At 42.6% G+C, this 72089-nt stretch overlaps 1 protein-coding gene across 1 annotated transcript; it reads left to right on the top strand.

Moving 5' to 3' along the window:
* The first annotated feature begins 28568 nt into the window (after positions 1–28568).
* On the top strand, positions 28569–39875 carry ASHR2 (ASH1-related protein 2). Its single transcript, XM_086490682.1, has 2 exons — positions 28569–29325; positions 38836–39875. Exons 1-2 carry the CDS (start codon positions 28634–28636, stop codon positions 39341–39343), a joined length of 1200 nt encoding a protein of 399 aa, XP_086346808.1. The 5' UTR covers positions 28569–28633; the 3' UTR covers positions 39344–39875.
* The last annotated feature ends 32214 nt before the right edge of the window (positions 39876–72089 follow it).

The raw sequence follows: 72089 nt of genomic DNA, 5'->3' as shown, positions 1-72089 counted from the left end.
TCTCGACACATGACTGTGTGATCACACAGCCTTAAGCACCTCCATCAATGTAGGCCTCTCCCATGCCCACACCTTTGCGTCAAGTATTCACCACAAGACAAATGTTGGGTAACTCTCCCACAGCCAACACTCTGACTTGTCCATGCTTCAGCTCTTTCTCTGGATTCACTAATGACTTCCACTACCTCTTAAGTTTGGGCACCATATTCATCCACTGTCCAAAAGTACAATCTACTTTCCTCCCAATCAGGTCTTCCTTTAAACTGTAAGTTGCTTGGCCTTCTCCCAAAGGTAAATCTTCTACTTCAAACAGTCTATGAGCTCTTCTCTTCTGCTTGGCTTTTGCATCTTCACCCTCTTTCTCTTTCCCTTTCTTTTTGTTGGGACCTGGAGCGGCATAGCCTTCCCTCTCTCTTTTGCCTACGGGCAGCATATTTGCTTCTTTCTTTTCAACCCGCACAATACCCACATGATCACCAAAGGTTGAGGCCTGATTTTCCTATTCACTCCCTTGATCTCCCCGTATATCCAATGCATAACCATTAGCCTTGTTAGGAATTTTCTGGGGAAGTGGAAACATATCACCTCCCATCCTTGTTGGCTTTGAACAATAAGTGTTGATATGACCAAGTTCACCAGAATTATAACAGGTAGGGATGAACCTCCTCTGTGGCTCAAAGACACCTTGTCCACGACCCGCATTTGCATTAGGCTAAGCTTCACATGCCTAGGCCATTCCTCAACCACGACCGCGACCACAACCACCTCCTCCTCCAAGAACACTGAGTCGCAATTCCTGCATTATGGTCATCATGTCTTGCATATTTCGTTGTAACTGTTCAGTATTAGCAACCCTTTGAGAAAGTTGGACTCCAGTCTCTGCCTGATTTTTCTCCTTTTGGCTATCATTACTTTGCACAGGGACCGCTTTCCCATACTCATTAAGTCTTTGAGCCTTCCATTCTTTGTCCTAGTCGATAGTGACTGCTTCCTTGAAGGTGGCAGGCCTTTTCAACTCAACTTGAACTTCAGACTTTCTTTTAATTTTTCCACACAACGGTCCTTCTTTAACATGGATAGAGAGATTTTGTTTACCAAAGCTTGGGCCCATTCATCCAATAAACGCGTGAACTGCATGACACTTTGATTAATCTTTTGAGTGTACCCAAAAATTTCATGCCAAACTTCATCAGGTACTTCAATGGATCTGCATTGTGCCAAGAAAGCTTGCTTCACCCCTGGAGTTTGTGCCTACACTAACTCTTCATAATTGTGTAACCAAACTTTTGCCTCATCTTGTAAACTATATTGCAGCACCGCAACAATATAGCTTGGTCTAGTATATTTTGCAATAAGCAATTGACTTCCAATTTTTCAATAAAAGTCTGTGTATTTTTTTTAGACAATCCATGAAACTGTAAAAACTCATCCGCCATGTTTGATTGCCACAAAAACACTTATATGTGTGACGTCAAAATCTCAAGGGATGTCGATGGATTGCTCCAGTACCTAATCCACCTCACACTGGGTAACTCGGCCCCCGGTACTTGGCTTCACAAAACATCAACAAAACATCAAGACCCTCCAAAGGTTGCAATCCAATTATACGACCGCCTCAAGTGTTGTCCACAATTTGGCTACACTACAGTTTTTGGTAATCGTTCTTGGCTGATTCGCAAGAACAACCTTGTCATGATGAAAGGTCATAAAAATGGATCCCTGTACTCTATCTTTGTTTTGAGTGTTGACGAAGACTCTATCTATGTTGCCGAGCTGCCGTCTATTGAGTTGTGGCATAGTCGGCTAGGGCATATTAACCAAAAGGAAATGAAAACACTTTAGCGTTTTGGCTACTTACCTGTGTTAGATTACACGGACTTTCCATTGTGTGAGCATTGTCTATACGGCAAACAAACTAGGTTGACATCTCTGCCATTAAACAAGAAACTAGGCACCCCTAGACTTAGTGCACAGTGATTTGTGTGGTCCAAATGCCACATAAAACTCTAGGGGAGGTAAACTACTTTCTCACGTTCATAGATGATTCTACAAAAAAGGTGTGGGTGTATCTCCTTAAGCGTAAGGAGGAGGTCTTTTCTACGTTCCAAAAATTCCTCGCCATGGTTGAGAACCAATCAAGAAAAAATCTCAAAGCTTTTTTCACGGACAATGGTGGAGAATACATCTCCAAGGAGTTCAAGGATTTTTGCAATCGAAGAGGTATTCGTCGGCAGTTTATTGCTCCATACACACCTGCACAAAATGGGATAGCTGAAAGAATGAATCGCACGATTCAAGAGCGAGTTATCTCTATGATGTCTATGGTGAAGATTACTCCAGAGTTTTGAGAGAATGTTGTTCTAACAGCAGTGCACATCATCAACAGGTCACCTAGTTCTCCTTTGAATTCAAAATTCCAGAGGAATTATGGACTGGGAAAACACCAAGCTATGAGCATTTACGTGTATTTGGATGTGAGGCATATGCACATGTGTCCAATGAACTTCATCGCAAGCTAGATCCCAGGTCACACAAATGCATTTTTATCGTCTATAGTACAAATGGAGAGATGGGCTATCGTCTCTGGCACCTAGAATCCAACAAAGTCATTCGTAGCTCAACGTGATTTTGAATGAATCAAAAATACACAACAATCCCATTAAAGAAGTTGAGTACAGACGCGTTCGTTTTGAGGATGTATCCTATGAACCAACTCAATTTAGTAGTGTTGCACCTAATCCTCAAGTGCAAGATACTACTATTGCTCTGGAGATAGGAGAGTCCAATAGTCATGCACTGAGATGCTCTGTAAGAGTATCACGTGCGCCCAAGTGGTTTGAGTCGGGTGTACACCACATTTTGGTCACTGACAGTGGAGAGCCAACCTGCTACAAAGAAGCTATACAAATGGACGATAGTGTTAAGTGGGAGTAGGCTATGCAATCAGAATACAATTTGATTGTGGCTAATGAGACATGGGATTTGGTTGAATTACCACACCAAAAAAAGGATTTACCTTGCATGTGGGTATACAAGAAAAAGTATACCGCGGAAGATCTCGAGCCTAGATACAAGGCTCATCTAGTTTCCAAGGATTTCAAGCAGCAAAAAGGTGTGGATTTCAATGAGATTTTCTCTCCATTAGTCAAGATGACTACACTTCACACTGTGGTTGGCTTGGTTGCTATCCAAGACATGGAACTTGTTCAAATGGACGTGAACATAGCATTTCTCCACGAAAATCTAGATGAAGATGTCTACATGAAACAACCAGAGGGCTTCGTATGTGAAACCCAAAATCCAACCACGGTAGAATTGATTTGTAGACTTAAAAAGACACTCTATGGCCTCAAGCAAGGTTCATGGTAGTGATATCAAAAATTCGACAAATTCATGTAGTGTCAGGTTACGCAAGAAGTCAAGAGGATCATTGCTTATACACAATGAGGTTGAATGATGGTTTTTTAATCATCTTGATTTTGTATGTAGATGATATGCTTATTGCAGGCAAATCAATTGATGAGATCAATCAGTTGAAAAAGATGCTAAGCACTCAATTTTCCATGAAAGATTTGGGAAATACCGATCACTTTCTTGGTATGCAAATCAAGAGAGACAGGCAACTTGGAATTCTTGAATTATCTCAAGAAAAGTACATCCACAAAGTCTTGCAACGTTCTAGTATGCAGGGGGGGGAGTCACTGAGTACCCCAATGCAAGCATACTCCAAACTTAGCAAGGAAGATTCTCCCAAGGCAGTTTTGCTGAGAAAGAGAAAATTTCAAAAGTGTCATATTCTTCTGCAATTGGCATTTTAATGTACGCTATGGTACCGACAAGACCAAACATTGCACATGCAATGGGAGTGGTTAGTAGGTACATGGCAAACCTTGGCAAGAAGCATTAGGAAGCAATGAAGAAAATCCTCAGATATTTGAAGGGTACAACTAGCAAGTGTTTACGCTTAGAAAACATTGATGCATCTATTGTAGGTTACACGGATGCGGATAATGCAGGTTGCATGGATCATAGAAGATCCACATCTTGCTATGTATTCATGTGTGCATGAGCAACTATCTCTTGGAGATCATGTCTCCAAGATTGCACGTCTTCATCTACCACTAAGGCAGAATATGTTGCTACGTCTGACGCAAGCAAGGAAGCCATATGGTTAGCTCCTCTAGTGGGAGATTTGGGAATTTACAAGGTTCCAGTACTGCATTGTGATAGTCAGAGTGCCATTTGTTTGGCAAAGAATCCGGTGTTTCACTCAAAGTCAAAACACATAGAGGTAGATACCATGTCATACGAGATGCATTGGCTGGTAAGCGTATCGAGCTTGTCAAGGTTCACACTGACAACAACCCCGCAGATGCTCCCATGAAGAGCCTAGCCTCGAAGCAATTTACACATTGCATAGAACTTATGGGTGTAGGATGAATCCTAGGTGATGCTTCATCAACTTTGTATAGACTAACTATACTGATGCCACTATTGACCACCATGATCTTCAAGTGGGAGGTTGTTTGGATGTAGGCCAGGTGGACGTGGGAAACCACCCTTACTCATATTTCTTTCCCTGGTCAATATAGGGAGAGAAAGTGAGAGTTGACTTACTCTCTCACTTTCCTCTCTACTAACCCAAAACAGACTTTGCTTCTCCTTCTTCCCCAATTCCCCCTTACACACTCTCCCTTGCTAGTGCACCTATGCAAACACGCATCCGCACGCTAACGCGCACTCCACATTGATGAGTTGATGAAGGCTCATTGTGGCCTAGCTTCTACTGAGGAGGTAGGATTGTAAGTCCAAAAGCAGATAGTCAAGGCTGCACCAGTGTGCTTCAAGATCTTGCACCGCCCCTTGCTCCCCAAACGCCGGCTTCCCTAGAGATGCATCGACGCTCACCGTCACCTTGGACCACACCCACTAGGGCAGGGCCTACTTCTTTTGGGGCGTCAACATTGCAACAAAGGCGCAGATGACCTCCATGGTGTCAATGAAGAGCAGGATGAAGGAGGAGCCTCGGGGGGTATAGGCAAAGCACGGGACGAGAGCACGATGGGGGAGTGTGATAGTGAAGGAGGCGGCAGCCAGCTTGAGCCGAGTGAAGAGTCGAGGAGTCGAAGGTTGTTTCTGCTATTGCAGGATGCAAGAAGTGGGAAGAGAGAGAGAGAGAGAGAGAGAGAGAGAGAGAGAGAGAGAGAGAGAGAGAGTCTGATGGGGTGTGTTACAGCACGAGAGGGAGAGCCGACGGCTTGGAAAGAGAAAGAGAAAGAGAGAAAGAGAGAGAGAGCGAGAGAGCACGTGCAAGCGCACCTCCTAGAGTGGAGTGCTACGTCAGCATGGTGAGAGGAGAAGTGAGGGAGGAGAATAATGACATAGACGTTGGGTGCAATCTCCCCCGTGCAAGAGTGAGCATTTTCCTCTTGCACGTATTTTATTTATAGATTCTTCAATGCTCAAAATGAATACACATTGGCCGGCCGGCACAAATGACCATAGCTCGTAATGAGCACTTGAGTAATAAATGTACATGTCCCTTATCCATTACAGAGCAGACAGCGGCAGTGAGCGTGGGGGAGGGAGAAGAAGGTCACATCGCGCCATATGGTGCTCAGACGAGCACGTTCATGAAGCAAGAAACACTCAGGAGCCTGTTGCGTAGCGATTTTGTCCTAGTGCCGACGGCTTTGGTGCAACTCCACCATCGACATGCCACATCAGCAGTGGCCGTTCTCATGCCATATCAATGACGGCGGTGCCATTGCTAAAAAGAAGAGGGGGCCTATTTTAATGGGGAGAGATTTTTCATGAGAAAAAAATATATAGAAGAGGAGCATAGCGTACAAGAAGAAGAGGAAACGAAGGGCTCTCTCTCTCTCTCTCTCTCTCTCTCTCTCTCTCTCTCTCTCTCTCTCTCAACCTCGGTGAGAAGGAAGGGATAGGCACGAAGGAGAGGAGGCTCAACGGCATGAAGGAGAGGAGGCTTGAGGGCATGAAAAAAGGAGGCTCAAAGGAAGGGAGGAATTGAAGCCTGTAGGTTAACAAGGGATAGCAGAGGAGAAGTCTCTCTCTTTTCCTCTAAGACATTCAAGCGGCTCATGTACCGTATTGGCAAGAGTTCAAGAAGGCACTGTAAGAGGAATATTTTCTCAAAGATTCTTAGAGGGTAGCTAGGCAAAGCTTCACAAAGTGGGTGCGGGTGCAAAAGAAGAACAAAAACTTGTATGCACGAGAACTATTATGGGAATTTGAGAAGAAATTTGACCAGGTATCCTTGGCAGAGTAGCGTTTGATGAAGGATCAGAAGTAGCATTCGATGAAGGATCAGAAACAACCTCCACACAAAGGTTGGGATCAATGCATGTGGTGCGATAGTGAAGACCATAGATATGTTAAGGAGTGTGATGAGTTTGATGAAGCTCACAAAAGGAATGTGGTTTTTTGGAAGGATAAGAAGATTCACCTCAGGGCAACAGGTGAGATGCTCCGCTTGAACTTTGGTAGGGGCGGCATGAAAAAGCTACTAGAAGAAATACAACATAATGTTGCTCTTGTGGAAGCAGCTACATATGGGCTACAGGTTTACGCCAGAAAGGGAGATAATGATGGTGCAGGTGCAAAGGGCCAACAGTGGCCTTATGCTTTGAAGACAGCAGAAGAGCTAAGGTAACTTATGGGAAACTATGACAAGTAGGGAATTCTATTCGAGAAACCACATGGTGGACTGATCCAGTGGATTCCCTCTCTAAAAATGTGCATTTATTGCTAAGTCTCAAGCTAATGAGGCTATGGTCGAAGAAAAGAGGAAAAGGGATGAAGGAGTTGCAGGGACATCAAAAAGGGCAACGAGATCCAGCAATAAGAAAGAGGAAGGGTGTTCTCCTAAGCCCGTTCCCGAAGTGGTTATGGAGGAGGCACCAAAGGACAAAAAGCAAGGTAAGCCAAGGGGACCCTCGTATAAGCTTAAATTTGATATTGAATTGGCTAAAGATCTGAAGAAAGTTTTTGAAGAGCGTATCCTGAATAGTCAAGTGGAGCTCACATTGGGTGATATCTGGGAATTTCCAAGCGCGAGTTCCATGAGGAGATCATCGATATTATCAAGAGGAAGCGGCATATACCAAATGAGCAGGAGCCAAAATCAGTTAAGAGCCAGATGATTCGACACATTGAAGTGATTTTGGATGATTGTGAAGAAGAATTTGAATAGCTTGAAGATGAAGAGTCGATGTCTGTGGTGGTTTCAAACCCAATTGTACCCATGGTAAGAAATGTGGATTTCAATGATGAGGAAGATAGTGAAATTATACCCATGAGTCATTTTTCAAGGACTCATTGGGCAAGAGCAACGACTAAAACTGTGGTAAATCTTGGCAACATTGAAGAACTGGTCTGAGCACTTATAGACAATGGTTCAAAAATCAATCTTCTGGCAAAAATATTTCACCAGAAGGGGAACCGGCCTATTGATGTGTGCCATGGTTGGCGGATATGCGATGCCAACATGCTTCTAGGTGATCCTTATGGTGCATGTGCAAATGTCAAGGTAAATATTGGGGATGTTTGTGATGAGCAAAATTTCTTTATACAAGAACATTCCTCCTACTTACTGATTTTGGGACAATGCTACATTATGACTGTGCGAATGGAAACCAAGGAGCTAGAGGATGGCTCGGTTTATGCCAGGGTCTAGAGCCGAGATGGTAAGAAATTGATTCAATTCTTGATTGTATGTGTTGATCATGCCAGGGACAAGGACAATTTACATGTTCGTCCAATGCCAAAGATACGCAAAGAGTTCAAAGAACACAGGTTTGCAGAAGATTTTCTCGGGGTGCCACTATAAAGTGGGACTATGGTACAAGTGAGGAGAAGTTCTCGCAAAGAAAAACCTTCTCTTCAAGATTTTTGGGATTGACATCTGAGGGTTCAGTATCTTACAAGAAATTTAATGATTTACCTAAGTGGGAGAAACAATATGTTTCAAGTATTCAAAGTGAATTGCAGGGATGTGATATGCTTGAACCAGATGATGTGATTTCAAGGATTTTCGAAGAGATTTCTTATATTGACACTATGTCAGAGCTTGAGGATATCAGGCAATACAGGTTACAAAGTGGAACTGAAGTTGTTAAAGTGCACTCAATGGACATGTATGAAGAGCTAGACATATACGAGGCACTTATGCATAATGAGGATGACTTGGGTAAAGCAGTTGAAGCACACATAGAGACGAAGGACAAGACTATTGCAAAGAAAGTGAGACCAGTGGCTACACCTCTACTAGAAGAAAGCAATGGAGTGATCAAAGAAGCTTCTCAACAACCTATGCTTAGGAATCCAGAGAACATTGGGCGTAAATTCACTAAGGAGACATTGCAGCAAGATAGTTTTGTCAATGAAGAGGAATAAGGTGCTTTCAAGATATGCTCGAAAAACACGGTAAACCTTAGTCCAGCTAAAGTTGAAGCTATCCAAAAGATGAAGGAAACATGCTCTTCAGTTATTGAAGTTCGTCGATTTTTGGGTGCATGTGTATTCTACCTTATTTGGTTGCCACATTTTTCTCATGTTGCAGAGGTGCTTTATCAATTGCTAAGGAAAGGGAAGAGGTTTGTTTGGGAAGAAGTTCACACGAAGGCTATCAGGAAGCTAAAGCAAATGCTTCTCAAGGCTCCTACCTTGAGGAAGGTTGATTAAAAATACGGAAGGCCGGTAATCTTAACAGTTGACACTAGCTCAACATGTATTGGGTGGGCTATAGGTCAAGATGATGCAAAAGGACACAGGTATACAGTTTGATCTGGAGCAAAGGTGCTCAATGCTTATCAATGAGGTTACCCACAAGTTAAGAGAAAACTTTAGGGTGTTGCTACTGCTCTAAGGTATGATAAAGAATATTTTATTGGAGCTTCAGTCGTGGTAGAGACAGATTTCTTACCCCACTGATAGGGATGATTGCAAATTGCTCTACTTTGAACATTGCCATGCTACAATGGATAGCCTATATTAAGTCTCTTAACCCTGAATTTTGTCATATTTCAGGTAGAGATAATCATGTTACAGATATGTTATCAAGGGCTAGGTTTGAAGATGAAGAAGATATGCTTACCATGAGTGATGATGTTGGCTTGAAGTTCTATACATCTTCTTATCTACATGAGAATTGCGATAACATTGCTCATGTTTTTGAAGTATTTTTTGAAGAATTCTACGAGGAAGAGTGGCTTTTGATTGGCCGCTACCTAAGCACTCTAACCAGGCAAGAAGGATGGACTGACCAAGAATATAAAAGGATCAAGAAGAAGGCCTACGGCTATTTTTTGAAGGATGTGCATCTATGGAAGCAGCCAAAGCATTTAGGAGGGGTAAAGCAATGGATTGTTTGTGACGAAGCGACTCAACAACAGGTTATAAAAGAGTTTCATGAGAGCTTATGGGCTGGACACAGAGGAGTGTGGGCAACCTTTGTCAAGATCAAGGGCCGATACTGGTGGCAATGTATGATTAAAGATGTGGCTCAATTTGTGGAGACATGCTTAGTATGTCAACACTATTCTAACGTGCAACATAGAGATGGATTGCATCCCACCTATCCACTGGCTATGCACTACAAGTGGGTGGTGGACATGATTACAATGCCAGCAGGTGTTTGGCAAATGAGATACATTGTTCTTGCTAGAGAAGATCTTACTAATCAGGTTTAAGGAAGAGCTTTGCGTACCAAAGCTACCAGTTCAGTATGCAGGTTCTTGCTTGAAGATGGGATTTCCAGGTTTGGATGTTTTGGCAAAATTACTACTGATAGAGGAGAGCTGGATGCAGATAAAGTTCGTGATTTTGTTTCTCGCTTGGGCATTAAATTGGCTCTTACTACAACATACAATCCAGAGGGTAATGGAAAAAATGAAAGAGGACATCCACCTATTGTTAAAGCTTTAGCAAAGGCATGCCAAGGACATATTGGTGATCGGCCTAAAATCTTACCATTTGCTTTGTGGACTGATCGTACTACACACAACTAGTTCTATTACAGGTTTTATGCCGTTTGAGTTTATGTATGGTCAAAAACCCATTATGTCGATAGAGGAGGCCGTTATGTCTTGGACTATAATGCCATGGGAAGAGTGTATGTCTACAAAAGATTTTCTTGCTTTACGCATTTGCCAATTTAAGAGATGTCGAGAAGATATAGAGCAGGCTAAAGTGAAGCTCAAGGAAGCAAGGTTGAAGAATAAAGCAACATTTGATGGAAAGCATAGACTACAATCTCATCCTATCAAAGATGGTGATTGGGTACTTGTTTATGACAGTAGCCTGGAGAACCATTATACTGCTATGTGAAACATGGTTAAACAATGGTTTGGACCATATGTGGTGCTTCATGCTGATGATAATGTGACATATAAGTTATGTGAGCTTGATGGCATTATGCTCAAGGTGCCTATTGCAGGAAAAAGGGTTAACTTGTTCAAGAAGAGAGAAGGTGAGATTGATCTTGAACATCTTAGTTCAGATCAACTTCCAGAAGACAATGATATGTATGCATCGAACGATGTGTCTGATGATGCTTTTGATAATGCTAATTAAGTGAAGATCGGTGGGCATAGATCGGAGACTCTGCAATTTTAGAGGGGGTGGATGTCATGTAGCTCCGCTTCCATGATGGAAAAAATAGCAACGGGATGCATATAAAGTTTATTTGAAGCCTATAGGATTATCTAGCAGTAATAAGGGCTTGATAACAAGCAGGTTAAATGCTAAATGTATGTCAAATGTGGCTTTAAAGGGCCAAAAGTTGTCTTGATAATGCTACAAAAGAGTATGATTGAAGTGATCACAGATAAGAGTTTGTAGACTAAACTTGCAGTACTCGAGGTGCTCTATGGGCGTGTCTTTACGGCTAGTCAATTGGAGCTACGGAGAGGAAGTTATAGCAGTTTCAAGTTTGAGCAGTTTGCAAATGTGTATCGAATTAGGAATCTACAGATGAGGGATCAGGGATGAAGTGAATGAATGGTCCTGAGGTCCTCGTCTTGTGGAGCACGTCCGTCTTTTCAGATTGGCAATCATAGCTCTGGTTTCCAAGATAGTGTCCGTTTAGGTTTCATCAGGGGTCAGTTATGTACCAGATTGGTTGCCTCGGTTAATGTTCCATCTGAAGGTTTTACAGCATCAACAGGGTTTGTATGCAAACTATATAATGTGTGAAGGCCATAGGAATTGATGGCTTGTCAATCGGAGCTTGGAACAGCAAGATATTAAAGTTTAAGTTGGTGGCAGTTGTCGATAGTGAGATACCATGTGAAATATTTCCAGCTTTGGCAGAATTGGATTGTGCATCCACAACAGAGTCCAAGTGAGGTGGAGTTCTTATGAGTCGAAGCTGATAAGTTGAGCTTCTGATGTGGTTTGTCATACTAGAAATCTAAGAAACATGGAGCAAACTGCAAAACAAGGAAGTTATGGGTTGTTTCAACCAAATGTGAAGGGAAGGCCTTTCGTCAAATTCAATCACCTATACTTGAATCTTGGGGCATGTGGCACTATTAAAGGCTCTAAAATGGGTACCAAAATTCACAATTATGTTCTCAGTCTTTAGCTACTGCAAATGAATGTCGTGTGAGGCAATGCCTTGGTAAGTGTGTAAGCCAAATAAGGTGAGCATGGCTGCCCAAAGGGGTGGCTGCCCATAAAAATAATGGCCATGGCCGCCTCTTGGGAAGTGGCCGCCCCAACAAAGGGGTTTATTGTGTAAAAGGAAAAAGAAAAGGGAGCATGGCGGGCAGACAGCGGCAGTGAACGTGGGGGAGGGAGAAGAAGGTCAGATTGGGCCGTATGGTACTCGGACAAGCATGACCATGAAGCGAGAAACGATCAAGAGCCCTGTTGCACAATGATTCATCCCAGTGCCGACGGATTTGGCGCAACTCCACCACGGACATGCCATGTCAGCAGTGGTCGTTCCCATGCCACGTCAATGACGGCGGTGCCATTGCTAAAAAGAAGAGGGGGGCTATTTTAAGGGGGAGAGATTTTGCATGAGGGAAAAAAAATATAGAAGAGGAGCTTAGCGTACAGGAAGAAGGAAACGAAGGGCTTTCCTCTCTTTCTCTCTCTCTTGACCGCGGTGAGCAAGAAGGGAAGGGCACGAAGGAGAGGAGGCTCGAGGGCATGAAGGAGCGGAGACTTGAGGGCATGAAGAAAGGAGGCAGGAAGGGAGGAATTGAAGCCCGTAGGTTAACAAGGGATAGCAGAGGAGAAGTCTCTCTTTTTTCCTCTCTCTCTCTCTCTCTCTCTCTCTCTCTCTCTCTCTCTCTCTCTCTCTCTCTCTCTCTCTCTCTCTCTCTCCATATCTTGGATTTTCATGGCAAAATTCAAAGGCTACATATGAGATCTTGAAGCCAACGTGGTGGTGAAGCGTGACAAAGAAACTTTGCCGCCATCTTTAACACCATCACGGGGAAGGATGAGACTAAGAGAAGAGCTTAAAAAGTTCTCGATTGCAAAGAACACAAGAGATTTGAAAACTTAAGGACAATTGAAGTGAGAAAGGCAGCAAGCAAGGAGGTATTTTTGCAGACAAAGGAGGCTTAGGCAAAGCTTCGCCGTTGATTTCTTCTTCGACATCTTCAAAAGCATTACGAGCATCGACGAATGCTCAAACTAAGTGCAGACTAAATTAATTTGTCCTAGCTTTTTTAAAGGGAGCTTAAACTCCTTAACCTCAATTAATTGAGTTTACGGTGCTCTTAACAGCACTCCTTGACAAACGTGTGTAGGTTCTTGATTGTGTTAGTAAAATCAATTGGTTTCATGTTTCGTTTGCATTTCTCATCAACAATTACTCTATTGTGCAGTGTGACACACACTTTCTCTCTCTCTTTTCCCACAGCTAGCAGCCCAGTGCTGACCCGGCTCGCCTTTTGAACCCAATGCCATTTGGAAGTTCTTTGAGAAGAACTATGAGCATACCGACCTTGTTTACCAAGTTCCCCTGATCAAGAAATTGGTAAACACCACTATGCATGAGGGTCAATAATCATCCAAGTTTTTAGAAACTTGGTAGACACTTATAGACAAAGTACTCATATCAGGGCTAGCCATCCCTAAAGAGCTGCAGTCTATGCTCTTGTTGGCCTCCCTTCCCGCATCATGGAGAGCCTTCATCGCTACACAATCCATGGCAAAAAATCTACAGCTACAAAATCTAGTAGCAAAGATTCAACAAGAAGAAACCCTTTGCGACCACACCAACGGCTCACAAAAGTCCACGGTGTTATTCACTATGGCTAAATCTCACAAACCTCACCCTAGCAAGAAGTACAACCACTCTGACCCTCCTCGTCAACACCACAACCATGGCAAGAAGCATCAACTAAGCCCCAAGCAATGGTCATATTGCCAAGGATTGTCGGCAACCCTGAAATCAATGTAATTTTCGCTCTTCTGCTGCATATTATCATTTTTATCCCTCTTACCCTCAAGGAAGACTAGGCCCCTTTTGTCCTCACCTTCTTCTCATGGCCAAGCTCATTATGATGCTATCTCTCCATTTGATACCATTCTTATCCTATGCAATTATATGCCACTACTATCCATACTTCATCCTCTAATCTCTCACTACTTGACACTGGTGCCACCCACCATATGACCTATCAATTTCCTTGGCTTTAAAATTTAACCTATCTCGATACTCCTCTAGAAGTTTGTCTCGGGGATAACAAAATTCAACTAGCTGAAGCCTATGGTGATGCCACCATCAATGTACCCAATGGATTGTGCACTGCTATTCCTAAAGTTTATTATGTACCTGGCCTAAAGAAAAATCTTATTTCTGTTAGCGAGCTCACCTCTTCATGTATCACCATTAAATTCACAAAAAATGGTTGCAACATACTAGCTCGAGATGCGAATGGCTAGCATATCAATCTTTAAGTACCTCAGGTTGGGCAACTCTACCCTCTAGGTGATTCATCTACTGCACATGCTCTTGCATCTTCTGCACCATGATAACACCCTCAAATGGCACTATAGACTAGGACACATTTCTAAGCATGTTTTACATTAGCCCAACACCGCCAGCTTGCGCTTGGTTTTTTGTCCAAGCACCTCACTCCCATTACCCTTTGTGAAGGATGCATTTTTTCCAAATCACATCATGCACCTTTTTCCACATCAAACCATCAATACTATGAATAAACTCACATGACCTCCCATTGGACCTCTAGCAAAATCATTTCAATTACCCTTGCTTAGTAAGCTCTTTCTATGTAATATTAGATGGTTAACTTGTGTGATGACTAGCCTTCACAACTCTCATTATCCTCTGCACTTTGTATTAACAAGCTTCATACATGAGCAATGCTATTTTCCTCTACTGATTTGAACTTTATTCCAGCACACTAGTTGAGACATTGTATATTGTTATGGCAAGCATCTTATCGGTTAGACTGAATGGGAATGGCAAAATTTCTACACATGTTAGAGCTCCTATGCCTAAAGAGGGTAGGACTCTCCGCTCCACACCTTGTTATGGAGACTTATGGTTATTGACATGTGAGGAGATCCATATCCCGAGCAAACAAAACCGAGCGAAACATTTTTTCGAGCAAATCTAGTCAAAAACTTGATACACAATGCGTACTTACCTAATCTATCTAAGCTAATAAAATGCAATGTCCATGGTATAAGTCACCCCCTTTTGAACTAAACCAATTGTACTGCCATTAAAAAAGTGCAACCCATTTGGCACCAATATTACTTCGCTTTACTAGCTTTGCTCACAGTAAATCACACATGATTTCGTCTTTTAGGCATCTTTTTCTTCGCAATAGTATACTACTGCTAGAGAAGTCTAAATACACTCTAGCATTTGACAAAAAATAATACATACATCTTTTCCATTGTCTACATTCAACATACCCTTACTTGGGGTATGCACTAGTCTGGCTCTCTAGTGAGACTCGTTCAATGTCTTTCTTCTTCGAAAATAAGGAAAATCTAAAACCACTCCCTAAACCAAATCACTACCACAAGCTACATACTTTATCCAAGCATGTCCATCAAAACTTTACTCCATTCAATACATAGTTGACTAGTTTTCTTTTTGAGGAGGAAACACGTAAGCAATGTAGCCATCTTACATAGTTGTCTTTTCCAAAATGTCTACAACCTTTTACACAAAAAATAGGGCAACATATAGATTAATCTGCAATGGAAGAGCATCAATGATTTTAGGAACACTTTTGGTGCTCACAAGGTCTGGTTGTATACTTCCATCTTCAAAAATGATTGGTGATATCTTGGAACCAACCAAAGATGTAGCTTGATTCTCAGTGGCCTCAACCTTGTAGTACTATGACACCTCGTGATCTAGCAAATAAAACAACTTATTTGCTTCATTGCAGGCACGTTCAAGCTTTAGCTGCTCCTTAAGCAATGCTAGTGGCTACAATGCAAAATTTAAATCTTCCATTTTAGAATAATTATCTTTGAGAGGTTACACTTTGATTGTTTGATATTTGACCGCCAAACATAAGCAACAACCTTTTCCCATGTGCAAGACCGATGATGGTAATATGCCAAGCTAGTCGTTCCCATGACCTTCTTGCAAAGAAAATAATATAATAGTAAAGTTTGTGGGTGACCTTCTTGCATAGAAAAAAATGTAAGTATACAAGGTTGATCTTTTTACTAGAAGATTAGAATCTTTCGTGAAATTCAAAATAACAATTAAGTTTGTGCCTAGTAACCCTATTGCATACCAATTTGAGGTAACCCTAGCACGGACCTTTTTTGGGGACAACATTTTGAGATAATGTGAATCGTCAACTTTAGGGAAATTTTTGTTGACGGTTTGCCTCTAGACTCCTTGAGCAGCTACAGAAGGTCTGAGTCTAGCTTGGACAGTCCTTGTGAATTGCATCTGATGTCACCCTCAACGCTATCCTCTTAACTCTTGAGTGGTGCGCGGCTATAGTTTCGGCCCTCTTTGTGGCCCTTGTTTATTTTGTTTTCTAAAAGTAAGAGCCTCTTCCAAAAACTTAATAAAGCTCTAGTATTGCACCTACAATGCAGTGTTCGAGAGAAATCATTTTCCCAAACATAAAAAATTTCATTCCTTGAATTTGCCAAGAGAAGATTTTAAAACAATGGGTTATTTTTTTTCTTTTTTACACTACTTTTCTCTATTTTGAGGCGAATTTTTTAATTTTCCCCTTGCAATTTTTGAAATTGAAAACCTCACGAGTAGTTTGGTTCAACGATTTTCTGGGGCTTCATTAAGAGGAATCACTTTTCATTCCACTCCAATTCTAAAGAAAACTTAGTCTTCAAGAGTTAAATGCAAAGGCCGATGGCGGTAAGGGGGACATATTTGTGTGTGTGAACTCTCTTTTTCTCTCCCTTTCTTGGCTCCCATGCAGCCAGAGAAAGGAGTCATGGACACCATGCGTTCGAGGTTGTGTCTGCAATATTACGAGGGGGGCAGGAGTATCACCAGACCCACCAGATACAACGGGGCATGGGCGGGGGGATGTGAGGTGCAGGGATTTTCTCCAAGGATCAATGCATGCGAGTGTGGTTTACTACAAAAGCACATAAAATACAGACGAGGGTAGAATGGCGTTCTCTGTGTGCGTGGTAAAAGGGGAGGAAGAGCATGTTATGATTTTGCTTCAAGAGATGCCTCTGCCAATACTCGCAGGAGGCGCGCTCTATGTGCATCGCGGTGGAGAGATACACACACACACACACACACACACACACACACACACACACACACACACACACAGACGATGTTAAGCTGAGACACATTTTTTGTGAGTGCTGCTTCAAAGGCTCGTTTACACAAATGCTTCCCAAAGCAAAATTCTCAAGAGAGGCCTTTGATCACTTGACGACGATGAGAAACTCCTTACTTGCATTATGTAGCATGGCCCTGGTAGTTGGACCTTTGGATCACGACTCCATTGACTGCATCAGTTGCACCTCGCTCTCGATCGTGCCCTTGGTACTGGCCTCATTTAATGAGTGGTACGTGACTAGCTATAGTTTCAGGATTATGACGCCATTGACCTCATCAATTGCAGCTTTCTCCTGGTTAGATGCCCTCAATGCTAGCCCCTAATTGAGTGGTGCACAACTAAACTTTTGTGGCCAAGAACATGTTGCCATAATTCACCGTAGTTGCTCAGTCACACATCGCCCCTCTTCCTTCTCTACCAAAGTTGGGACACTCCATGAAACTGTCCTAGGATCATGACACCATTGACGGCCACAGCTGCACCTCTCTCTCGGTTACACTCAGTCACGCTTCATCATCCCCTCTTCCTCCTCTACCAAGCTTGGGACACTCTATGAAACTGTCCCGCACAGGCACGGGATAGTTTCATGGAGTGTCCCAAGCTTGGTAGAGGAGGAAGAGGTGATAAAAGATGTGCTACTTATAATTTAGGTTTGGCCATGGACATTGTGTGTTGCTGTCTTCATCGTGCATGAGATCTCAGTGCGCCCCTCACATGAGAATCATTCATAGCTACAGAGCATGCCCTCTTGACCTTAGACCCGCGTTTTGTCCTTGGGCTTTAATTAGAGTAACTGCTTGCTCTTGCTTCATTTCCCCTTCCCCCTCTACCAAGCATGGGGCAATCCATGAAACTCTCCCGCGCCGGTGCAGGATAGTTTTCATAGATTGTCCCATGCTTGGTAGAGGAGGATAGTTTTCATAGATTGTTCCATGCTTGGTAGAGGAGGAAGTGTGGACAAATTGAATTGTTGATTTGAGCTTTGCCATGGACATTGTACCACTACTGCCATCATTGTACTGTAGTATACATTAGATCCAAGGAACCCATTATAGTTATCATTCACAGCAGGGCACCATGCCCCCTTCACCTAAATCTGTTATTTTTTTTTCGTGGCTTCAATCGGATCTAGAATGGTATCATTTTCAAGCTCCAATTTGGAAGCACATCAATGAAAATATTATCGTTATCCAGTTGTGTCGGCATTGTTGCCATTTTGACGGCCAAGGTCACATTCCCAAAAGCATGCTACACCAGTGCAGTGTCCTTTGGAGCAACAAACAAGGTATTGTTGTTCCCTTGTCCTTTCCTTGTCTACATTGGGGCTTCGTTGTAGGTTCCCTATCCCCTACAATGTTTTTAGGTTATACATTAGCTTGTATGTATGAAGTCCCTCCTCTAGTGGTGATTCTAGAAGATGTAGTCAGAGTGCATCAATTCCATTGCCATTGTGTAGTGATCAGGTTAGCGCGATCATTGAGATAGAGTTTCATGACAAGAGTGACATTCAAGATATGGGTTTAGGGTCTCTGTAAAAAATAGAGGGTCTCTGTAAAAAATAGACCAGAAGGAAGCTACATTTGAAGCCTGAATGGAGATAAAATGAGATGATGCCACAAAGGCATTAAAGATTTCTCGGTTGACACGTCTTCAATGATTGAAGCTATGAGTTTAGAGCTTAAAGTTAAGTTTCTTTATATTGTAAGACTTTAAATTTGTTTATGGTTTTTTTTTAGCACAAATACATGTCCTTTGGTTACCCCTCACTTGAGAATGGGTTTGTTAGTTGTACAAATATTTGTGTGACCGATCATGAAGATTATCTGCATGCTTTACTAGAGGCAGATTAAAAACTCATTGACAAGCTTTGAAAAAGAGGGACAAAATGATGAGAGCCATGCCATCTTCTTACTAGGAGATATCTCTCTTGCCTATTATTTTATGTAAGTGGTCCTTGCCAATAAGGACATATTTTGGTTAAGAATTTATGTATGTTTTGGCTAGATGTAGATTGATGGCAGTTTTATGATTTGTTCAATTCTTTATGCTAAAGTTCCTAGAAAAGATTAATCTCGTAGCTTTTTATGAAGCAAAGATAGAGAATATGATTCTATGGTTATCTTTGTTGAAGGCTTTTGATTTTTGTGTTATTGATCTCCTTAAGAATTTATATCAGCAAATGTTGGGTAAAGGAGGGATGGCAGATGTGTTCCATGGGCGGTAGAGTTGGTTTTCTTATATCTGTGTTTTGGAGATGTCTTGCATTCTACTCCGTCACACCTGGTATGGAATGTATGCATTAAGCTCCCCCCCCCCCCCCCCCCCGGGCGGGTCTTGCTCGGTTTTTCCATTAGCTCAGTAAATTTTTCTCGGTGTATGGTAAGACTCTTGACATGTGTATTAGAGTGCATACGCCTAGTGAAGCACTCTCCGCTTTGCAATAATGTTATGGAAAATTATGGATGTCGATACATGTCTACTAGAGTGCCTACGTCTAGTACGACAAGACTCTCCGTGATTACATTATATGTGGAATTGGCCCACCACATTTGGTATGGATTGATATGAACGAATATAATGAATTGGTATGGCAAGGTGGAAGGTTAACAGATGGTGCTCTATTTGGAACAACATTTCTGACCAATGTTGCACTCCGCACCTATGCACATTTACTTCATTTTATACAGTCCCATCACACCATACACACGTTACACATTTTTCCACTTTTACATTACTTCCTATTAATCTTTGTTACTCTTTTGGTTTTTAGTTACTCATTGTGCTATGCAGGCGTGTACCTAGCGTCTTGTACCTCGCACTCGGCTCCACCACTTCTGTATCTCACAACTGAGGGCAGTTGCTTTTTCAACCCCATAGTATGTTATGGATAAGGGATATATATGTACATTTACTACTTAAGTGCTCAATATGAGCAATGGTCATTTGTGCCGACCGGCCAATGTGTATTCATTTTGAGCATTGAAGAATCTATAAATAAAATATGTGCAAGAGGGAAATGCTCACTCTTGCATGGGGGGAGATTGCACCCAAGCGTCTGTGTCATTCTTCTCCTCCCTCACTTCTCCTCTCATCGTGCCGACGTAACACTCCACTCTAGGAGGTGCACCTGCACGTTCTCTCTCTCTCTCTCTCTCTCTCTCGTTCTCTATCTTCTCTGTTCGGATGCAATCTCGATTGTGTCATGTGATTTGCCAAGTATGTAGATTTGTTTGTTTATGGCAAGATGATGGCTACATGCATAGACTGTCAGAAGATACTCATGGATACAATAATATTGTCTTTCTATCCTTGCTAGACCTTGATGGTTTACTTTAGAAGGTTACAATAAAACAATTTGTATCTTATTTGGGAACGATATCCCACTTCGGATCACTGTGGTGTACAATTCATTATGCAAGGCTTGATAGAGTATTAATAAGGCACTTATCCTTGGCAAAAATCCCAAGCTATCTATACAATAGTACAAACCGATTATTCTTAGATTATTACAAGCTCAATTAAAACTTGTCGCTACCAACTAGAGCACTCTAATATTCTCTCTATTAGAGTGAGCATTTTTGTGAGATTACTTTGAGAATATGGAGGGTGAACTTAATTGATGGTATCAACATAAACATAGTATGTAATTAACTTGGCATGAGCAATAATTTTGCAAGAGAGAGAGTATTGAAGAACATGACAATAGATGAGGACCGGATTACTTGGAGCCGGTCCCCCCTCCAAAATCCGTTTGTATTATAGATTCTCCCATCAAGAGAGACTTTGTTACAATACAATCTTTGTGTTCCTTGTGACCTTGGTGTGTAAGACTAGGGGAACTAGTGCCTTGGAGTCCACCTCCCAACCTCCCACTATATAGCATGGCTCTTAGACCTTTGCCCTAGTTGGACTCCCTTTCCACACTGCCGGCCTTGCCCTTGTTTGTCCTGACATTACTCCCCCCTTAAAGAAGAGTTTTCGTCCTCGAAAACAAAAGTGGGAAACTTCTTCTTAAGAACACTAATGTTTTCCCAAGCAGCGCCTTCCTTAGGTCTATCTTTCCACTTGATTAAGGCTTATTGATGTACATGATGACGCGTACGTAAATCATGATAGTCAAGAATGCGTTCAGGTTCATGCAGTAAGGTAGGAGGTTCAATGAAATCAACCAAAATCCGTTGGTCAATGACATTGTCGTCCCCATGTAACCGCTTACGTAAATGGCTTGCATGAAACACCGGATGAATACAAGAATGTGTAGGTAGCAATAATTTGTAGGCACGATCACCTACTCGCTTGAGTATTTTGAAAGGCCCATAATATCGTGGAGATAATTTAGGTGTTGGCCCAGTTTTCAGACTTTTTGAATGTTCTGGCACACGTTAAAATACTTCCTCCACTTTCTCAAAGGTAACTTGCTGACGTTTCTCATCAGCGTACTTCTTATACCAATCCTGCGCTTGTTGGACATTCTGACGAGCCAGTTTCAGCATATCTATGTAGTCTTGGAGAAAATCCTTAACCTACTGGAGTTTTTCGGTTGCCAACCCCACCATAACAGGTGACCTAGGTTGAAAACCATACATGAGCATGAAAGGACTAAATCCAGTTGTGACATGCTTAGCACTATTGTAGGTAAACTCGAGAATAGGTAAATATTCTTCCCAATTTGATTGTTTCTTGCTAACATATGCTCTTAGCATATCCTCTGGCACTTGGTTAACTTGTTCAGTCTGACCATCTGTTTCTGGATGATTGGTTGTACTGAGGTTTAGTTGTGTACCCAATCGTTTGAACACAACCCTCCAAAAATGACTGTTAAACTTGGGATCACGATCACTGACAATGTTACTTAGCAAACCATACAACTTGTATAGGTTCTCCACAAATAAATTGGCTAGTTCTGGAGTCTTAATCGTTGATTTGGTTGGAATAAACTTACATAGTTTAGTCAACCGGTCTACGACCACCCATATCGAGTCATGACCTCGTATAGTGGTTGGTAAACCCACAATAAAATCCATAGAGATACTTTCCCATTTACCATTGGGAATCTCCAAAGGATGTAAGAGTCCTCCTGCTTTCAAGCGCTCTGCTTTGTTAACTTGACATTTTTGGCAATGCAAGACATAAGCTTGAACAAAGCCATGTAAACCTTGCCAATAAAACTGTCGTCGTACGAGAGCATAAGTCTTTCTAATACCCGGGTGCCTTGCACTTGGACTATCATGACATTCATAAAGAATTTGGCACCGAATGTATGTGTCCGTCGGTACACAAACTCTCCCCTTATGGAATAGGTACCCATTGTCGATGGTGAAATGCTTCCGTCGTTGTAGTTCATCACTCGATAGAGGAGAACTATGTGTGGAGGTTAACGCGACACTAACATCATTGGAGTGAGAAGGATCCGTCATTTGTACATGGCTCCACACTTTGGAATATGCGTCATCATGCTCATATTTGCCCTTTAAAGAATCCAAAAATTCACCTACGAAGTTCCGTGAACAACAGAGAATTGATCTCTGGCATACAACTTGAAGCGTCAGCCACCACATTGTATCGTCCTTTACGATACCGGAGCTTGGCGTCATATTCCTGAAGGATCTCAGCCCACCTAGCTTTCCAACCCTTCAAATCCGTTTGTTGTGTAAACCATTGGATGCTTTCATGGTCAAACACAATCTCAAACTGAGCATCATACAAATAATGTCGCCATGTTTTTAAGGCAGACACTATTTCATAGAGTTAGCGTTCATAAGTAGAGTAGTTCTGCTGTGTTGCATCCAGCTTCTTGCTTTCAAATGCAATTGGCTGCCCGTCTTGTAACAGGATTGCTCCAATAGGACGATCACTGGCATCCGTTTCCAAAACGAATGGTTTCAAAGGATCTACAATAGCTAGTATTGGAGCTGTAGGTAATGCATCCTTGAGCATATCGAAACTATGCTGTTGAGCAGGTCCCCACTGAAAAGCTTTGCCTTTGCCTTTCAGTTGGCCCGTCATGGGAACAATAATATTAGCATAGTTTTTAACGAACCTTCAGTAAAAACTTGCAAATTATAAAAAAATATGTAACTCTTCTAGATTTTTAGGAGAAGGCCACTGCCGGATTGTATCCACTTTGGATTGATCCATATGTAGCCCATTAGCTGAAATAACATGCCCAAGATAGTGAATTTCTTCTTTCAAAAAATCTCACTTAGATTCCTTGGCATATAATTGATTTGTTCATAACAATTCGAACACCTCCCTCAGATGTTGTAAGTGTTCTTCTTTAGAAGCACTGTAGACTAGAATGTCATCGAGAAAAACGATGACAAATTTTCCCAAATACGGCTTCAAGACACTATCCATAAGTGTCATGCATGTTGCGGGCGCATTGGTTAACCCAAAGGGCATATCCAAAAACTCGTAGTGTCCAAACCTTGTTCGGAATGCAGTTTCGGGTATATCAGCAAGTCGAATACGGACTTGGTGATAACCTGACCGCAAGTCTATTTTTGTAAAAATACGAGCATGAGTGAGTTTGTCGAACAACTCATCCACGCGTGGCAATGGGTGCTTGTTCTTAACAGTAACCGCATTTAAGCCACGGTAGTCTATGCACATGCGTATACTGTCGTCTTTTTTCTTCACTAATCCGAATGCCGAATTCCAAGCCGGGAAAGTGACCACCAAGCAATCAAAAACACAGTGAATAACTTGCAGCAAAAAATACACTTGAAAGTACCGAGTAATTGGGAGTGCTGACAACGTCATCAGATGCCGACGTCAAAGTGGTGAAATTAAGTTGCGATCGAAGGACGGTGTGAAAAACTTGTTGTTCAATTCGAAATCCAAATACTTGTCGTTCAATTTTCAAGCTTGAAATTCAATCAGCTCGTAGCCGTTCGTGGCTTGAAGCTCGAAAACCAGCCGTAGTCCTAGCCGATGGTGGTGTGAAGGTCGAAATCCACACTCTTGTTCGCGGCTTGAAGGTCCTCACCACGCGAGCCAAGGGGCGTATGAGGGCCAAGAAGCCTAGGAGGGCAAGAGGGTTGGCCAAGTGTATATGGGCAATCCCTAAGTGGTCGAAAAAAAAATAAATTGACGGGCTGCTGCTGCAGGCTTTTGACGACAGCACGAGGGAGAAGAAGCTCCGAAGGTGGGCTATGGCGGGGGCTGTTGAGGCCGAGCCAAGCACGAAAAAGCTCTAGCTTGTGCAGGCGCTCCCAACGAGCCCGGCGTGGTCCCGTTTTCTCCTGCTCAAAAAAGCTCCCCCCCCCCGCCCCAAGTTGGGGTGCCTACATGCGTCTGAGTTCGGCTCCCCTTTTTCTAAGCTCGTGCAAGGCTTTGTGTGGCTCAAAAGCACCACGCCTGTCTTTTCCCAAAAATAGGAAACTTGGCTCTTGATACCAATGTAAGACTAGGGGAACTAGTGCCTTGGAGTTCACCTCCCAACCTCCCACTATATAGCATGGCTCCTAGCCCTTTGCCCTAGTTGGACTCCCTTTCCACACTGCCTAGCTCGGCCTTGCCCTTGTCTAGTCCGGCCTTGCCCTTGTCAATCCTGACATGGTGATGCTATGAAGATGGAAAGCTTCATGCATCATGAGCTTAACATAAACTTTGCAAAAAGCATTAACTATTCGGTCCAAGCCTCAGTCCCAAGGCCTCAAACACCTTCGAAGGTGGAGAGAGCTAGCGGAGAATGAGGGTAGGAAAGAGAAAGAAGAAACATTCCATAGGAGAAAGAAATAGTTCCTCACTTATCATCACTCTTCTTGATTAGCATAGCATAATAGCATAGTAATGAAGATGAAGAAGATGGCAAGCTTAAGCATTGAAGCATGGCTCTTGGTTGGATTTGCATTCTATAGCCAAGAGTGTTGGCGTAGGCTCTCCACTTCTCAACAAGCTTGGAGAAGGAGATGGAGCTCTTGCATTTTGCAGTCCACACAATGAGATAATATGTGTGTGTGTGTGGGAGATTATACCCCCCCTCTCATGCTTGGTCACACCTCTCTCTCTCTCTCTCTTATATTATTTTATTAGTTTCTTTGGATATGGTCCTCTTTTTTTTCTTTGAGCGAAAGAACTTAATTATTTATTTTTATGTATCTAAATTCTCATTGGACCCCTTTAAAACCTATCCAATAGCATTCAAACACATCATGAGGGCTACATGTGGAGGATCATTTGAACATATCTCTTTTATGCTTATTAAGTCATTTGGTTGAATTGAATACTTCAAGGACGTATTCAATCAAGCATGACAAGTTCATGTCTCTTGAGAGTTATCTTTGAATTGAATACTTCAAGAACTTTAATCATTTAAGCATGTGAGAAACACCTCAAAATTTTGGGTAAAGTTCCCACTAAAACTTAGCATTCCAACAAGCACCTCATGCTTGGGTAGGATTCCCACCTCAAGGTCAGCCCTAGCTTGCGTAAGGTCAAAGGACTTTTGAAGACTAACTTTTGGAGGTCCTTAATGAAGCTAACCCTACGGTCTTTAAGCTCCATTAGGTAGCATTGCTCTTTGACATACCATCTCTCATTTGGACCCCTTTACCATTGGCCCCGTGTTGAGATAGATTCGTAAGCACATGTCTATATTCTAACCCTTGTTCCCATTTATTATCCCACATTAAATGATCAGTTTAATATGAGAAAATCATTTGGGTTGGTTAGATATTAGATTTTATGACAAGGTATGTAATGAAAATGAAAAATGATTTATTTACTGCAGGTGATAGATGGGAAAAACTAAGGGTTATGCGAAAGGATAGCATATTTATGGACATTTTCATTATTTAAGTGCTCTTTATGAGATATGGCCATTTATGCGTGGCCGGCCAGTATGTATTCACTTTGAGCATGCAAAAATTCTATAAATAAATACATGCAAGAGGAAATTGCTCACTCTTGCATGGGGGGAGATTGCACCCAGTGCTCGTGTCTATTCTTCTCTCCTCTCCTCTCTTCTCTCTCGCCGTGTAGGTGTAGCACTTCTCTCTAGGAGGTGCATTTGTACATGCGCTTTTTACTCTCTCTCGCTCTCTGTCTCTCTCTGATCACGAGTAGTTTTGATTATGTGCTATGGGATTCACCAGGTATGCAGTTATGTTAGTTTTATGGCATGTGCTATGTTTTTTTCCATGTTTTGCAGGCACACCTCGTCCTCCGTCTGAAGCAATTACACCTCCGAGTTCAATATATATACCACTGTTCTAAAGCTCCAATATGTGCACGTGGGTTTTACCTTGCTGCTATGTGGCATCACCAAGCCACGCCTCCCCATTGAACCCCCTTAAACCCACATGAAAAACACAAAAATATATTTGTTTTTGCCATAAATGTCTGCTCTGGACTCCAAATTGAGTGCCGGAAGTCCTGATCGGACCTCGACCTTGTCAAGCATCATCAAAGCACCAAATTTCCACAAATTGAGCAAAACCTCATCATTCTTCCAATCTCACCTACATCCAAAGGTTTGTCGAAACTCAAAAATTCCTCATAACTGGTTTTGATGAGAGTTCAAAAACATTCGATACAATCACGACAACCAAGCCCATGCATCTAACATTGTTTTTGACATAGAACTCATTTGATTCACCATTTGCGACCAAACCTGGCAAAATAGAGCAAAGGGAATTTGACGATCAAATTTTCTCACCATGCCCCGCAAAACGATACTCCAACTTTTTAAAGAGAGCCAACTAAACTTGGAAGGCCCTTCAAAATTGTATCTACGGCACCATACCCTCTTCATCATATGAGTAGAACCATTGCAACCCACTAAGCATGCGGGATTTTGGACAGCTATGAGCATGCAAGTACCGGACTCCAAAGTGTACATCGGTATTTATAAGAAAGGAGGGGGGGGGGGGGGGGGGGGAACATTAGGTTTATTTGCCGCAGGGTGGGATGGATGCGATCAACGATCCTCATGAAAGGGGGGAGCATAGCGAGATCATGGCCGCCGCCTTGTAAAAACTAATCTCGGGATGTCGTACCCCCTTATGGCTTGGATTGGAACCCTCGTGGGTGATGTAGGAGGCAAACTCCCTAACCATTACGTCCATGCACGTTTCTTGCAATGAATACAAGGCCACAAAACAAAATTTTGGGATTAAAACTAATCTTGGGATGAAAACTAATCTTGAGTAATTTTTTTAAAGATTGACATACGTGGTGCCCCCCCTTTGATGCGCACCACTGATCCCATCCACCTCCACCCCATGGTAGATAAACCTGAGGGGGAGAGAACTTGTGGAATTTTTTGACAGTGCAATCCCTCCTATAGTTAGAACTAGTACGGCCAATCGTCTTCGGCGGCCTCTCTCTCTCTCTCTCTCTCTCTCTCTCTCTCTCTCTCTTTATCGTGCACATGGTAGATTAATATGAGGGGGAGAGAACTTGCCGAATTTTTTGACAATGCAATCCCTCCTAGAGTTAGAACTAGTACGGCCAACCGCCTTCGGTTGACGCACGTGGTGCCCCCCCTTTGATGCGCACCACTGATGCCATCCACCTCCACCCCGTGGTAGATAAACCTAAGGGGGAGAGAACTTGTGGAATTTTTTGACAGTGCAATCCCTCCTATAGTTAGAACTAGTACAGCCAACCGCCTTCGGCAGCCTCTCTCTCTCTCTCTCTCTCTCTCTCTCTCTCTCTCTATCGTGCTCATGGTAGATTAATATGAGGGGGAGAGAACTTGCAGAATTTTTTGACAATGAAATCCCTCCTAGAGTTAGAACTAGTACGGCCGGTTGCCTTCGACGGCCTCTCTCTATCTCTTTCTCTCTCCCTCTTTATCATGCGCAGAGGAGCTTCTCTCATTTTTGGACTTTAGCCTTCATCTCACAGTTTTTGACACGTGTAAAGGGTACCCCTCTGCCGTTATAGAATACTAGTATGATTGGCGGCCTTCGACGGCCTCTCTCTCTTTCTCTCTCCCTCTTTATTGTGTGCACATGGGCTTCATTCAATTTTGGAGTTTAGTCTTCGTGTTGTAGATTTCGACAATTGTAAAGGGTTCCCCGTTCCTCCATATTATGTTAGATTAGATAGAGTATGGGGTACCAGCTGGATAAAATTCAAAAAATGCATTGTTAACACCCTCTGAATTGGAGGTTTAGTCGTAGGCTGAGAGTGAGAGGGGAGGGAGCCAAGGCACGTGGAGGGTGAGGCTTTTTTCCCAATTTGGGTCTCTCTCTCTCTCTCTCTCTCTCTCTCTCTCTCTCTCTCTCTCTCTCTCTCAGGCTCGCGTCTTTCTTGCCTCTACCCTTGCCGTCCCTCCTCTCAGGGTTCCTCCCCTCCCGCGCCAGCCTTGGACCATCGATCTGCACTGCTTCTCGAGGCCTTCATGAGAGAGAGAGGCCTGCAATACCAAACGTAGAGAGAGAGAGAGAGAGAGAGAGAGAGAGAGAGAGAGAGAGAGAGAGAGAGAGAGAGAGAGAGAGAGAGAGAGAGAGAGAGAGAGAGAGAGAGCTGCTGCCCGCGCAGGTAGGAGGGATGGGGCACACACAGGAGGAGGGATGGAAACCTCGATGTGATGGTCGCGGTGTTTGAGAATGGGCAGTGCAGGTCGCGAGCAACAGCAAGGAGAGGGGAGAGGAGGCGAATGCGAAAGGGGGGAGTAGAGGGAATCTTAGTAACTTATGAATATTATTTCCTTTCTCCCAGTAGTAGATGTTAGATTAAACATATAATGTATAATATATATATTATATATACATACATATAATATAGATGGGGTCTCTAATTTCGAAATTAAAATCTGAACACTGCATTTGGCAGCTGGTGCAGCATGGTCTGAGGAGGTCTGGAAGATGGCGGGGGCAAACAGTTTCCTGCTGAAACAGACCCAGTTGCCAACGCGAGGGCGCGCTCTTGTCGCCTCACAATCCTTAGAAGCAGGCCAAGTTCTCTTACAAGAGGCTCCACTGCTTGCCTACTTGGATGCCCATACCGCATCGGCGAACACCGTTTGCTTCCACTGCACGCGGCCTGACCTTAACCCCAACCCTAACGGAAATGGGTCTTGGTCCTTTTGCACTACTTGCCAGGTAGCTGCCTTCTGTAGTCCACAATGTGCTGCCGCTGCATCGACCTCTACACATACCCCCTTTGTATGCAGGGCTCTCTCCCTGCTCGTACTGTGCACACTTGACTTCGACTCACAGACACAGGCTCGGTATTTGATTGCAGCTTACAATCTTGCTGTTGTATCGCCGCATTGCTTCGAGCAGCTCCTTTCTCTTGAAGGAGAGGGTTCTGTAAATGACAAGATTCACCTAGTACATACATTTTTATCGGAGGCCATTAGATCTTGGCAGCTTGAATGCCAAGAGCTCCCTTCATGGTCTGTGGAATTTGTGGCCTCTCTCATAGCAAAGGATCAGAGAAATGGTTTTGGTTTGAGTACTTTTGTGCCTGATACCCGTCTTCGAAAGATCCGTGCATATGCAATCTATGCCCAAGCTTCCTTCTTTAATCATGACTGCCTTCCAAATGCTTGCAGGTCAGCTACTTCAAACTTGTAGAGCTGTACATTGATTTTTTCCTGTGAATTATGTATGTTTTGTAGGTATGCAGCTGGCACATTTTGTGCTATGTAAATTGTGTAGGTATAGAAAAGTGGGTATTACTTCTTATTGCACAAATAATGACAACATGGAAGGTAGTAGCTGAGGCTCAAGAGACAAAGGTACCTCTCTGTAAACTTCATGTGAATGGTCACCTTCTGCTCGACTATGCTTTGCTTCAACTGCCAAGTAACTCCTTGAATGAGATCCTCTTGGAGTTGTGTGAATCACCCCTATGCTGCGAAGATGGAGATGTATAGAGTAATATGGGGTCGTCTATGAGGTTGATTTGGCCTTATCTATAAGCTGATGGGAGATAATCCATGACAGATAGGGCTGAAAATTGCAAGTTATGAGGGGAATCCATTGTGGTTCGGGATGGCCAAGCGAAGGATGGAAGACAACTTATTATTATGCTGTAAAATAAGCAAGCCGATGGGATAGGAGAAGTCGTTGCCTAGGTGCTGCTAGACCCTCTGCACCCCTCTGGACTCTGCCGGGAGTGTATGAGCACGCTGAAAATTGCTGGACAGCAGCGTTTTCATCACCTCGCAGTTGCCTTTTTGGGTGGACAGTAGCCTCTTGGCTTGTGTTGTTTTACAGAGGATGAAGCTACCTCCTGCCAGGACACATCTAGTGGTGGTCCATGCGGTCTCTTTGTGACTGCTGGTGTAACAGACTTGGACACTCCAAGTCGAGAATCTACCGCGACAGCACAAATAAACACTTCAAAACAGTTCACAGTTGATTCGACACTGGCCCGGCGGAGTTCCGTGCCTAGAGATATTGGCCCCAAAGATTGGCGCCCCTTTCGGTATTTCTTTTTATATTAATCTGCAACTCAAAGTACAAGCGAGCCTTCGGGTCTCACTCTTATACTTTGTGTCCAGATGCTCTGCAGAGTGGGAGCCTAAAGACTCTTAAATAAGTTTTACAAGGGATGCTAAAAGCAAAGCCCAAAAGCTTCAAAAGCTATCCATAAAAAATTGCCCTTAAAAATAAAGCAAAGAGCTTCTATCTCTCTCTTTCTAACTTGCGTAAAATAAAGCAAAGGACATTGCGTAGAATAAAAAGCAGCCAACATTTGTGTCGTACAATTCTGTCGTCAGCCTGTCCGTACGTTGTTGCCACGTCAGCTTTGCCAGCGCGTTCTGCGGCGGAATTCTCGGAACGGCAACGTCACTGCCTGTCAGCGCCAGCATTTTCGCCAGCATCATTGTGATTGTTGTGTGTGTAGTGGCAGCCACGTCACCAATTTGTGACATACCCCCCTCTTGAAAGCATTGTAATCGCCCTCGATTAAGTGCCACGTGACACATTCAACCCTATGTGTTCGTGGACAAGCTAAAGCATGACAAGGGTTCAGTTCAGTCAAGTTAGTTTAGAATAGGAAGTGATCTGGCACTTTTGTGAGTCTGTTCGCAGACCGTGCATGACCAGTCACTTAGATTAGATGCATATTCTCCGGTTGCACACAGCATGATCATCAGCATTCCCATTAGAATTCATCAGAATCCATTAGGGAAATTTTCCAGTGCATGTCGTGGTATTTAGTCAATACTATGCATGATGGAGCTGATGGTTATTTTATCTTGTGGGTGACTACCATGGGTCTATACCTTGCACTTTCCTTCAAGGGTGAATCTGGGCTTATCCTAGATTCATCTAGGTATATATATTTCACTTTGCCCCAAGCTCGGCAAAGTTTTGTACTCTTGTCCATCGTGTTGGGATCGGTACCCATGTAATCTGGAACGAGTTTTCATCTTGCCTTTTCTTCCACGTTCCTCAGCTGCTCTCAAACTCTCAGGCCTCTCGTCGTCCTTGTCATTTTGTCCTTTCTGTGCCTTTTTAGGGCACTTCACGGAGATATGTCCAGTTTCCCCGCATCCAAAGCACTTCCCTTCCCTGATGTAGCAAGCTCTCTCCTGTAGAGTGAGTTTGGGTCGTGCATCTTTCTTTTCTGGGTTGCTCTTCGTCTTTCTACTTTCATTTGTCGAAGTCTGTTTGGCTCTTTGCGTCATGATCTCATCGGTGGGATAGGTCAAACTGCCAGAGTGAATGGCAAAACCCCGTTTCGCATGACTCATCAACTCCTGAATGGAAGCTGACTTTTGTTCCAAGCAGTGATCTCGGATCTCTGTAGGAAGACCCAAGGTAAACCGCTCAATTTGTTCCTTGAACGAGATCTTCTTAAATGAAGAGGCGGGTAGAAAAGAGCTCTAGAATCTCTCGCAAATAAGCGTCCACTGTATCCTTCTTGGTCATTTGAAGATGGTTCCAAGCAGTTCGTATATCGCGTTCATACTCTCGAGTCAGCCAAGAAGAAATAAAAAGCCTCTTGAATTTCAGCCATTTAATTGGCGCAATCTTGTTTATTAGAAGCGTGTACCACCAAGTTCGAGCATTCCCCTTAAAATAAGAGGCAGCTCTCCGACTCTGAGAGTGCTCTGAGTAACGCCCTCACGCGAAAGATGTCAAACTGCTGTACAAAAGACAAAGCCTTCGAAGCATCTATATAACCAGAAATAGTGTCAAATTTAATTGACTATCCACCTTCCTTAAACTCTCAGACTTTCTTGCTCTCGTCTTCCAGAAAGTCATACTGGTTGGCTTTGTAAAAATTCTTCTTCTTTGCATAAAAGTTGCTGTCATCAGAGTCCGAACTGTCTGTAGACGAGTCCTCTGTAGAACTGTCTATCACGGGACGAGATTTAGACTTCTTTGCCTTTTTCTTACCCTTTCCGAAGCGTTGCTTTTTGCTTCGCTTTTTTCCTTTTGTGTCTTCTTCGCTCGAGTCAAATGAGCTAGAAGAACTGTCAAAAGAAGAAGAAGAAGAAGAACTGGGTACTCATTCAAATCGAACACGCTTTTTGTGTTTCTTTGCCTTTTCAAATGTAGATTGACGACCCAAATAACCCGGTAAGTTAGTGCCTTTCTTCTGCTTTTTGTTGTGCTTTTTGGCTTTGTTCTGCACGTCAAAAAGCTAAGCAATTCGTGCATCAACCACCTCTTCTAATTCTTTCTCTGTATACTTCTTGGGAGTAGGAGGTTTCTTGATAGCGGGTTTTCGGGGTGGTTTTGTGGTCTTCTGCCACTGTGTGTGCACCTCCTCGAAAGAAGTCTTGCTCATATATTTTGCCAATTTCGGGTCCTTGGCAAAATTGAGCATCATCTTTGTTGCATCGCCGTTCAATTGTCGACGCTCCATCTCTTGACGCTCCGCCTGAGTAGGCCAAGGCGAGCCATACTCGTGTGAATCTTCGTTGTGATCCCTTCCCGCATCTCCGGATGTAGAGGGAGTCGACTGATCTTTGCCTGAAGCCATAAGTGCCGCGGAAAAAAAAAAAAGATCAGATTTCCCGTAGAAGAGAAATCGGCCGTGCTTTGATACCACTGTAACAGACTTGGACACTTCAACTCGAGAATCTACCGCGACAGCACAAATAAACACTTCAAAACAGTTCACAGTTGATTCAACACTGGCCCGACGGAGTTCCGTGCCTAGAGATATTGGCCCCAAAGACTGGTGCCCCTTTCGGCATTTCTTTTTATATTAATCTGCAACTCAAAGTACAAGCGAGCCTTCGGGTCTCACTCTCAGACTTTGCGTCCAGATGCTCTGCAGAGTGGGAGCCCAGAGACTCTTAAATAAGTTTTACAAGGGATGCTAAAAGCAAAGCCCAAAAGCTGTCCATAAAAAACTGCCCTTAAAAATAAAGCAAAGAGCTTCTTTCTCTCTCTCTCTAACTTGCGTAAAATAAAGCAAAGGACATTGCGTAGAATAAAAAACAGTCAGCATTTGTGTCATACAATTCTGCCCCGTCAGCCTGTCCGTACGCTGCTGCCATGTCATCTCTGCCAGTGCGTTCTGCGGCGGAATTTCCGAACCAGCAACGTCATTGCTTGCTAGCGCCAGCATTTCCATCAGCATCACTGGGACTGTTGTGTGTGTCTACTGGGCAGCCACGTCACCAGTTTGTGACAGCTGGGGTACACGGTATCTTCGACATTGGCTTGAGCCTTGATCATCTACGGGTGTACGATCCTTCGGAGATCCATTCATTCCAGCCATCATTCGGCGGTTGCGCACTCCAGAGGGGGTGGTGACTTGTGGTTTGCTATGGACACTACTATGCACTCATCAGAGAAGTTCACAAGAGATATGGCCATGCTCATGGCATATGGGATTCCGACATTCCGAGAGAGGACACCAGCATCTTGGGTGGACAGACACTTACCACTCGACCTCGACACGTCAGATCACTTGCTTACACAGGAGCATCTACATGGACTTACGGAGAGGATCTTGAATCTCTTCTTGGGCAGGTTCATTGCTTGGATCTACGGACTGGAGTGGGACTTCAGTGCTTTAGACTCTCTTGGAGAGTTTACCCATAAGATGCGGGAGATCAGGCATCATTACGTGACTACATCCGGAGTCACCCGGAGCTTGGCTTGGATGGCAGTGCAGTTGTTCTTCTACACTCCTGATCATTTGGATTGCTATCTTCAGAGTTGCTTACACTCACCCTCGGTAACCTTACAGCAGACTTATCACCCGACTTGGGCAGTATGTCACTCCCGGCTCATTCACATTGAGAGCCACACCGAGTTGTTGTTTGGTGGTGTCGTTGGTGCACATTTTTTTTTGGTTCACACCGGAGGATTGGAGGCAGGAGATACAGGCAAGACGGCGCAGACAGATTGGTCTGGCCTTTCCTCTTCTCAAAGGATATTCACAGTGCAGATTGCTCAGTCTGGCCTCCTTACTTCTACAGGATGATTACGGTGCAAATTGCTTGGTCTGACCACACCATCTCGCAGAGGCCCTTCACAGCGCAGACTGTTGAGTCTGGCTTTCTCCTCATCTTGGATTACCCTACCTACTGACAGGACACCATCCGGTGGTGGTGCGTGGTGGTGGTGCGTGCGGTCTCTCGATGACTGTTGGATTCATCTAGGTATATATATACCCTACCTACTGACAGGACACCATCCGGTGGTGGTGCGTGGTGGTGGTGCGTGCGGTCTCTCAATGACTGCTGCTGCAGCCTACGGTAGCTTCTACAGTGCAGATTGTTTAGTCTGGCTTTCCTTGATTCGGAGGAGTTTATGGTGCAAATTGCTACATCTGTTCTATCTGGAGTTTTACGCAGCTTAGCCACCTGGCCACATTGGATTACAGGTTCATGCATTGACATGCTTCTAGTCATTCTCATGACGGTCCCTGGGCTTCCCCCATTTTCTCCGGACGGTTTTGACTACAGCCACCACTGATCCTATTGGGCAGGATACTTGCAGGTCCATTGGCACTTCTTTTACGACAAGGAGTTGTTTTCACACTCAGTTCGGGACCTTCATGCAGTAACTTCACACTGCATTAGCGGAGTACAACAGTTTGCTACACTCATAGTGACATAAAAACCCGTTTCAGCCCTCTGAAACCCTGAAACAGCGAAACGGCCGAAACGTTTCGGTGAAACGTGCGAAACGAGTTGATTTTTTCTTTTTTGCCCCCTTTTGACTAGTTAACCTCAAACCACCCGTTTGGGGATTTTTTAAGCTATGCACAAAGGCCGCCTCAAAAAATCTATCGATTTTTTGACCCTCACGCACATCGAATAATCTCTCTCCTTCTCTCTCTCTCTCTCTCTCTCTCTCTCTCTCTCTCTCTCTTTGAACCTTACACGTCAGCATGGCCCCCTTGTTGCAGCTGGCTGCCGACTTACCTTGTTCACTCGTGACTCAAGTCTCACATCTAGATTTTGGTATTTCATGTCTTTACAGATGAATTTGTATGTATATTCAATGTATAATTATACGAACATACATATAAAACGAAACCTGTGTTTCGCTTTCTTTGAGCTCCGAAACGAAACGTTTCAGAAACCTCGAAACCCTGAAACGCACGATACCCCAAAACGTTTCATGTCACACTGGCTACACTGCTCGTGACGACACTTTACCATGGAGATCTGTTGGAGGTTGGGACACCCCAGATTGCTGCAGACATCTTCATCCTTTGCCTCACATCTTCGGCTTCATGCAGTTTGTTCAACATCCGGTGCTGAGAGGAGGTGTTAGACTTACACCACTCTGCTGCTTCACAGGTTTAGGGCATACTTGTATGGCTAGTATGTCTCCGGGTTGGCCACCCATAGTCTAGGTTGTACATGGTCCGGTTGCTCGAGTTTGGGGCTGGCTGCCCACCTTTGTTCGGGCGCCCTCATATATTTCCATATACCATTTTCTTGTTGGGTCGTGGGGGATTTTTTCAGGCTTTGCCCTAGCCCCGCTTTCCTTGATTCGGAGGAGTTTATGGCGCAGATTGCTACATCTGGCCTATCTGGAGTTTTACACAGCTTAGCCACCTGGCCACATCGGGTTACAGGTTCATGCATTGACATGCTTCCAGTCATTCTCATGACGGTTCCTGGGCTTCCCCATTTTCTCCGGACGGTTTGACTACAGCCACCACAGATCGTATTGGGCAGGACACTTGTAGGTCCATTGGCACTTCTTTTACGATAAGGAGTTGTTTTCACACTTAATTCGGGACCTTCACACAGTAACTTCACACTGCATTAGCGGAATACAACAGTTTGCTACACTGCTCATGACGACACTTTACCATGGAGACCTCTTGGAGGTTGGGACACCCTAGACTGCTGCAGACATTGCATCAGACATCTTCATCCTTTGCCTCACATCTTCGGCTTCATGTAGTTTGTTCAACATCCGATGCTGAGAGGGGGTGTTAGACTTACACCACTCTGCTGCTTCATAGGTCTAGGGCATACTTATACTGCTAGTATGTCTCCAGGCTCGCCACCCATAGTCTAGGTTGTACATGGTCCGGCCGCCCGAGTTTGGGGCTGGCTGCCCACCTTTGTCTGGGCGCCCTCATATATTTCCATATATCATTTTCTTGTTGGGTCGTGGGGGATTTTTCCAGGCTTTGCCCTACCTCCCCACTTTCCTTGATTCGGAGGAGTTTATGGTGCAGATTGCTACATCTGGCCTATCTGGAGTTTTACACAGCCTAGCCACCTGGCCACATTGGGTTACAGGTTCATGCATTGACATGCTTCCAGTCATGAGAAGTCATTCTCATGACGGTTCCTGGGCTTCCCCATTTTCTCCGGACTGTTTGACTACAGCCACCACAGATCCTATTGGGCAGGACACTTGCAGGTCCGTTGGCACTTCTTTTACGACAAGGAGTTGTTTTCACACTCAGTTCGCCTTCATGCAGTAACTTCACACTGCATTAGCGGAGTACAATGTTTGCTACACTGCTCGTGACGACACTTTACCATGGAGATCTCTCAGAGGTTGGGACACCCCAGACTGCTGGAGACATCGCAGCAGACATCTTCATCCTTTGCCTCACATCTTCGGCTTCATGCAGTTTGTTCAGAATCTGGTGCTGAGAGGGGGTGTTAGACTTACACCACTCTGCTGCTTCGTAGGTCTAGGGCATACTTGTACAGCTAGTATGTCTCCGGGCTGGCCACCCATACTCTAGGTTGTACATGGTCCGGCCGCCTGAGTTTGGGGCTGGCTGCCCACCTTTGTCCAGGCACCCTCATATATTTCCATATATCATTTTCTTGTTGGGTCGTGGGGGCTTTTCCAAGCTTTGCCCTACCTCCCCTTGGGCATCTATTTATGGGGTAGGGGGTGCCCACTTCCACACACTATCTGGTTATTGTGTATTGGGTCTTTTGCTCATGGTAGTCATGGGGGGACTGATCACCCCCTCTTCCACCATACCTCTCTCTCTCTCTCTCTCTCTCTCTCTCTCTCTCTCGCACTCTCACACAGCTGGCTGATCTCTGGCCTATGTCAAGGTACCAGCCTATGTCCTGGGTATCTGTCTGCTTGGCCTGCTCAGTAGATCTCCTGTGAGGACAGGCCTTCACTAAGTGGCCCATCTGTCTGCAAATGAAGCATTGGTTCGAGAGACCCAAATACTCCACACTTTGTCTGATCCAACCGCCACTCGCCCAAGGCAACAGTATCACCTTCGAGAGGGAGTGTGTGTCTTGAACAAGAACCCGCACAGTAGGCAAACTTGCGGCCTTGGCCACAACTGAAGGTACAGTGCGCGGTGCCTCCAGGACCGTGGATGGTAATGGGACAGCGCACAGGCGAACAGCATGCAGGCTGGGCAGCGCACAGCGCGAGGGAGGAGGGGGGGAGGAGAGTGATGGCGAGGGGGGGGACAGGTACAGGGCGAAGGGGAAGCGTGCGCAGGGCTAGCGGGAGCAGCAGTGAGCTCTTTGTCTTTAATTCTTGGTTGTATTTGTCCCTTCCACATTATATACTTGCTCAACTTGGAGTCTGTATGAGAGGCCTTGGAATTTTGGATGCTTGTATGATTAACCATGGAGTTTTGCAACAGTTTTAGAGACTACAGGAGTTTTGTCCAAGGATGGAACACCATCTGAGATGTTCCATAAAGTTCTCAAAATAAGTTTTAACTTAGATTCAAGCCCATTGCACATCCAAGTAAGAGACATTGAATTAGGGGTGTTGCTTCAACTTGCTGGAGAGGTCATGGCCTATGTGAAACTTGAAAATAATCGGCAACCTATAATAAGAGGATTAAAAAGCGGCATCCAAAAATACAAGATTTTGACACACGCTGTTGAACTATTTTTCCAAGGTCGCAGCTCACACGTGCACATGAGAAGAGAGCACACTCTATTAAATATTTCAACCTTGATGTCTCTAGTCAATTATACTCCTTCAAGTAAAGTTGCACATCTATTACAAGAATACCGTTACCGTACGGCATGTAAAGGCTCACACAGGGCAATCCTACTACCTAGACTTTATATTGATGATTCAGAGGAGACGAAAGCTCGTCCACTGTTTTATGGGAGATATCTTGCTCTTAACCCAATGCATGCTATGCTACAGCCAGTCTGTGGTATAGATAGCGCTAGATGCTGTTCTTGGTTGTATTGACCTTTGTAACTTGCGTAACTTATGAAGGCTCATCTCATCATGTGCGTGTCGTATGAGATTCGGGTGGGCTGGTTACTGGTCAACGCTGGTCATCTCACGCCCCACGATCTTGAACTCACCTCCTCTCCCTAGCAAGCCATGTGCTCTAACCACTAGGCCCATTGCGATCATCGAAATACATGGTAAATTTGGGTAACCTGATCGGATGGCTCACGATCTATGTGTGCCACGACTTTCGCCTCCACCCTTGATCCCATTTGAACATGCCCATGTGATTTAGCGTTGAGGCTCTCCCCCTTTCCTCATTTCAAGGAGGGGTGATGCAAAGTTGAGGGCGTTTTGCGAGAATCTTTGGGGTCTGGGTTGGTTTACAAGAGCGAATGGAGTGTGTTGATTCATTGCTTCAGTGCGTATTTATTTTGTGCAGAGCTATGTTGTGTTTTCACATTCCTTTGTGGTCAGCACAGGTTTGATTATATTGACAAGCCCGGTGTGGGCAACACGGATATCATCATAAGGTGCCTTCATGACATAGCTGAAGGTGTGGAAGTCTGCATAAGCTACTTTCCAGTGAATTGGCGGTTTGCAGAGAGGCAAGGAAAGCTGAGAGAGGAGTACGGCTTTGAATGCAGATGTGATCGCTGCAAAATTGAGGAAGGTTGGAGTGATGAAGAAAATGGAGAAAAAGGGGATGAAATTTCTGTAGACGGTGAGGCATCTGAAGAAGAGGATGAAGCCATGAAAAATACAGATGAGGAGGAGGGAATGGACGGGGAGGGAGATGGGCAAGGAAGCTTTCCACACGCCATGTTCTTTATGAGGTACCTGTGTCCGCGTGAAAGTTGTGGTGGAACTTTGGCACCGTTACCACCACATGGTGTATCATCATCAGTCATGGAGTGTAATGTATGTGGCGAGCTTAGATCAGAAGAGGACTTTTTACAAGAAATACAGGAGCACAAAGTCTCCCCTTAAATAAGCTCAGGAAGGAGCGACAGAAAGAATTTATCAAGCTAAGCTGCATCACTTCCATGTCAATTGCCTATTTGTAGCAGGTGGTGGTAGTTGTATCCCATGACTGGGATATGCTCTGCTGGCATATGTGGGAAGCCTTTAAAGGAAGGGCTTATATTCGCCGGTATTACCATTTGTGAGAAAGAAGCTTGTCCTCTCTTCTTGATGGTGGTAGGAGAAGTGTTTTTTACTGTGGCGATGCTCGTTTTTTTTTTGGGTTATGCATGGTTTATTTAGAGTACAAAATTGCTCTTGAAAGGTTTTTTTGGGTATTTTATCTTGTTAGCTGGACTCGAGACAGCCCATTGGTTTCTTATGCCAGCACTAGGAGAAAACAATCGGAGGATCGACTTGGTTTTATTAAGACCACTTTCAGAAGCTTGATTTAAAAGAGCAAATATATGTATTATAATGTGAAAAAGCAGACTAGAGCATAGTAATGTAAATATCTCTCTCAATTGTGAAATTGATTCATGCAACAAAGCTTCGATTGTGTCGTTTAGCATTAGTAAAAATGAATGGATAATGTAGAAATGGCATAGATGGATTGTTGAGAGTAACTATGATATGAGTGCTCCTTGTTTGCACAAATTTTACTGGCAGTTCCTTTTGGCAAAAAGGGAGAGTGTATGTTGAGGAATTTCAGCTCTCTCTCTCTCTCTCTCTCTCTCTCTCTCTGCCCGGCTTGTTTACACATACTTATCTTGCATGCCACAATTTTGTATTATGGTTGAGGTTTACAAGGGAATGTAAGAGAGCGTATCTACTCATTGCATGTATGTATATAATGTGTGTGGACCACCTAGCTTGTTCTTGCATTTGCAGTTGCTCATCAAACTATGTTTTCCTTTTTTGCCTGTACATTTTGCTTTACTTGGGAGGTGCTATCTAGAAAGGTTGTTCTCTTTAGCCTTTTAAATTTGCAACTGTTTGTAGAGAGGAGCTGTTGAACTCTATAACATAGGCTCTCTTACTTTAAACCGTATAGTTAGTGAATAGGAGCCATGCAGTACACAAGTAGGGTCCCCTGCTTCAAGTCACTTTGCAAGAGGAACCAACATTCTTTTGCTTACAGTTTTAGATGAAAGCAAGGTGTGAGCAAAACAAACTAACCTAGTAGGAGAACACCAATCAACACAATCTCTCTCGCCCCCCCCCCCCCCCCCCCCCCCCCCCCCCCCCAAATCCCCCTTCCCTTTCCGAAAAAAGGAGACTTGAACCCTTTAAGCAAGTTTTATGGTGGGAATGTAGTGAGATTAAATGCTTTGAGGTACAAAGCCCTATTTTCTCTTCTCAATCTCTTGCAAATCTTAACAACTCTATTCTATGCAACTTCTAATTGATGTGTATTGTCAGAGAGTGAAACTTTAAATGGCTAATGTGCTTAAAGATTTGCTAGCTCAATGAATTGGTATTTGTCAGATTGTCAATAACGTAACAACCATTTTGCAACTACACAAACTGGAAACACTAAGATTACAGTGTAACTCATACTTGCCTACAATAGTGAGCTTACCTTACTCTCTAGCATATTTCATCCCTTAAACTATTGCGACATGTGGGTGTAAAACTAGCTGATGCTTCACATCAGATTGCTTTAAACAAAAAAGCACTAGCAAATTTCATTCATGCTATAGTTTGACAAAAGATCTATGGCATGTCTATCTTTTCACCTTCAAATTTCATTCATGCTATAGTTTTGACAAAAGATCTATGGCATGTCTATCTTTTCACCTTCAAATTTCATTCATGCTATAGTTTTGACAAAAGATCTATGGCATGACTACTTGTGCAAAAGTGAAGCAATCCCAACAAAAGGCCAGCTAGAAATCCATCAAAACAAAATTCTTGAAAATGAAAGTAACTTCTTACTGTTTAGAACAAGCAAGCAAGTGCATATTTCATGCGCCCACGGGAACGAAAAGAATTGATGAGGAGAGCATAGAAAAGAAACTACACAAGAGTACCTCAAGAGAGTAAAGCCATGGAGCCAAAACTTAATAATTACAAAGGAGATAAAAGAAAGAGCTAGGCAAGTGGGTCTTGAGTTGGAAGTTTGGCAAAACTCGATACTAAACAAGAAACCGCTTTGATATGGATTGAAAGTTTGACACTAGTCAACTTTTTCAAAAATTCGACAAGTCTCATAAGTATGAGCAAAAGCTACACAAAATCCATCTCCATAGAACATGACTTGGCTTTAACAAACATCAATCTTTATGCTCAAAACCATGGATCACAATTATTTATCATGAAGAGCATAAAAAACATCCTGCTCGTTATGCCCAAGCTAAGGGATTCATACAAGGCACACAATCATTATGGTTTGAAAACTATCGACACAATTTGCAACCTTGATAGTCACCCTAATACGATTGTGAAACATCCAGATAGTAGGCGTTTTACTTAAATAGAATTATCATAGCACAATTGTTTTGCTTGAGGAGGAAGGGCAAGGGTTATCTCAAACCTGAGCGATTCACTAGTAGTACTAGCTAGACGTCATTTGCATGCACCAAAATTGCCTTTGCGACCCCTATATAGGGGACCCTCCTTTGTAAACTCTATCTCTTTTGCCTTATAAAACCCTCATATTGTACATTCATATGATACCATACAATAACCCTAGTTAAGACCCCGAAATCTCAAATTGGATTAGTCCAAAATGCAATTCTAATCACTCGGAGTCCCACTTGTAAGGTGGAAGCTTCTGCTCATTTGCGTCCCATGCTCCCAAGAGACACCACTATCATGTTCACTACATCACTCCTAGGGGGAATTTGTTACCATTTTATGGTAGTAATGTGTGTGAACTCACTTAGGACTTTTGGGTCACGGTTTTCCCTCATAAGGAGGTTTTCTCTGTCGGCTTGTATATACGCCTATCGATTCAGGGCAAGCATTATAGCACAAACATGGTAATAAGAAGTATCAAACACTAGTAGCAACATAAACAAGCCTTTGAGAGACTATTTAAGCAAACTTGAGAAACGGTTTGAATGGGCACAAGGATGAATATTGAGCACATGTGACAAATATTGTATTTATATATTTATATAAAAATGCTATATATATTGTGGTTGCAAACAAGCACATGGATTTGAAAATTGCGGTTTTTTGCGGTTTCTTCCATATCTTGTTCATAGACAAGCACATGGATTACAAAATTGCTGTTTCATAGGGTTCCAACTATATCTTTTAAAACTAGGTTTTGCTATTTCTAAGCATGAATTTTGGAACCTTGTGAGACCTTTAGAAAGCTCTTTTTCTTGCCTTTTGACAATCCCAAAAGCATCTCCAAGAGATGATACAATTGACATATGGCACCATATGCCTTTTTCTTGGCTTTTGACAATGCCAAAGACATTTCCAAGAGACGATACTATCAACATATGTCATCATAAGCTCATACAATTTTGAATCTACAAATTATAAGAGAGGCTACACACACAAAAATATAAAATCAAGGATATACACATAAGAAAAATTTTGAGCTCATTTTTGGGTCTTGTAAGAACTTGCTAATGTCATAAAATTTCATATCAAACCAATCCAAATGATTTTCTCATATTAAACTGATCATTTAATGTGGGAGAATAGACGAGAACAAGGGTTAGAATGTAGACATGTGCTCTCGGGTCTATCTTGACACGGGGCCAATGTAAAGGGGCCCAAATGAGAGATGATATGTCAAAGAGCAAGGTTAGCTAATGGAGCCTAAAGACCTTAGGGTTAGCTTCATTAAAGACATCCAATGGCTAGAGTTAAAAGTCCTTTGACCTTAGGTAAGCTAGGGCTGTGCTTGAGGTGGGAACCCGACCCAAGCTTAAGGTGCTTGTCGTGCTTGCTGACTAAGGTGCTTGAGGTATTGAATGACTAAGGTGCTAAGGTACTCCATGACTAAGGTGCTTGAGGGTAAGGTGTTCAAAAAGTCAAATCTAATCCCTACTTAAACAGGGGGAGAGCCCTAATTGTAAGGGCTAGAGAGAGAACACTCACACACTCACACAAGGCAAGCTTGGTACCAAGAAGGCAAATAGGACACTTGTCAAGCTCCTCCTCTTGTTGCCCTCATCGTGTGCCTAAAGCCTATTGGTTGGCCTCCCAAAGGATCCAATGATAAATTAGTTAATTTAATTAACTGTTTTTGTATTTATCGAGTCCTCTCTCTCAAAAGGGAAAGGGGGACACTTGTTCCAAGCCTATTGTTCCAAGCCTACCCTTGTTGCTTGATATACCTCTTGCATGTGATTGGCTAGGCCTGGAGGGGTCCAATGAGCTTCAAGCATGAGCTACAAGGGGCGGTCGACCAAAGCAAGAAGGGGGATTGCTTGGGGGGTATACTCTCTCTCTCTCTCTCTCTCTCTCTCTCTCTCTCTCTCATTGTGTGAAGTGCAAAGTACAAGAGCTTTATCTCCTTCTCCAAGCTAGTAGAGAAGTTGACAGCCTACACCAACAGTCTTGGCTATGGAATGCAAATCCAACCAAGACCCATGCTTCAATGCTTAAGCTTTCCATCTTCTCCATCTTCATTACTATGCTATTATGTATGCTAGCAAGAAGAGCGATGATAAGTGAGAAACTATTTCTTTCTCCTATGAATGTTTCTTCTTCCTCTTCCCTACCCTCATTCCCCGCTAGCTCTCTCCACCTTCGAAGGTGTTTGAGGCCTTGGGACTGAGGCTTGGGATAGTTAATGCTTTTTGCAAAGTTAATGTTATGCTCGTGATGCTTGAATCTTTCCATCTTCATTGCATCACCTAGGTCACAAGGAACACAAATATTGTATTGTACCAAGTCTCTGTTGATGGGAGAATCTATAATACAAATGCCTATTGGAGGGGGGACCGCGACTCCACATAAATCTGGTCCTTGACTATTGTCATGTTCGCTAAACTCTATCTCTTGCAAAAGTATTGTTCATGCCAAGTTAACTAAGTACTATGATTATGTTTCTACCATCAATTAAGTTCACCCTTTATGCTCTCAAAGTAGTTTCACAAAAATGTTCTCTCTCATTCTCTTAATTTCGCTATCCTCAAAGTTCATAGGCCATTTCCATTACATCGGTATAATAGCATTTGGTTTCTCTTTTCTTGCTTAAGAAGAGAGGTTCTTAAGTAGCCTATTAATGGTTGATTTTGTTAATTATATTAGGGTAAGTGGGACTCGAATCTATTATCGGTTTTGTTGAGCCCCACTATATAGGATATGGTGCACACCTTGGGAGCTTTGCTCTTAATAATGCAGTCTTTTTAGACTTGCCTACGACTTTACTATTATTGAGCCATAAGAAGTTTGAAAGGAGCTATCGCTCGGCAATACTACAATATTAGACCACTCCACTACTCTCTTTTTATAACCAATTTGAGCCCTGGGTGTAGATACTTAAGTGCTGATTTTCAAAGGCTAAGAGGAGTAGAAACTAAGGTTTTGAATTGCCAAAGAATACACTAAGTAAACACATAAGTTTAATTAGCATTGATGACAATAACCAAGAGAGTAGAATGAACATTGATAACTTTTGATTTTGCACATGAAGGTGCTAATGATAATGCCTCCATGTTTGTCAATTATCTTGTTACTAGGTTGCAACAAAAGATATAAGCAACCCTGCTTTGCAAGCTGAAGTTACCCAACAACTTCGCACTTATGGGATTTCCCTTCCTCTCAGAGAGAGAGAGAGAGAGAGAGAGAGAGAGAGAGAGAGAGAGAGAGAGCTTAGGAGGCCTCTTGATGAGACCCCCAAAAGAAGACTCTCTCCCATACGAGAGGAGGAATCCAAAGAACAAGAAAGTATTGAATCTTTAAGTTCCTTTGAAGATGTGGCTCCATGAAGACAGCGGTCTACACGGTCGCCAACTCCTCCCAAGAGGAAACGGTCAACCCACAGTCCTTCTCCTCGTCACTCCAAAAGGGAAGAGAGGAAACAAAGGAAGAAAAGGGCAAGAAATAGGTCACCCTCTTCTCCTTCTTCTTCACCTTCCTCCTCTTCCGACGAAAGCTATGGAGATTCTCCTAGAGAATACAAGAGGGGAGGACATCATAAATCTTACCCTGCATGGCAAAGGTCACAAAAGCTCAAGAAGTTCAAAGAGGGAGGAAAGAGTATATCTTTTCTCACCTATGATGGCACTTTTGGTGCCACCGACAAAGTATTGGTCTTCATGATGAGGGCTTCACGCAGTCCTCCAAGCTATGCCATGTAGCTATACACTTCCAAAAATCGGCTCGTCAATGGTGGGCTAGCCGTTGTGGCGACGGTGAATCCCCAAAGACATGGAAAACTCTACGAGTTTCTATCATGAATCAATTCCTTGCAAGCGATGCAAAGAACAAAGTGCTTACCAACGAATGGCAAAGTTTGAAGCTTCTCTGAGTATCCAAAAATATGTAGACAAATTTTAGGATTTATATCTCAAGGCTACTGTCTTTCAAAAGATAGACTTTGCCGAGAAAAAGCAACAATTCTGTGCGGGATTACCTTAAGAGATGGCCGAGTATGTCAACTCTCAACAGCTTGGTTCTATCACCGAAGTAATCCACCACACCATGGTGTCTTCGTGCATCAATTTCCAAGAAGGGGCTAGACGGAATGTCAAGCTTATGGAAAACAAAAAAAAAAGTGATGCAAAGGGGAAAACCAAGACCCAAAAATTCTTCCCAAGGTAATTCCAACAACAATAACAACAACAACAATCGGTCCAACGAGAAGGGATTTTACAAAGGTAAATACAAACTCTCTTCTGAAGTGCTTGAAGCTTTTTGCAAAGGACCATAAATGTTTTAAGTGTGGGGAGCAAGGACATGGCTATCGTTCTTGCCACAAGAGAAATGCCCGCAATGAGACTCCTAGAGCTTCCACCATCGAAGCTCCAAAAGAGGATGCTCATTGCAAAGGACCACCTCTCTCCTATGCTTGGGGAAAGGTAAGGGAGCATGATTCCTTCATCTTGTTTGACCCTGGCTCTACTCACAACTTCATATCAACGGAGTTGGCCACCAAGTTGGGCATTCAAGCTTTCGAGATGGGAAATACTATAATGGTCGACACTGATTTCAAGGGACAACAAACCTCCGTTACCCTTGATTGGGAAGTTGAGGCTTCATGTCCAAAGCCATGTCGACAAAGAAGACTTTTTCATCTCTCCTCTCCAACATGAGGATGCTATCCTAGGGGCACCATGGTTCAACCGGATGGCTGCCAACATGAAGTTCCCTGAAAGGAGAATCTACTTCACCTATAGGGAAAAGAACATGTATATAGATGCTATTGAGTTTGGTCGTACTATACCACTTGTAAATCCTCCCGCTTTTGATAAATCAATAAAGAGATTGGTTTGAGCATACATGATTTTTGTCAAAGAGTCACTAAAAGGTCCTAATGTTTCATCAAATGTAAATGGTAGGAATCAAGAAGAGTTAGTCTAATTTTCTAAAAGAATTCCAAGATGTTTTCATCGATGATATGCCTACGGACTTACCTCCAAAACGAGGGGATGATGACCATCGAATTGAGCTCCTACCAGGAAGCTCACCACCTAACAAGCCTCCTTATCGAGTTTCCCAAGCTCAACAAGAGGAGATCATGAGGCAAGTATAAGAATTGGCAGACAAAGGGATGGTGAGGCCTAGCTCCTCTCCCTTTTGTTCTCCAGTCCTTTTAGTGCAAAATAAAGATGGTACATACCGTATGTGTGTGGACTATCGAGCACTAAACCATCACTATCAAAATAGATTTTCCGTGTCTCAGGTAGAAGATCTGTTTGATAAGCTACAAGGATCTACCTACTTCAATAGGATTGACCTTAAAAATGGCTATCGTCAAATAAGGATAATGGATGAAGATATCCTAAAGATCGCATTTCGTACAACGTTTGGTCTTTATGAATATCTAGTCATGCCTTTTGGCTTGACCAATGCACCAACCATGTTTAATCGTCTAATCGAGAAAATATTTAACCCTACCGCAAATTCATTGGAGTGTTCTTTGATGATATCATCATCTACTCCAAGTCCTTGGAGGAACAAAAGCAACATCTCCAAGTGATTTTTCAAGCATTGAGGGAGAGCAAGCCTTTTCTCAACCAAAAGAAAAGAGAATTTTTCCTTCAAGACATTCAATACTTAGGTCATATTATCTCTCAAGATGGTATCCGATGGATCCATCGAAGTTAGGGGTAATAAAAGCATGGCCTAATCCAAGAAATCTACATGAGCTAAGAAGATTTATTGGTATGTGTGCATACTATAGATGCTTCATAGAAAAATTTTCTCAAATAGCAGGACGATTACATGACTTAACAAAGAAGAACGTTAAGTATTCATGGACTGCTAAAGGAGCAAAATTCTTTCAACAAGCTCAAAGAGAAGCTTATCTCCCAACCAGTCCTCATGCTTCCGGATCTCTCAAAGCCATTTGAGGTCCAATGTGATGCCTCTAATGATTGCCTTGGAGCAGTCTTGATTCAAGAAAGGCATGCCATAGCATATGAGAGCCGAAGGCTCAATACGGATGAACGTGTCTTAGGCATTTATGAGGAAGAGCTTTTAGCTGTTCTACATGCCCTAGACACATGGAAGCACTATCTATTGGGGACTCCTTTATTTTACATACAGACGACCAAAGTCTCAAATACTTCATGACGCAAACCAAGCTTTCCGATAAACAAATGAGTAGGGAAAATTTTCTTTTGCAATTCTATTTTCATATTGCTCACATTGGTGGTAAACACAATCAAGTGACCGATGCACTTTCACAATGACCAAAAGTTAATGTGGTGTCTATAGCAACTCACAATGATCTATCTTCTATGATAGATGAGTATGCTACTGTCCCTGACTTTAAAGACATAATTTTAGTCTTTGCTTTGGGGAAGAAATAGAAACCATTCACCTTGCATGATGGTTGTCATAAAATCTAATATCTAACCAATCCAAGTGATTTTTTTATATTAAACTGATAATTTAATGTGGGAGAATAGACGGGAACAAGGGTTAGAATATAGACATGTGCTTACGCATCTATCTCAACACGAGGCCAATGGTAAAGGGGTCCAAATGAGAGATGATCTGTCATAGAGCAAGGCTAGCCAATGGAGCTTGAAGACCTTAGGGTTAGCTTCATTAAAGACCTCCAATGGCTAGTGTTAAAAATCCTTTGATGTTAAGTAAGCTAGGGCTGTGCTTGAGGTGGAAACCCGACCCAAGCTTGAGGTGCTTGTCGTTCTTGTGACTAAGGTGCTTGAGGTTCTTGTCATGCTTGCTGACTAAGGTGCTAAGGTGCTCCATGACTAAGGTGCTTGAGGATAAGGTGTTCAAAAAGTCAAATCTAATCCCTATTATGAGGGGGCGAGCCTTAATTGTAGGGGCTAGAGAGAGAACACACACACACACACACACACACATGCTCACATAAGGCAAGCTTGGTACCAAGAAGGCAAATAGGAAACTTGTTAAGCTCCTCCTCATGTTGCCCTCATGGTGTGACTAATGAGTATTGGTTGGCATTCGAAGGGGTTTAATGATATAGGGAAGCAACATGGATTACTCGAGCCATTACCAATCCCTAATTCACCGTGGGAGAGTATATCCATGGATTTTATCTTTGGATTATCCAAGTCTATCCATGGGAATATGGGAATATGGACAATAGTCGACAGGTTTAGCAAGCAAGCACCCTTTATTCTTGTCAAAAAGACTATTAAGGCACACCAAATGGCAACTCTCTTCATATCCTAGATTTTCAAACACCATGGATTGCCAACATCCATCATGTCAGATAGAGATCCTAGAATGACCAGTAATTTCTAGAAAGGTCTTATGAAAATCTAGGTACAAGATTGAATTTCTCCTCAGCCTATCACCCACAAACGGATGGCTCAAGTGAAATAGCCAGTCTTATGATTCTCGATCTACTAAAGACTTATGTTACAAAAGTAGATCAACTCTCACATTGGAAAAAGTACTTACCTCTTGTAGAGTATGCGTACAATAATACTGTACATACTTCTACAGGAAAAGTACCTTTTGAAATCATTGAGGGAAGACCTAAAAGTCCCTTGCTACTTAAAGTACATGGGAAGATCTTCGGTGCGATGAGTATAGCCGTGACCTACAATAATCTTTTCAAAAGATTAAGGAGGCTATATCCATCTCTCAACAAAGGCAAAAAGCTGCTGCTGACAAGCACAGAAGGGCCTTAACGTTAAAAAAAAATGATTGGGTCTTACTTAAGTTTCTCAAGGTTCGATTGAGGCAAACAACGGGCAAAAATCCTACGGGCCATCAAAAGTATTATGTTAAACTAGAAAAAAGATACTATGGTCCTTTTCAAATTTTAAAGCCAATCAATGAGATGGCTTATCAACTCAAGTTTCCCAACCATTGGCTTATACACAATGCTTTTCATGCAAGCCTACTTAAGCCCTACAAAGGGGAGCCACAAAGTGAATCAATTATTGAAGGCCCTCCCAAAATCAAAGACCAAGAAGAGGTGCTACAACCCGAAGCTATCCTTCGGCATGAAGACAAGGTACTATGACATGGTAAGATTGTCCGATGCTATCTTATTAAGTTCAAAAATCATCCTTTTGAAGATGCTAGATGGATGCAAGGAATACAGCTTAAGGATAGTATGAACCTTGTCAATGCTTACAATGCTACATTAGAGTAAGCAAATGTGCAAATTTCTTTTAAATGACCAATTTTTTTGTCTTATAAGACTAGTTCTCTTTTTATTGTGCACAAAGTTAAGTAGTATGCATACTTAGAATCATGTTTGTGATGAAGAAGTTTCTCAAACACCAAGTAGAATTTGTCACTCTACTTTGGAAGAATGAAATGGACTAAAGAGCAGACATGCTTGCGACAGCTATGTCTCCCAAGAATCATTAGGAAAAGTTTGGACTCAAAAATGGGCCTTGTAAGAATTGTTGATGTGGCATAGCTTTCAAAAAGTGGGGATCGGTAAATTTTTTGCAAATAAGATCCAAACTTGTCGGAGGTTGGATATTTAGAATCTACTCTTCAAATGCTATCTATTGATATATAGCATGCATGTATCGGACATTGCCTTCATGTAGATATAGAAAAAGGTGATTTTAGATTACTGTAACGGTAACAAAACCTGGCCGAATGAAAAAAATGGCATAACTTTCATAGAAGTCATCCAAACTTTTCGGACCTTGGCTCTTTAGAATCCATTTTTCAAGAACTTTCCAATGATAGGTCATATCATGGGGTTCTAAGAAATATTTAGAGGGGTCTACCGGGTTGCTTTCTTTTGTACAACTTTGATGATGTGGCACTCTTAAAAGGCCCAAAAATGAGTTCAAAATTTGGATTAGTCATCCATCTTGAAAAGATGTTGTAGGGTAAAAAGGGATCCTCTACCCACTAAGAAACATTAACTAATGACTAAGACTTTATCTCTACCTCATAGTCAAGGATGACTATGATTTCAAGAGAGAGGTGATGTCATAAAATCTAATATTTAACCAACCCAAATGATATTCTCATATTAAACTGATCATTTAATGTGGGAGAATAGACAGGAACAAGGGTTAGAATATAGACATGTGCTTACGGGTCTATATCAACATGGGGCCAATGGTGGTAAAGGGGTCCAAACGAGAGATGATCTGTCAAAGAGCAAGGCTAGACAATGGAGCTTAAAGACCTTAAGGTAAGCTTCATTAAAGACCTCCAATGGCTAGTGTTAAAAGTCCTTTGACCTTAGGTAAGCTAGGGTTGTGCTTGAGGTACAAACCCGGTCACGAACCCGGTCTAAGCTTGAGGTGCTTGTCATGCTTGCTGACTAAGGTGCTTGAGGTGCTTGTCATGCTTGTTGACTAAGGTGCTTGTCGTGCTTGCTGACTAAGGTGCTTGAGGTGCTTAATGACTAAGGTGCCGAGGTGCTCCATGACTAAGGTGCTTGAGGGTAAGGTGTTCAAAAAGTCAAATCTAATCCCTATTCATGAGGGGGTGAGCCCTAATTGTAGGAGCTAGAGAGAGAATACGCACACACACTCACACTCACACAAGGCAAGCTTGGTACCAAGAAGGAAAATAGGACACTTGTCAAGCTCCTCCTCCATGTTGCCCTCATGTGTGCCTAAAGCCTATTGGTTGGCCTCCCAAGGGGTCCAATGATAAATTAGTTTTTTTTTTTTTTTGCATTTATTGAGTCCTCTCTCTCAAAGGGGAAAGGGAGACACTTGTCCCAAGCCTACCCTTGTTTCTTGATATATCTCTTGCATGTGATTGGATAGGCTTGGAGGGGTCCAATGAGCTTCAAGCATGAGCTACAAGGGAGAGTCAACCAAAGAAAGAAGGGGGGTTGCTTGGGGGGTATACTCTCCCACACACACACACACACACACATACTCATTGTGTGAAGTGCAAAGTGCAAGAGCTCCATCTTCTTCTTCAAGCTAGTAGAGAAGTTGAGAGCCTACACTAACTCTCTTCGCTAAGGAATGCAAATCCAACCAAGATCCGTGCTTCAATGCTTAAGATTTCCATCTTCATTACTATGCTATTATGTATGCTAGCAAGAAGAGTGATGATAAGTGAAGAACTATTTCTTTCTCCTATGAATGTTTCTTCTTCCTCTTCCCTACCCTCATTCCCTGCTAGCTCTCTCCACCTTCGAAGGTGTTTGAGGCCTTGGGACTGAGGCTTGGGATAGTTAATGCTTTTTGCAAAGTTAATGTTATGCTCGTGATGCATGAAGCTTTACATCTTCATTGCATCACCTAGGCCACAAGGAACACAAAGATTGTATTGTACCAAGTCTCTCTTGATGGGAGAATCTATAATACAAATGCCTACTTGAGGGGGGACCGGCTCCACATAAATCCGGTCCTCAACTGTTGTCATGTTCTCTAAACTCTCTCTCTTGCAAAAGTATTGTTCATGCCAAGTTAACTAAGTACTATGATTATGTTTCTATCGTCAATTAAGTTCACCCTCTATGCTCTCAAATTAGTTTCATTCCGAAGGACCTTCTCTCAAGACTCCAAAATTCTAGTGGGTTGGAGCTTTAAGATGTTTTGGGTGTGGACATGACAATTTGTTTATCATCGAGGAGATGGTCATCACTAGGAATGTAGGGTTTTGATAAGCTTACATGGAACACGTCATGGACTTTGGTATTATTCGACAACTTCAACTTGTAAGCTTGAGTACTTATACACTTGATTACTTCATAAGCAGCACAATAGTGTTGGCTAAGCTTCTATATGACCCATGTGACCCATGTTATTCATTGCCAAGGTTGATTGGTTCAAGAGAATCTCTCTCTCTCTCTCTCTCTCTCTCTCTCTCTCTCTCTCTCTCATTCCTTCTCCCCTTGCTCTCTACGCTTCTCCTCTTTTGACTTTGACATGGTATCAGAGCCTTCTGTTTGTTGATTGCAAGGGAGAGGATATTCACTTGTTGGAGAGCTTGTTGGAGGAGTGGAATGTATTCAAGGGACTGACCATGCAAAGAAATCCAACTGCATTTTTGTGGAGGATCGGAATTTTTCTTCCCATCACCATAGTGTTTTAAAATGCAGGCAAGAAGGATCTCAAATGGCATTTTTGGTGGCATCCTAAGCAGCAGCCCCCTACACCTTGTGTTTTAAGAGGTAGCAGGTCGTGGAAGACAATCATTGGCTCTTGAGCGACTGTATTTTAAAATGCTTCTTATTGTAGCGTTGGAGAGGGGGAATGGGGGAACACACCCAACACACAACACAAGGCCTCTCTATAGCTCATGGAATTCATAGCACCCCTATCCTCTCAAAAACACATCACAACTTCACACCTCTCAAAAACACCTCACAACTTCACACTTCCACCCGCCTCTCAAAAACACCTCACAACTTCACACTTCCACCCACAAACCACTGTCCGCACACACACCAACACGCTCACCGCGAGCAAATCACCACTCGATTATACACCACACACTCAAACTTGCCAAGATAAACTACTCACACACATTTCACAGATCATTTAAATCCACACATTGCTACCATACACAACACTTCTTTCTCACTTCCATTCTGCACACAAAATGCCCCGTGGGGCACAACTACTCACACATGCTAGCACCACAACACAAAAGCAGAAGAAGTAGAGAAGAGGGGCAAGGGGTAATGACACTCAAGAAATGGCTATGGAAGCTCGATCACACTCCAAAAACATTATATATAAGCTCACTTACAAAAACGGCACACCCACTTGGTTGCCGGGCAAAAACACACTCCAAACTCACTCTTCTAGGGCTTTGTAGGTACACACCTCTGCACAAAAAAGCTCCACAAAAAAAACTATCTTACTCACTTGGATCTCTACAATTGGATCCCAAAAAGCCCTGGCCAAAAAGAATTTAAAAATTATTAAGAAAAAACTTTTATAAGGGTGCCCTATTCATCTTTGGAATCTGGCCTTTGATTGGTCCATCTGGTATCCCATTTTGGCATCTTAGGGGAGGGCGGTGCCCTTGCTTGACTTGCTCCAATTTCTCTCTTTTCCTTGGTTGGGGGGAAGCACTAGCAATGTCACTATTGCCCCTTGGCACTTACGAGCTTGCACTTCATTCTCTCTCTCTCTCTCTCTCTCTCTCTCTCTCTCAACTTTGAACTCCCATATGAGATCAACCTTCATGCTCCACTTGGGATCTCACACTCCCTCGGAACTCACCTTCTCCCTCCCTGGCACTAGCGAGGTCGCTAGTGGAAGGGGGGTTTGGGGGGGAGCGTTCCCTATGCCTTCAAAATAATGTTTAGGCCTCTTTAAGCCATGCGAACATACCCATATGGTGGACAAAGCCACATCGTCATCTCCATAACGTTGTCGTTCGACAACGCACAACACCGTCAAAGCACCACCGGTGCCACAAAATCACCCAAGGGCCATCAGAGAGCGCCACGTGCCATGCCCAAGGACACCCTCCATAGCTTGGAATTAGGACCAACTCCCGCAAGGTAAGGAAATTCGCAACAAGAAATTTCGGGGCAGCCACGCCCGTGAGCAGTAAAGGAACAGAGTCACACGACTAGCAAGGCAGAGAGAGAATTGAGGGGGAGAGTCGGTAGCTGCAGGAGAATGAGATATTGTGCAAGAACATTTGAGTAGGCTTGAGTATCAAAATCTTGGTGCAACAGTGAGATCGTAAGTAGCAAGATAGCGCTGGGAATCACGTAGCAGTCGACCACACAGACACCCCCTGCAGCTCGTCAAGCTCTTGAATTTCTTTGCAGCTTGTCAATTTTGGCAGCATTCGGTAGTGCAGCAATTGAATCAATTTTTTTTCTAAAATTTTGAGCCTATGTGCAAGGGACCGCTCCCACGGAGCCCTTGACACCCTCAACACCTCGACTCCTCGATCACACACACACCCAACCATCTAGCCCATCGATACTCTTTCAACCATTCGATCGATCTTGAGACAACAGCTGAAAGAGCTGTGTGAGAGAGAGATTTTCTCAAAAAAGAGAGTGAACAAGAGAGTGAGAGAGCCGATTTGTGAGAGAAAGTGAGTGAGAGAGAGAGAGAGAGAGAGAGAGAGAGAGAGAGAGAGAGAGAGAGAGAGAGAGAGAGAGAGAGCAGGATACTCAACATCGGTGATGCCATTCTAGGGCTTCGTCTTTGTGATCATGAAACTCCCATCCGAGGGTGGGAGGCACCCTCGACATCGGCGACTAGCTGTTTTTCGACAACGACTTTAGGTTTTTGTGACATCGACACCTCAACGAATCACCGCTTCGCACTAGCACATCAATTTTGACACCGATTCTTGCGATTCGCATCAGCTTGAGATCACCTCTCATTACGACGGATCTCCAACATCCGACCCCGACATCGAGTGTTCCCGTGGGGACGAGCGCTTTCTCACAGATGGGCGTGCTTGCCACACGCACCACTGAGGTGCCTCTACCACAAAGGGGCATCGGCACAAGAGCGCACTGATTGTGCTCTATGGCACCATTTCAACTCCGAGCACCTTTGGCGGCTATTCGACTAGCGCATTTCCACCTGGCGGTAGAACTCATCACATCTTGACATCCACATGCAGGTTACAGGGGGCTTTTGAGCCTGTTTACACGTATTTCTCTAGGTTTCTAGACACTTATAGACACATCGCTTTCACAGGCGATTTAGCAGCCATTTTGATAGCAGTTTCTGTGTGTCTCTTTTGAGAGCAGATATCCGCACAAGGATCACTTTTACTGCATGTAGCAGTTCTTGATGTACGTTGAGTTGAGAATACTACCCATTGTATTTTGTGTGGAGCCATTTTCTTGCTATTTTGACAGTTTTCTTAGTTGTTTTTGAGACTCAGACCGAAAGAGCACTTTTTGAGACTGTGGCTAGTCTTTTTGTGTCTGCATTAGCCTTTGGAGGGTCGATAGTGTGAGGTTCTCTTTGAGATGGGGTATTCTCAAATGTGAGATACCTTCGGTGATACAAGTAGCTGGAGTTCCCCTCTTACGGTACTCTCGCCATAGGACATGTATCTGGGCAGCTTTTTTGTGCTTTTGATGCCGAGTTGACGGTCACACAGTAGTGGTTTTTGAGTAGTTGATGCCTAGTGGTTATTTTGAGCAATTTATGTGTTTTTTTGAGTTGAGTTTTGACTCCTCGTACAAAGGAGACTCTAATGGATTTTTCCCGCGAGTCCATTTTATATGTTCTTGGCACTTCTAGCTGTTCTTACACAGTGATTTTAGTACTTTTGGTTTGAGGTTTCGCTCCTATTCTAGGGAAAACTCCCAGGCAATTTGCCATAAATTTTTTGGTTGCATTCTCTTAATCATGGGTGCTTCCCAGGAATTTCATTGACGTGATCACGATCGTGTGATTACGTTAATAACACCACTAATTACACAAGAAAAAGACGTGATTACGTTAATTGTTAATGTGATCCTAATGATTACCTGCACAAACCAACAGAGTCGATTAGCCCGTCGAGTATAGGCATATTCCCTCAGGGCAGCCCGACGGGTTTTTTTATTTTCTCGGCGGGTCCATCTGGAAAAGGACATTGCCCGGTGGGCCCGTGAGGAAAATTAAAAAACTTGGAGGACGTAATTATATATAGTAAAACCCGTGCTTATCGTGGTGCTTTGACTAGGCCAATCCTTGGGGAGTGTATCCAACCGTCGGGTACAATCATCTCCATGTGAATCGACCTAAGGTTACATAGTCACATGTCCTTTTTTTTGGACAGAATATGATTCTTAATTCAATAACCACTTCTAAAAAAAAATTAAATCCTTCACCGAACATAAAGGTACGAAACCAAAACAATTGAGAATTTGGAGTCATACTCGCGACAAAGCCATTGGTCCATATGAGGGCTGAAGTTGATTTTAGAAGATGAGCATATGTAAATGACGAGTCGATAGTCAAGGGTGTACTAGTGTAATGGGTATATATTTGTTGAAGTCTTGTATTTTTCACCATCATAGATTTGAGTTGATATACATTGTCACTGCACAATATAAGAGCTATAATCCTTAATTGGGTGAAAATAGCTTTTATATATTGAATTGGATGCATAAGGGGGCTACAATCCTTGACTGGGTACAAGTAGTCCTCAATTGTATGATTGTATTGAAGATTTCTTTGTGTTGTTTCATGCATTGGTTTATATAGAGAGTGCATTATGTATTATGAAATATTGTTAGTGCATGACATGACCAATCATAGATATTATTGCTTTCGTGTGTGTTTTGCAAATAATTGACATTGTTTCAGTGTAGAAGTTGATTATTCTTTGTAGCATTTGAAAATAGATATATCTTGTTGTTTTCAAATCGAAGAGGATGTATAAATAATCATCATAATAATAGTTGCATTGAGAAATTCATAGCATTGTCGTATTTATAATGTCGTGTAGAGAGTGCATTGCAATGTGTATGTTTGCTCACAACACATGTGATCGATATATGGATTGACTAGAGTGCATTGCAAATCTCATATTGTGTAGATTTGATTACTTTCTTAGTGGTTGGTTTTCTAATATATATTCAAAAAAAGAAAAATGTCTTAAAAACTGAACATCTAGTTCTTATGCCTTCAATTTTAAATTCAAAGCAATGGAGAAAATAATTGGCACAAGTGGTACAAAGAAGACAAAGAATAAAAAAGCCCCTGGCAAAGAGAGGGATTATGTTAAAAACATAGGTGGTTGATATATGGATTGACAATGTAAATTTTTCTTCACAACAAAATTAGGCGGTGCACCACATATTAGGGACCATCTTTTGGGTAGCATTAAAAAGAATTGTAAGAAATGTGAACATCCTCGGCATTTGAAATTGCAAAGCGTTTGAGAGAAGAGCTCGCCAAAAAGGGTGGCAAGAGACAGCGGATACATATCTTTGTTATGGATGCAAGTCAAGAGCTGTCAAAGCCAAATATGAACTCTGCTGATCATGTGGTGACACCAACTAACTGTTACGAGACAAACCGAACGGACGTCCACCTGGCTAGACATGTAGCCGGACACCACATTTGTAGTTTGTTATTTTGCCGACCAGTGTAGTGATATTCTATGTAAATCCTGATTCTAGAGTAGGAGATCAATTCCCCGAGTTGTAATTGTGTCATGACAATTGTAAAGGTCAGTGTGAGCCGGCCACTTTCCATTTAGAATGCCCTAGGTATAAATGCCAATAACCTTAATTTGAAAGGAGGCTTATCTTTAGAGAAGAAAGAGATATGTTGTACGTACGCTCAAGTGACTACAAAGCTCCAACTTGTAATCATCACAGCTAATGATTGGGTAATCCGTTTTCAATTCCAAAACTCGCATTGTGTTTCTCTCTCTTTGCTCTTTCATTTATGTGTAAGCATTGTCAGTTTTGTTGTGGTTTGCGACTACGCGTCAATGAGCCTAATCTTCAGATTTGAGTGCTTAAATCACTGTTTTTAGTCATTTTGACCATAGGAGAGTGTTCCTAGACCATAGGGCGATAGTTCAGCTGCAGATTTTAGGACCTTTTTCATGATGGATCATGATTTTGGTACCTTGTTGGATTGCAACCAGACTTGGTAAGATAGTTTCCCTATGCGTCCTAGACCTCCTCATAAAGTTCCATTGCATTTTGAATCCGTTCGAGTGCCGAAATGGCGTGATGACCTAGAGCTGTGAGAAAGGACATAGGAAAATTTTCCTGATCATTGAGTGTTGGTTTGCTTGTTGAATTAGTGTGTTTGCTTGTTAAGGCTCACTTCTTGAAATTGACGATCTCAAAGAGTCTCCGTGCTCCATTCGAGTCATTTCCCTGAGTATTGACATTATGTTAGTGCTAGATCGCTATGCTACAGACGTCCATCGCGACGACCCGCTAACATTGGCGCCGTTGCTGGGGATATGATCCTTAGATGATGAGTGAACTAGTGCGTATTTGGAGCATTATTTTTTGAAGATTTGTCTTCCATTCCATTTACACTTTAGCAGTGAAGCAGCTAGACACGAGGTTTAGTGCTTGGTAGAGTCTAGAAGTTGAGGACTTGCTAGATCTATTCTCAAGAGATAAAGAGGGTTGTGAATGAGATAGCCAAAAGCATTTCATTCTTTGATTTTCTCTATGCTTTTAGAGTGCTATTCCATTTTCAGTTTTGACTTTATTTTGTACTGTTCTGTTTGAATCTGTTTCATGTTTACTTAGGAGTAGGGTAAATAGAACCTATCACCATCAAATTTGCGCTAAAAGAATGAGGGGAAAAAGGGCAAAAACCATATTTTGGTCGAAATGACTGTAACTCTGAAATTCTAAAAATTTGATGGTAGAGGCCTAAAAAATGATCCAAATTCAAAAAATTGTGGATCAAGGGCATCAGTAGACTCTCTAGAAGCAATCTGGAAAAGTTGACCAGATTTTGTGGAGGAACATGGATCGCGATCCACGTACTCCAGAGATCAATTTTGCAAAAAAGTGATCAGTGAAACCGAGCATTAGTGGGATATTGCTTTGATCAAGTGTTCTTGAAAGAAAAAAGTCAAAAATCACATCGAAATTGGCTGTTAGGGCAAAAATAGCAAAACAGGCATTACAGACACAAAATTTGGGATTTCTCAACTTTTTGGGATCCAAATACAAAAAGGGGCGTGATTTGGCTTCTACAGGGAATAGAGAATCAACATAACAAAATTCATGAAAAAATGATGTCAAACACGGATCGCGATCTATGTACCTTTTGACATTTTGGGTTGATATTTGACAAGTATATCCTTGATACCTAGTCGAACAACTTTGCCAAAAGGGACCATAGCAAAAAAATTGCAAAAAGTTGATCAAAACACTAAAATTGTGCTAGATAGCCAAAAACCACAAGGCAGACGGAAAAACTCAATTTTGACTAGGAAAAAGTTGGCCAAATTCAAAAAGATTTGGGGAAGAGTGTCACCATAACATAAACTACAAGTTGACCAAGTTTCATGTCAAAATGAGGTCAAACATGGATCGCGATCCATGTACCTCATCAGCAATTTTGATTGACATTTGAGCAGTAAATAGTTGGTATCATTTGGAATAACTTTCCCAAAAGAACCATAAGCAAAAAAGTTGTAAAAAGTGGTCAAAAGAGCAAAAAACAGAACATTCTCTAAGCTACCATAGCAGACTGTACAAGTCACTTTTGGTTGGGCAAAACAGATCCAAATTCAAAAATTTATTGATGAGTAGGCTATAAACATCATGGTCTATTAACTCACCAAAGATCAAGTTCAAAAGTGGTGGAACATGGATCGAATCCATGTACCCCGGGTAAATTTTTGGGCAGAAACTTTTCCAACCTGTAGTAGAGACCATTGTGAACAAAAGTTCTCAAAGAATTTTTGTAGAAAAAGTTCAAAAAGTGGGTGAAAAGAGCCAAAAGAAATTCAAGGCGAAAACCCTAAAACAGACCCAGGGATTGACTTTTGCCTGACCTAGAAAAGTACAAATCACACAAAACCATATAGCAGGGATCAGTGGACCAAGGGGAAGCTATGTGCCAAGTTTCAGTACATTCTGACACATAGGTACATGGATCGCGATCTAGGTTCCTTTGTCACAGACTGATACCAAACTTACACCATAGCTAGACAACATCACAAGGAGTTTAGTGGTCTTTTTTTGTTACCATATACATGTGGTAGTGATGTGTGTGAACACACTAGGACCGTCAGGGCATTTTTTCCCTCTTTAGGAGGCTTTTCCCCCGAGAATTGTATATACGCGCATCACTCTAGGGCTATCTATCTTTCCATTGCATACTAAGTAACACACTCTCTATTGTGTGCCTTGAGCTTCCTTCGTCTTCTTCAAGCTGTGTGCGTTTCTCTGCAACCCTAATTCCAACAATTAGTATCAGAGCAGGTTGCATCCTCTCGGGCTTAGTTGCCAGCTGCTCCAGCACATGCCTGCTCACTTTCTCCGATTTCAGTGAGCTTTGGCAAGCGTTCGCAAGTTGACAAAATTTTTGGGTAAGCTCGTAGAGCTTAGTTTGCTCAGATTTTTGATTCAGGCTCATTTCGGCCTTCGTTTCCACTATAGGTAGTACTGCATAGGCAATTTCGTCATTTTGTGCAAAATTTCTGTCAGTGTTGTTTTTTGCATAACAGGTGCCTCATAGTCTTCTACGGTTTGTGCTATATAGCACATGTTGTTCCCACTCCGTTTCTCCTATTTTCGGGCAGTTTTCACATCAGGTGCAGCATTTACCATGGCTGACAACAACACAGATGTGTTCAAGATGTTTGCTATACTGAGGATAGGTTGGATGGGGACAACTACCCTATGTGGACTTATATGATGCAACATGTTCTTGTGTCAAAGGGCGTCTGGAACATTGTGCAGGGCATTGATGTACATCTTGGTTCTGAGGATGTAGGCGATGTTGCAAGTCTTGCTGCAAGGATTGCTGCTATTAGAGTTGTTTTGCCTATGGCAGAACAAGCTCGTTGGGATGTAAAGGATGCGTAGGCTCATGCATTGATTGCGTTGTCTATGAAGCGCACCATTGTTCCTCACATTCGTTCAGCAAAATCTGCAAAACAGGCTTGGGATATTCTAGCAGGTCTTTATGCAAGCCGCAATGAGGCTAAAATTGCTTTGCTGCGTAAAGAGATGGAGTCAAAGATTATGCATGAGGAAGATGATATGGACACTTTCCTTGCTGGTGTCAAGGATATCAATGAGAAACTTATTTTTGTAGTTGAAGTCATTTCAGACAGCTCCCTTGTGCATACTGTTCTTGATGCCTTACCAGATTCCTACCAGACTTTTGCTAGTACTTGGAGACTGATGACCCAAGGAAATCTTGAAGTTGTCAAGTTTGATGCATTATGCACATTGCTGTTGCAAGAGTCACATTCCAGAAAAAACAGAACTAGGCAGCGTGCAGTTGAACAGGCTTTTATTGCTTCTCAAAGAAAGGGTGGTAACGACAATGCGGCCACTTCTTATGGTTCTGCTGCGAGTGGCAACAATTTTGTTCCTAATGCTTCTGCTGGCAGCAATTCGTTTGGAAATTCTGGTGATAAGGGCAAAAAGAAGACGCGTTGCCATTATTGTAAAGCTAATGATCACTTGATCAAGTCATGTCCTAAGTTGAAGGCCAAAGAGGCTAAGAAGAAAGAGGGTGGTTCCACTGCAAATGCTGGTTCCACTATAAATGCAGCCATTGTTGAGTCTTCTGTGAAAGGAGACTGTGTTGCTGATGTTGATGCAGAATGGGCTTTTAGCGTAGAGTGCACTTACAATCCTGCTGTCCATGCTGCATGCTTGTCAGTTGCTGCAGATTCACATGTATGGTATTTCGATAGTGGTGCTACAAAGCATATTACCTCACCTCGTGAATTGTTTACCTCTCTCAAGTATGTCCCTCATGAAAATTCAGTCACTTGTGCCAACAATGCCTCTTATCCGGTTCAGGGAATTGGAAAGATTGTGCTTACTACTGCAAATGGCAGTTCCTTCACACTTGTTGATGCACTTTATGTAGGTCCTAGCACTGGAGGTGGTAAGGGTGTTGCTTGAACAACATTTTGGGCCCTAGGGACCATGTGTTGTGATGTTTGTTCAAGAGGTGGGGCCGGGCCGACATCAATGTAGGCACTCGAGGTGTGTCCGTCCATGATAAGGTTGGTCTATTGGCCATCACGTGCTTAAATACTATGCAGTCCTTAGCTTGATGACCATACCTACCACAGGCATTGCAATTTCCATTGAATTTTACTCTAAAATTAGGGCATTCATTGGTACTATGTGGACCATAGCATACTAAACACCATTGCTGCTCCTTTCTTGGATACATATGATTGTTTTGCGGAGCATGATTGTCTCTAAGACTCTCTTGAATGGCCTTGGTGAGATATGCTAAAGTAATCTCAGATATCTTTGGCTCCTTAGCAATAGGCTTTAGGGTCATTGGGGCTGATGCCCCGATGCTTGTGCGAGCTAGTAGATTTAGGCTCAATCGACACGCTTTCTCCTTGGATCAGTAAATTATCCTCCAATTGGATCGCATTGGTGGTGACTGCTTCCCAAGTGGTGATACCTCTAATGACTAGGCCATTGTAGAATCCTCATGTCGTAATGCCCTGACAAATCTATCAAGCAATTGGTTATTATTGAAGCGCTCATTTGGATTACAACGAGAATTTAAATGCTTCAAGCGACTAATACAGTCTCTCATGGACTCTCGTTCCTCTCATTGGGCTTTCTAGAGCTGAGATGCTACACCCCAAAGCACTCCCTCTCGTATGTATTCTTTCAAGAACAGTATCCTAAGAGTAGGGTAAATCGTTTTTTCTTCCATCCTTAGGGTTCTATATCAATCCCCAGCCTTCCCACTTAAGGTTAGGCTTAAAGCATTACTCTTATGCAGGTCATTGTTTCCCTAGAGAATTGCATATTTGTTCAAACACTTCGATATGATTTCTCACATCCTTATCTCCACTAAATTTTTATGTGCGCTTGGCTATTTGTACTGCCTTACTTCTAGGCTCTCTATTAGGTGTGTTACACATATTCTCAGCAATAGATCGACCGATAGCTTGAGAAAATGTTGCCAAGTCACCTAAGTGAGCAAGCACTGTGGGTGAAGGCGCTCTAGAGACTATGTAGTGGTGCTTTACTAACAAAAGAGATCCATGGCGTGTTTCTTGGCATGCCCATTGCTGGGGTAGGCATGGTAGCCGTGGTGTCATCAAGGGAAAGATGAGCTAGACTTGGAAAGGTAAAGCTATCACTAGTGGGCTCAGATTGCACTGAGACCCCTAGCGAAACAACATATGGATGAAAGGGCATAGGACCATACCTATATATAGGCCCTTGGCCGTCTGGCTCATAGCTATATATAGCCCTAGTACCGCATGTGTATCCGTCTGTCCTTGGCCAGGGCCGTGCCCTTCTATAGTTCTACCATTGGCATGACATTACTCCCCCCTTGGAGAAGCGTTTTTGTCTGCGAAAACAGAAGTGATAGGATCTTCATAAGATCACTAATGTTTTTCCATAGTGGTATCCCTCATGGATCCAATTGTTTGTTCGATCGAAACATGGTGCAGTAGTAGGTTCAATGTAATCAAGAATAACATCTTGACTTTGCACATTGTTGTCCATTTGCAACCATCTTGTGTTACCGGTTCCAATCCAACCATAGTGTGTAGACTCCATTTAGAACATACATGAGCATGATAAACGAGTTATCACAACAAAGATGTACGTGAAAGAGTACCGCTTTTCACTTTCCATGAAGGTAACTTGCTAACATAACTCATCTTGTGTTACCAGTTCCAATCAAAGATGTACCTGAAAGAGTACCGCTTTTCACTTTTCATGAAGGTAACTTGCTGACATAACTCATCAGCCAAGTTTTCCTTCAATTGTTTCTCAATTTTTATCAGTAAACAACCCCACCGTAACTAGTGTTCAAGGTTGAGAACCTGACTTATACATGAAGAGACTAAACCTAGTCGCAAACATACGTTAATTGATAGTAAGTAAACTCCAAGTAGAGCAATAAATGCTTATTAATTGGAATGCTTGGTGCTCATGTACGCACTTTTCATATCCTTTAGCCCAAGATTACACTTTGTAATCTGCCTATCCCCTTGGATAACTGACAGTATCGAGGTGTGTTTCCCCCACGGTTTACAGACAGTCTTCCCAGATGACTGGTAAATGGGAATCACAATATTGTATAACATTGTTGAGGAATCAAAAATGTCCGGAATAACCATCCTGGTTAACTTTAAAAATCCACAAACACCCAAATTGAGCCATGACCTCTATTGGTGATTAGTAGACCTAAAAGTAATCTCATAAAGATACTGCAGATAGAGTGCAAAATGATTCATAAGCAACAGCTTAATGAATACACATGCCGTTCCAAATCAGCCTTTGCTAAACACTAGGGCCTATAACACCTAGTGTGCATGCATTTAGCAACAAACAGATCCGAACCTGTATATCCATGGTCATCCTTGCCAACACTTATGGCAAATGTGATGCGCCTAGTACACATTAAAGAGGAATGTAAATAGTTTTGAAAAGGAACTAAATACTTTCAGTTGCAATCATTTGCAAACCTTGCTAAAACGTCTAAACCATAATAGAAGGTGAAACAGTGATCACTTCTAGGTACAAACAATGAAACTTTTTCATTAACAACTCATAGCCTTTCTATATGTAAAACAACCATCTGTAATGTTCTTTAGCAGCACTTGTACCTTAACAAGTCATTCTAAGTATCTGACAAATTTTGGCCAGTGAAATTGCTCCTGATACGTCATGCTGAAAATGGTCTAGAAAACAGATGGGACCAGCACCTAGGGACATCATCACGACACATAATTGAAATAGCAGTGCCAGTGTCTGTCCCAGAGACTCATAATCTCTACATGTGGAATATGTCTCAGGTAAGGATGTTTGAAAAACGTCCTTCAAGTACGAGATGTACTTGGGTGTGGAGGTAACTATAAACACACATGCTCACGTACGTGAGAGAGACCCTCATTATCCATGCTCCATACTGGCTAAACCAAAATCCTTGAGTTCCTAGACCATGTTGCATCCTATGTGACAACATGTGCCAAATAAACCCTACAAGTGGGTCTATAGCTGCATAATGCAGAAACTTATTTCAAGCACCACAACCCAAATTGCATGGCTCTTACATGACCTTGTCATTTGGCTGAAGAGCAGCATTGTTTATGCATCCTATATACAAAAATCAAACTAAAAGAAACCAAACCAAAACAGATGCGTACGTGTAGCGGAGTGAAAAGCACCTGCCCAAATTTCCCGACTGCAAAGGCCGAGGAACACTAATTGAAAATTAGTGAAATGCAAGAAGTATTGCACATGTAACCTTGGGTGTTGCCTTTGCAATCAAGACCTCTTGGTTTGAAGCAACATTGTCAAACCTCGTGGTTAAACGCTGCATGAAAACTGCTCAACGAGCAGCCACAACCCTTGGCCTTGTTCGTGACCCCCTTGGGGTTGCCAATGGCATTTCATTACTTTTGAAGTTGAAATATTTCCACTACCCCTTGGCAATTTGGGGACTTCTTTTCTTGAAAATTTAAGTGTTAAGGTTCCAAAAATTGACCATCAACCCATACTAAGTGATTTAGTAATCACGCATTGGGTCGTACCCCAAAGGTGACTCATATAGGCACTCTTAGTGCTAATGTGAACTCCACTGGATTTGGAGTTGTAATCACAACTAAATCTTAATCACACCAAAAAATCCATGATCTTGGTTTTGCGTGAACAGTCGTGTTGTTGAAAATGCGGGCGTCATCTATACACCTTGGTAGAGATAATCGCTTACAAGTTTCACAAGTCAAGTTGACGTTCACACGTAAAGTGTGTAGCTTGAAAAGAATGCCCCACAATTTGCTAATGGGAAGACTCTTGCTTGTCCATTGGAATCGATGGGTACTTAACAAAATAGAATTGTTCCATCACTAATGGACTAGAAACAGATGACTTTTAGCCATGCCAAAATAGGTGGTAATAGATGGCTCTTAGCCCTTCCTGTTGTCCTTGTAGCCTTTCCTGTTGGCTCGTAGCACTTCTTGTTAACATATTGACATAGAAAGATTTCAATAAAATCATTCCTAGTTACACCTTTCCCGCATAGAAGTTGGGTAGAGAGAGAGAGAGAGAGAGAGAGAGAGAGAGAGAGAGAGAGAGAGAGAGAGAGAGAGAGAGAGAGAGAATGCTGGGTTGAGGAAATCCCCTTATGCTAATGTGTTGTATGCCCTTTTTAAATTATCCAGTGCAGACCATATCTGTGTCATAACTTATCCTTTAAGCGTACATTAGTGTAATTGTACCATGCTCTCGTAGAGAGAGGTACCAGAATTCACATCTTGATCCACTTACCTTGTATGTGATCGTGACTGTATTAGGGTGCAGATGTATGGCACGTTGCCTATGAAAAATATATATATCTAAAAACAGCAACAATTGAGCTCGTCCTTGACAGAGTAGCTCGTGTTATAGTGGAAGCGTATGCAATGATGGATGTTGTACGTCCATCATACTAGTATGCCATGCATACAGATCAAAAAATTGAATGATAAGCCCTTGGTTTTAATGACAGTCTCAACCATGTTAGCCCTTGGTATACGTGCCTTGCACGATGACACTGGCATGGATACATCACAGTGCGTTGTTGCTTAAACTATGAGCTTATATCCACAGAGTGCCAAATATGTGTGCCATTATCATTGATCCGAAGTCAAGTGATAATACTATGGCACATAGAGAAGCCATGCTTCACATGAAGACAGGCAAAGCACTTTGCTTTATACAGTTGCTTTGTATGGAGGCTGCCCAAGCACTTTGCTTGGCATATCAAAGAGGTCTTTTGCCCAGAATGAAAAGTAAAACATTCATGAAAACAAACATAACTTGGAATTGACTAACCTTGTCGCCCACGTGTGCTCGAAGCTGGCTCATGGCCATATATGCGAATAACTTGAGAGCTATTGGATGTCCTGCACATGCCTTCTTGGCTTGGTTTAATACGATCTTTAGTGAGAAAACATGCAAACATGTTGCAAAGTATCCCAAGTTCGTATGTTGATAGTATATGCCGAACGTCGAAACTTTCTAGGCTGTATATTTGAGAGTGGAGCCTTGCGTATGAGAAGTCTAGCAGGAAGATTAGCTATCAAGAGGCAACTATTGCCAAACACTATCGAGAGCCCTTGGCATCGAAAGTCATAACATCATGTATGGGTGGTGATTGTATTGGATTCAACGCATAGCTGTGGATGTCAATGTGGTTACCAATGCTTTGTATATTTAGTTTGCCTCTCCGTGGCCAGAACCAACACCTTTGAAGTGATTGTATATCCCAGGCATAGAGCCATGCTCGTGAAAGCCTTGCTTTCCCTCTTGCCTACCATTTCAGAAACAACAATAGGCCTTGCCAGTACTACTATCTTATAGCATAGTGGTACTATACAAGCCACAAGGCTTGCTTGTAGTTGCTTTCTAGCGACTAGATATCGTACAAAAAGTTACCTTGATTCATGACCACATGGAGCAAGATCCTGTGTATATGCTCTATAATGTGTCAAATAAACAAAAGACACAACGTACCTTTTGAAGTACTCCTGTTGAGCTGCCTTGCTCACTGTTGGAATTGTGTGTGCATGGCAATACTTGCATTGTTGCCCGTGCAATTCCCATAGCTGACATAGAAAGCTTCCTACCTCTTGATTGTCTGTCCGCACCATGCTTTGCATGCATTACTGTCACCTCGACTATGGCAAGTCTTGGAATCAGACCAAAGGGCCATGGCCGTCGAGAAAGTGACAAACCCATGTTGAATGGCATGCAAATCTTCGTAATTGCTTGAACTACTGCGAGTTACAGGCAGGGCGCCGCATCGGAGGTCTGTAAAAGAACCTTGACATCGAGAAGTTGCTCCGACTGCTGCGAAATGAGGGGGGTGTGCCTGGGGTGGGTACGCTCCCTTAAGCTATTTTTTTACGAAATGGCCCTCCCCTTGGGCGGCCGCTTGTGAATAAAACATTAAAAAAAAAAAAAATTCTCTGCACAGCGATGGCGGCTTTGTTGCGAATGCGCATGGAAAATTTAGATTTGTCGCTTTGGCCCCTTGCCAACATGCTGTGATGAAACTATGAAACTGCAATTTTGCCCAGCGCAACTCTACTGAGCCAACCTTGGAGAAATTTCGTGCAGGTCTGATTCAACCTTCCCATATGTACAAGGGTGCTTACCCATGGCCTCTAATTCCCCGTTTGTCCGTGCAAGTCTATTTCGACCTTCCCATATGTACAAGGGTGCTTACCCATGGCCTCTACTTCCCCGTCTGTTTGTGTCTTCAAGCAGCCTTTCCCCTTCCTTGCAAGAGCACCTTTCCACGGCCCAAGATCGGAGAGAGAGAGAGAGAGAGAGAGAGAGAGAGAGTGTTTAATCTATTTACAATATACATAACACATGAGACTAACTACAAAGAACAATGTCTACAATCCAAAGTACAAAATCATGTATTCCTTTGATTGAATATCCAAAAAAATACATCTCAGTATCAAGACATATTAGGGAAAGAGGTCCAGATAATGTTACAGTATAAGTGTACAGCATTTCATCTTCTCAAATAGTAGCCAAGGAAAGGACACCCTTACCTGCATCCACAGTAAGAAAACAAACTTTTGGTTAGCTTCCTGACAGCATTGCAGGTAACTAGGGTGACCCAGTTGTCATCCATGTCACCGAGGTACCAAAAAAGAAAAATCATGCTGCTAATAAATATAGTGAAATGTAATTTTTTGTAATCCATATGCCAGAATTTTTTTATGTTTCTAACAATATATGAAACTTCCTTGAAAAAAACTTGAAGGTTTTAGTTCAAAAATTTCAATTATAAAGTGAAGTTTCAACAGGTCAAGACAAAGTTCCTGTTATAACAATTGTTTTTTATAAAAAAAATACTATGAATTCAAGCCCTGATTGGGTTCATTCCTACAGGATTAATTCCCGGCAAGAACAACTTGCTTGTTGCCAAAAAACTTCTATCATTAAAAAGTTTCCCTAGAAAGTAGATTTTCATGAGTGTAAGCAATTTGAAAGTCACATTCCCTTTGAAACCAACCATGGTCAGCAGATAAAAAACCACATATCCGCCAACCAGTTAACAAGTCAAATTACGTTATCCATCAAGCCATGTATGTCTGGTTCCAAAAAATAGTGTAAGCATTTACAAACATAAGCTTCAACCAGTTTTCTCAAACCGAACAAGGGGCCATATAAACCATATTATTCTAGTCTCGAATCCCCAAACAAACCTTCGGATTTACTCAAGACGTGTCTATAGTAGCTGCTGGTTCAATTCCCAACATAAGAATAACCAACAGTTTAGCAAAAACATTATTGCTGCAACCAACCAACCAGTAAAACAAGAATTAGTCGAGGGTAAACCAACCAATCAAACCATATAATTGGCCAACCAGTCAGTAATTCTATTAGTGCTGCACCCATCCAACAACAATACAAGAGCCAGTCAAGGATAAACTAACTAACCAAGTCATATAATCGGCCAACCAGTCCAGCCAACCGGCCAGATAGCACCAAGTCCTTCACACAGTCCATATGTTTTCTGTACACAATAGGTGGTGAGAGACATAAGAGAGAGAGAGAGAGAGAGAGAGAGAGAGAGAGAGAGAGAGAGAGAGAGAGAGAGAGAGAGAGAGAGAGAGAGAGAGAGAGAGAGAGAGAGAGAGAGAGAGAGAGGATTAACCGCAATAGCCAAGGCTAGTAATGTACAACAAACATTACCCCTTCCCATCATAAGAATACCCAACAGTTTAGCAAAAACATTATTGCTGCATCTAACCGACCAGTAAAACAAGAGTTAGTCGAGGGTAAATTAACCAACAAAGCCATATAGTCCACCAACCAATCAGTAATTCTATTAGTGTTGTACCTAGCCAGCAACAACACAAGAGTTAGTCGAGGATAACCCAACCAACCAAGCCATACACTTGGCCAACCAGTCTAGCCAACCGACCAGATAGCACCTAGTCCTTCACACCATCCATATGTTTTTTGTATACAATAGCTAGTGAGAGACATAGAAAAGAGATAGAGAGAGGATTAACCGCAATAGCAACCATTACCCCTTCCCAAAGGTTGGCTTGGAACCTATCACCAAATCCTACCTTATAGCAAACATCGGCAAGGACCCGATCAACTTATTTCAATAACCACACACAATAGACCAACTCATCAAAGTCCAACCAATGATTAGACACATGGCTAGTCCATCCTTTCCAACACTAAAACAAGATAATGCCAAGAGCCAAGGTAAATCAACCCCAAGAGTCGGCAACAGTGAAATAATCAGCAAACCAGTCGTCGCCGACAAAAAACAACCAGGACCAACAAAGGGTAGCATATCCTCCCTTATACCAAACATCAGTAAGGACCCGATTATCTATTCCACTAACCACACACAGTAGAACATCACATCAAATTTCAACCAATGATTAGACATATGGTCAGTCCATGCATTCCAACATACCACTACCAGATAAAGCCAAGAGTTAAGGTAAATCAACCCCGACGCCTCAAACATAAAGAGAAGATCAATTCCATAGCCTGAGACTCCTCTCTTTCTCAATCCAAACACCATAATGGATACAATGAGCCGTGCTACAGCCCAAAACAAACAGATTAAGATTTTGTAACAAAGCCATAGAAAGAAGGACCAACCATTCGGCAAGAAGCTAGGACTAGATAGCATACACTACCTCATAACCAACATTCAATAGAACATCCGAAACACATACATCCTATATTTAGACATAGGGCTAGTCGGCAACTGCTAAGGCCAACAGAGAACAACTCCGAGTACCACATATCAAGGATCGGCAAGGAGCCAATCTATTATTTCAAAGTCAACACATAATGGAACATCCAAAATTTATCCAGCCATGGCAAGTATACTAAGTTCAAAATCATTATTCAAACAATGCATCCAGCCATTTGTACACCCAGCCATTGTACACCCATATGGACAATTCACCAAGCCATTCAAAGGCATATACCTCATTAAATAATACATCTATATGATCATTGAGTACATACTGCATATCACAACCCATACAATATAATCGACAACAGTGGAATATTTAATAAAACATAATCAACAAATTCCAGCAAACCATATCCTTTCCTACCAAAGAGGTTATTCACCAATGCCAAAATAGACCGCATAAGTACCTTTGTAGTGTCAACAGGTGTTTTCTTGCTAGGAGCCATCACCAGAAATGCTTGCAGAGTTGAAGCACACACCCGATTGAATGTACACAATAGAATGAAAATAGAAATAGAAACCCTTTAACCGAATGGAAGCTAAGTGAGCCTCAACTCACCTTATAAGGTGATGTTCTCCCCACACGACTAGCTGGCTGTGGAGCCCGATCCGAAGTGGAAGGATCCGCATCTCTTGAATATCTACCCACCAAGGCAAAGGATATGCAGTGGTGCCATTTGCAAGAGCCCCCAAATAGAGCGGACGACGAACAAAATCTGCATCCAGCTCGTTCTGTACCTCTGTCACACCGAAATGATGGCCTAAAAACAGCAATTTAATTAAAGCCCAGTAGGTGCCCAAAAGTCCATTTACACACCCCTTGGGCACCCATGCCCACGTGGAAACACATCATT

Source organism: Adiantum capillus-veneris, chromosome 19 (genome assembly GCF_014529385.1).
Source record: "Adiantum capillus-veneris isolate H3 chromosome 19, ASM1452938v2, whole genome shotgun sequence".
Taxonomy (NCBI): domain Eukaryota; kingdom Viridiplantae; phylum Streptophyta; class Polypodiopsida; order Polypodiales; family Pteridaceae; genus Adiantum; species Adiantum capillus-veneris.
Note: the sequence above shows the minus strand (reverse complement) of the source record. Positions and strands in the feature narration are given on the sequence as shown.

What these genes read in the sequence shown, in the direction of transcription:
- ASHR2 (XM_086490682.1), top strand. Translation starts at nt 28,634, where the DNA reads ATGGCGGGGGCAAACAGTTTCCTGCTGAAACAGACCCAGTTGCCAACG. An exon ending in TGCCTTCCAAATGCTTGCAG is followed by an intron (nt 29,326 to 38,835) that starts GTCAGCTACTTC and finishes TGGTCAGCACAG; the next exon opens with GTTTGATTATATTGACAAGC.